This window comes from Danaus plexippus, chromosome 8 (genome assembly GCF_018135715.1).
Source record: "Danaus plexippus chromosome 8, MEX_DaPlex, whole genome shotgun sequence".
Lineage (NCBI taxonomy): Eukaryota > Metazoa > Arthropoda > Insecta > Lepidoptera > Nymphalidae > Danaus > Danaus plexippus.
In genome coordinates, this window is record NC_083542.1 from 6,913,901 (window position 1) to 6,985,989 (window position 72,089).

Here is a 72,089-nt window from a genome sequence, read left to right on the forward strand (position 1 = left end):
ATATACTTACGTTAAAGTTTAAGAGGAGCGCCATTCATAAGCACCGATCTCTGCGACACTTGATTGTCATACGTGATATTTTTTTTAAAGTAGAATGAACCTTAATTAGCATGATGTTTAGGAAATAATAAAATTTAACGCCATCGATATTATCCCGTCCTTAACATAATTATTAACAATCCTAGATTTCAACCTAATTCCGACCTAAAACCTATTTAAAGACATTCCTTACTAAGTAAAAACCAGAAATACGTATAAAAAATTAAAGGAATATAATCTTTTGCAAATTTATCTTAAAATTGAGTAATATTTCCTTCTGATTAAGTCGAGACCTAAGTAGTTACAGATTTAATGAACCGAGATAGGAATTTATTAAAAATAAAAAACTAATTCAATCTTAATGGCTTCGTTATTTATATATTTTTAAAAGTGGTTACTAGAATTGTATTAAAAGTATTATATATTGATTAAAACATGAAATTATTTGAAATATTGTGACGAATTTGATCTTCCTCATTAAGAAAATTAATCACATTAAAGATAAGACGAAACTTAACAAATAAATAATTTTGGTATTCTATTATTCGCCATAGCTCTATAATCTTCATGTTCTGTAAGTAAGAAAACAAATTTTGTTTTAAAGTGTCAAAAATACAGTTTTATATGCTTATGTTTAATAAAGACTTTGAAAGGAGACAAAGCATTTATACAAATGAAAGTTTTTATAAGTACCCAATAACAACCAATAATACGTGTCTTTACTGAGATATATATTATTAATTGTAATTAAGTATGTTTATAAATTATAATGTTCGTTGGTTGACTTTACGAGACATAATAAGATGAAATTTTGAATAACACAGTACATTAAAAAATATATTTTGATGAAGAGATTGTAAAGGTCATTAAAAATAACTGCGGTTAATTTTACGTCCTACTTTATTACAGCCTTTAATAACGATTGTGCGAGGAATTAACAATCTAAAACTTTGAAATTTTAGACGAAAATATGTTTTAGTAATATTGCATACCATTAAGAGCAAAACCCATTTAGTGTTCGTATCCTGTTTCGGTAATAATATGTTATAAATTATAAATAATTTTTAAACAAAACGATGTTACCGTCCTGTTTATTTCAGTAAAATTAATAGCTGTTTTGATAACTTGCAAAATTTCAGTCATCACTGTCATTCTTGATAATTTTCTTTAAAATAAAATATTATTTAAGATTAAGACCTGCTGAAAACTGTGAATTCTAAAACTTATTGCTGCGTTATCGAGATGTTACGTACTGTACTTACTTGATTATCGAAGGCAGTATATTTATTTCGGTTATTATAATCGGTAAAGTAAAGAAAGCAGTCTCAGTCCAGAATGGTTAATTGTTAAATATTTGAATACGTTGGTATACTACATATCGGTGCGGAGTAAAACTGACGTCACTGTTTTTAAAAATAATGAAGTGGTTCTAAATCTACATGAATAATTCTTAATAATTGCTTCGTTGTTGGAACTAGTTATTTTTGGCTAATACTTTGAAAAATTCAGTTTCTATCGTTGTACTTAAGAGCATCAATCTGTGTTAGAAAAAAATTTACGTTTAGATATTTTAATTTAACAGTCCTCTTTACCTGAAAGTGAGAAAAATGTGTATATATATTTTCATATTTTTTAAAGTATCACGTATATGAGACTATTAAAATCTTTTTGATCTTGAAATATAAAAGTAAATTTTAATTTCTACATCAATATAAATTGAAATTGAGCCATTTTTATCGTTTTAAAGAAGTTATGTTTATAATATGTAGTGATAACAATAAATAGTTCCCTTATTGGAGAATTTGAGTTTGTTACCTGCTTCAAACGTATTTTCAGGTACATATTAAAAGAAATAGTTGCTTAATATTATTTTTAATGAGAGCGGGCCAACCTATACAATATCCTCCGTATTCGTGTAATGAAAGGTAGCTAAGCTATAAAGAAAAATAAATAAAGGTTTAACCCCATATATAATGTGTTCTATTTATCGTTACAAAACGTATGTAAGTATATATTTTTGTTCGTATTAAGTTTAAAAAGCATTAAGTTTATTTTAATAAAATTTTGCTCACGTTCAAACTTAACCGTGACAGTAAACATCAATTTAAAAATTCAAAGCATACGACGTTCAATCATAACATTCCGAGTGAGTTTTCCTTATAAACTTTAAGCGATTTATCAAATAGTATTACATAAAACGTACTTTTGACAAAAATACTGGTACATATTGATTTGCTTAACAAAGTTGGTATTCATTTAGGATTATTTTAAACGTCACAAGATTGTCTTCAATAAGATGTTTTTTTACCTTTACTACATAGCGTTTGACCATAATTTCAGCTGAGGTTTGGTGACAAAGAACCTGAATGTGGTAAATACACACAAAAAAAAATTAAAAATGACTAATTTTTGCCTTAATGAGATCTAAGATTTTCGCGAGTTTTATTCATTTAAATAATTTTTGCCTTCTTTTTATAGTTATTTGAATCAGTTTCTCTTGGACCAAGAATAATGCAATAACATGTTGTCATCCCAAAATTCTTGATGTCGTTCTTCAAAATTCCTTTAAATCTTGGTGAAAACGTTCCCCTTGTTAGTCACTCATACTTCCTAAGTTTTCAGGGAAAAAACTCAGATGCGAGTGCAGAAAATGAATCTTGAATTACATGTTTACTCCCATCTTTTGAAAATTTTCAATAAATCGATAACAATTTCTCTGTAATTACCACTTTTTTTATTTCCCAAAAAATTTTCCACAACCATTTTGAATAACTTCCAAGCAGGTTTTTCATTAACATATAAAAAGCTTTCAAACAAAGAATCTTTCATAATTTTACGGATTTGTAACAGATAGAACTTCAGCATATATAATACTTGCCTTTTTTTCTATTATATTACAATGTCTTCGTAACACAAAAGTAACAATCATTTTCATACATTATTGTTGGTATTGATAAAACATAAACAATACCACATAAAATTCCAGTTTAAACATAGGCTCCAAAAAGAGCTGTTCAGAATTTTCTTTTAAATAATGATATGAAAGCTAATCGAATTCGAATTCGAAACCTGGCAAGTACCAATGTGATCTTTTCCGAGTCACACTTACTTTCTAAGAGTATTTAAACACCACTGACAGAGGGTGAAGGAAAACATCGTGAGGAAACCTGCTCTTATAATTTCAAATTATAAGATTGAAATCGCCAACCCGTCTAGAGCAAGCGTGGTGATTAAAGCTCTCTAACCTTCTCCATGTGAGAAGAGGCTTTGCTAAGCAGTGGGCTCCGATAGCCTGATGATGATGATGATGAAAGCTAATTCCTTCATTTATTTTTAATTCCACTGTGAACACACCTTTATAAATAAGAAGTACCCATAACATAAATATATTTTTATTTTAAATGTTTGTCACATGTGCCATATAAATGCTTTAACATTATTTATAGTATCTAAATTTGTCACGGCCCTCATATCACAATTTTGTGAGTTTCTTCTCTATCATTATTAATAACTCGCTTCATATTATTACAGAGAACATTTCATTGATTAGTCATAGGGTTCATTTTGTTTTTTTTTTTTTACATTTTTAATTTAATTCTATCAAATAGCTTTCTAGTTTACCCTTTTTCGGTCTATTGATGTACATTTTTTTCTTAGCATAATATATACGAGGTATATCACTTGGAGGTGCTTACATGATGCTTACAAAACAAATGCCTTCATACATTATTCCAGAAAAGGGCGGTGATGAATGTTGTTTCTTTAGAAGTGCTCAGAAGTTAGAGAAATATAAACGCCTATTTTTCACTTCAGGTTGTTTAAGAATAAACGGCTAAAATACATTAATCTTATATAATTCATAGACTATTTTATAGATACAATGTCAATAAAAATACGTAAGTCTAACCACATTTAAAATTATTTTAATGAGTGGAAAATCAAATACACTAAAGCAAATAGTTCTGAAGGAAGAGATATTACAAACAGAAGAAAAAATGCTTTCATTGTAGACTTTCCTTACATCCAGATGAAGCAATACTCCTCCAGCTGCCTTGTGCGTATGCACATGTATGTTGTGCGTATGTTGCAACATTGGACAAGAATCAGTATTTCCTTCTATTTATGTCAGAGTTTTTATGGCAAGATCCAATAGATTACACTAGTTTACAAAATAGAACTTTTTTTATATCCCAAAATAAATGTATATAAATATGTTAATCTACTTTTCTTAAACCTAAAAGTGTCAGCAGAAATATTTTATCCGGTACAATTTCTTCCTGCAGTCAAATGTTTTTTTAACTATCTAACGCGGTGACGACAGTTTATTGTTTATTTATTCGTTTCAAACAGCAATTATCTTGTTTCGGATTGATTTAGAATGTCGAGTAGAAAGTGTAAACAAAGCTCTGATCGTTTTTGCTATGTTTGTGGACAGTTTATATTTAACAATCATTTTCATGATTCATTTGTGTGTTCATTTGTGTGTTCATTTTCATGATTGTTAGGTTGTCTCCATAGGATTGGTGAACCAAATGGAAGGTGAAAGTTTTCTCCTGATGACCACTGGAGTAAGACGATTCTATGGCTTTAGCAAAACACATGAGGCACCCACTTTTTATCTTGATTTGCAACAAGAAATCCAAAATAAAGGAAATATGCATTTTTTAACGAATCTACAATGGGTTTTTTCTTTTTTTAAATATAAACTGTCCACAAACATAGCAAAAACGATCAGAGCTTTGTTTACACTTTCTACTCGACATTCTAAATCAATCCGAAACAAGATAATTGCTGTTTGAAACGAATAAATAAACAATAAACTGTCGTCACCGCGTTAGATAGTTAAAAAAACATTTGACTGCAGGAAGAAATTGTACCGGATAAAATATTTCTGCTGACACTTTTAGGTTTAAGAAAAGTAGATTAACATATTTATATACATTTATTTTGGGATATAAAAAAAGTTCTATTTTGTAAACTAGTGTAATCTATTGGATCTTGCCATAAAAACTCTGACATAAATAGAAGGAAATACTGATTCTTGTCCAATGTTGCAACATACGCACAACATACATGTGCATACGCACAAGGCAGCTGGAGGCGTATTGCTTCATCTGGATGTAAGGAAAGTCTACAATGAAAGCATTTTTTCTTCCGTTTGTAATATCTCTTCCTTCAGAACTATTTGCTTTAGTGTATTTGATTTTCCACTCATTAAAATAATTTTTAATGTGGTTAGACTTACGTATTTTTATTGACATTGTATCTATAAAATAGTCTATGAATTATATAATATTAATGTATTTTAGCCGTTTATTCTTAAACAACCTGAAGTGAAAAATAGGCGTTTATATTTCTCTAACTTCTGAGCACTTCTAAAGAAACAACATTCATCACCGCCCTTTTCTGGAATATTGTATGAAGGCATTTGTTTTGTAAGAATCATGTAAACACCTCCAAGTGATATATATATTATGCTAAGAAAAAAATTTACATCAATAGAGCGAAAAAGGGTAAACTATAAAGCTATTTGATAAAATTAAATTAAAAATGTAAAAAATAAACAAAATGAACCCTATGACTAATCAATGAAATGTTCTCTGTAATAATATGAAGCGAGTTATTAATAATGATAGAGAAGAAACTCACAAAATTGTGATATGAGGGCCGTGACAAATTTAGATACTATAAATAATGTTAAAGAATTTATATGGCACATGTGACAAAATATTTAAAATAAATATATATTCATGTTATGGATACTTCCTATTTATAAAGGTATGTTCATAGTGGAATTAAAAACAAATGAAGCAATTATCTTTCATCATCATCAGGCTATCGGAGCCCACTGCTGAGCAAGGCCTCTTCTCACATGGAGAAGGTTAGAGAGCTTTAATCACCACGCTTGCTCTAGACGGGTTGGCGATTTCAATCTTATAATTTGGAATTATAAGAGCAGGTTTCCTCACGATGTTTTCCTTCACCCTCTGTCAGTGGTGTTTAAATACTTTTAGAAAGTAAGTGTGACTTGGAAAAGATCACATTGTTACTTGCCAGGTTTCGAATTCGAATTCGATTAGGTTTCATATCATTATTTAAAAGAAAATTCTGAACAGCTCTTTTTGGAGCCTATGTTTAAACAGGAATTTTATGTGGTATTGTTTATGTTTTATCAATACCAACAATAATGTATTATACCAAAAAACGTAGTACGCTTAATAGATAAGCAGTTTCTTGTGAAAAATATTACTATGAAGTTATATTCAAAAAAGTTTTCTTTTACTGGTTTTTTATTTTTCAGTTAACTATGACAAAGTATTGGAGCCATGGATCCATAACTATTAAATATATTTTTGGAATATAACATATTATATCGTAATATAATATATAATAAATGTTATGGTAGTTAGTAACATGTTATGGGTCAATAATACAAACATAAATGTTTGCGGATTACTTAAGAAACTACCGACGTTGACAATAAAGGATTTATTGTTTGATAAGTAGATCACAAAACATTAGCTAAGTAAACTTATTGAATTTTTCATGATACCTTAGTGTCAGACACATTTACATATGTAACTAAACATGTTAAATCATATGTACACATATATTGTGTCAATGTTACAAATATTTCGACAAATTTATATAAGCTTAAAAAATCTTATTCTGTAAATCTTCGCATTCATATTCTTGGAAATACGTTTTTTAATTAAGGTGGCCTGATTACATGTGCTGTTTCTTTCAAACTTTCAAACTTGGTTGTATCGAAATAAGGAGATACTTTTTTATTTGGATCACGTAAACCTAAATGCTGTAAAAGAGAAAAATCAGGATAACATATGAGTAAATTGTTCTTAACTAAATATTTTTTTTGTAATATAAAATACTTTCTTAATACCAAATAATTATTAAATGAATTTAAGTGAAATCAATTAAAAATATTTAATAATATAAAATTGTAAAATCTTTAAATTATAACAGATAACAATCTGAAACTCGTAGTGATTATTTCATTTGTGTAATTTTAATTCTTTAGGAATGCTGTGTTATTTTGTAAAATCTCTGAAAATGCGAGGGTGGAAGGCCTCTGTTGATATATTTGTGTGAATGGATACCAGTGCGAGCTCAGCGGCAAAAGTAATCAAGTTTCAAATACAGACATATACAGAAAAGACAATAAAAACAATACAGATGGCCAGCATCTGAAATACATTGGTGTAATGTTATTTCAAAGTTGGAAGTTATCTTAATAAAATAAATAAAATTATATATGAGAGGTACGACATTTTGACGTAGGTAAACGTTCAATACTGTTAAATTTCAAAGAAATCATTGCGATTATTTTTAAAATATTACTTTTATTTTTTAGTAGATATGATTTAAAAGACTTCATTTGATTAAAAAAAACTGAACTTGTTTCCTTATATTCCGTAATAAAATTATTAGGAATTTCTATATAACTCATTAAAACGCATGATATAACGCTATATATAATGCTCGAGGCATTAAGTTGTCTCATTCTTGTGCCACTCGCCAAGTGTATCCTATACAGTACCTCAGACACCGGCTACTTTATGCCTGTGTTTAAGGTTGACTAGATTGATTTTAAGTTATCAATACCATAAGTCTTAATGAGATCTAAGATTTTCACGAGTATTCATTTAAATGAAACTAGTGTTATTCGGATTTACTACGCGGATTTTATTATTTAAAAACAACATAATCCCGACGATTCGGTTACTTTGCAGCAACCGTGATCACGGGCAGATTATATAAAAAGAAGCATGTCGGAAAGCACTGACATACTTTTATGAGGACAACGAGTTTCCTTATTACTGTCCTATCTTTGAACTCAATGATGCATGCAAAGTTAAGGTTCATTAATACCTTAATACCTAATAATTAAAGCCGAAAGGAGTATTCCAAGAATACATTCTGAAAAGTCCGAGTCAACATAAACGGCGATTTAAAGTCGCGTGTAGGATTTGCTTTCGTTAAAATTCACAAAATTGGCGTTGACTCATTCCGAGGCTGCCTGAAGTGTGAAATTTACAGGCTCCACTGTAGTCTTTCTTTCATTTCTACTCTATTTATTCCCAGTTGGCCTCTGAGCTGAATTAACAACGGGCTAAAAAGTTTATGTTTTTTTGATGCCATAATAAAGTGGTTTCTAAAAAAAACATATTTATATGTATTAAAATTCAAATACCAAATGGAGAATATCTAATAAATCCTCTATTTAATTCCAACGAGTGCAAGTTCAAATCCTGCTCATTCAATAAATTTATTGCATTTTAATTTACTTTTAGCTCAAAGTTGTTTAAATATTATAAATATAATAATTATAAAAAATAGATTAATAGTACAAATCTACTCTGTAAATTGATTGCCCTCAGTTAAATAATTTCCTTTAACTTCGCTTACGATATTTCTACATCAGCAGATGGAAGCTAAGCTATGTCAATAAAATTAGAACATCAAATATTTACAGTTCCTCATCTACAAACATCGTTGACCTACACAAGACCTTATGCAAATCTGACTTCCAATATCCATATGGATTTTCGTAAGGTCTATTATTGTTTCATTTACTATAAGTACTTTTAATTTTAATTAAATTAAAATATTTCAGGTGTTCTGAACCTTTCATTTTGATTTATATTTTTTGACAGATATGGATTTTGTGAAAAGTATTTTTAAATTACATTTTGTAATCAATTAAATATAGTATTGTTTTATTAATATATTCTCTAATACGAATTACTCCTTAACAGTTTAAGTTTTAAACTTAGTGCTTAATAAACACTTTCATGATTTATTTCATTGGTTTGTAAATTTATTCAGGTATTTTAAAGTCCAATATAACAATATGACTTAACATACTTATTTGATGAGGAGTTACAAAATTATAATAATTATTCATTTTATTTATGTTTTATTTAATGTAATGATTACTGTAGTAACGAACAGTATTTAATTGTCTTCCTCCGCAGTCCGCCCATTAATAGCAAGTCAGAGACATTCTTAATTATATTTCACGATAATATAATGTTATAGTTCAAAAGTCGAATAACTGTAACATCTGTCAACTAGAAATTAACATTATGACATCACACACATGTGGACCCGTTCGAAAATTAATGGCGTGTTTACGGTGCTTGGTATAAACATTTATTTTTAATTTGATATAACTTTGTAGTTGTAATGAAAAAAAAAAGTTAATCAAAAATTGTTTTGTCATAAAAGTCATGTAATCTTTTCCTTTATTAGAAAAAAATATATTCAAAAAATAATCAATCACTAGTATAAAATACTTTAATAATAGGCATACAGTACTATTTGTCTCCTTTATTGAATTATATAGTAGATTTTTATTAATTACTTTCTTGTTTTCTTAGTGATTTAAATAAATTGCTGTAAAATCTTTCATGGTGGTCTATTTTAGCTGTAGCTGCAGCAAACAGTCATTAACGATGCTTAGGAATAAAAGCAATATTGTAAGCAGTAAAGTTTGAAGTTTTATCGACGGACTACGAAGACGTATTTATATATTATGTTAATAATGAAATATAAAAGAATACCTTATATTTTATTATTATTACCTTGAGTATATTTTTATTTTAAAAACAATGACAAACTAACCGTCGTAAGTTATTTCTCTCGAGATTTTTTTTTGTAATATTAAATTAAAATTGAATTCTACATAGTCGAGTTTTTTTGCTAATGTACGAATCCGAGCTAACAGAAAGCTTTATCTCACGACAGACAAAAGAAGAGATGATTTATTTATATTTTTAAAATGTTAAGTTGGTTTGTGTATGCTTCAAAAACTCAAAACGTTCTGCACCGATTTAGCCGAAATTTGACACGATATACAACAAGCTTCAAGGATGGTTTTTATTTATTTTTCACGATACTAAAATACCCTTAAGTGAGCCATTTGTCCGAAGCGCGGGCAACAAAATTTGTAACGCCACACGACTCGCAGTTAAAAAATTAATGAACAACATAGTGGAAGCAACGATTTTAACTTGAACCTTCAAAGGTGAAGATGTCCTCATTCCTCGAATTCCTACAATCCTGACCGATACACCATTTCAATTTAAAAGATTGCAATTCCCAATTCGATTGTCGTTGGCAGTCACAATTAACAAAGCTCAAGGTCAAACTTCAGAAAAATGTGGTTTAGATTTGGATAAAGCTATAGCACGATTAACCGACAGAATAATAACAATGTCACTTCAAAATCTGAAGAGAATTTAATTGGTATAGTGCTTTGATGTCCTTTTCAAAGTGATGATTAATGACCTTTCATTTAACTTCCCTCGCACGAGCGTAAACAGAGCGGAAAGTACTGTACACGAAGATCTTTCAAAATGATTCCTGCACGGAAAATATAGAAGTTGATATTTATCATTATTTAACGAGACATTGGCGTCTGCTCTGATAACTGTACGATTTAGTACATTTTTACTATAAAAAGTGCAACTATTCAGCTCCGTACTATTTTACTAATATATATATTATTAGAGTTATGTTTGTTTATCACAACTTTTTTTAATCGTTAATGTATTAATCTATTATTATTATTACTGTTAATCAATTCATGTTTAACTAAAAGAATTAGAGACAATATTATTATATAAAATAGGTTGTAGTATGGTATTGAGTTATAGTAGTAGTAAGTAGTAGAAATAGTTATATGATTCAAAGATCCCAAAACTGAATTCCTTGATGTTAAAGAAAAATTAATTCCACTTTAAAACTTGAATTTGTAAATTTTTATAAACAAAAACAATGGCGAAAAAAGTTGGTACGTCGCCAGGCAACATAAATACTTTACTAGGTATACAGTTATAGTAATATATATAATATATAATATCTTTGTATTGTGTTAGTCCTAACAACAGAAGAGCCATAGCATAAAAATTCTAAATATGCACAAAAGCCGTAAATAGAATCTCGTAAAAAACGGCTCAATGAAAATGTTTATATTGCTGTCGGGACTTTTTCCATTAAGTCAAAAAGACAATATTGCTATTTTATGGCCACATTGTAACAGAGGAAATAATGAAAGCTGAATGCATTTTGCAATAAAAGTACCCTTATATAAACAATACATAAAATTAAGAATTTTGCAATGAACATGTTTTAGTTTTATTACTCATATTTTCATTAACTTTTAAAAATGTATCTGTGGTAGCAAAATATTCGTATATCTAAGCCTGCACATTTTTATTACAAAGTAATAATTAACTTCAAAGTATACGTACATGAATTCTGCTTATGTTTTAATAGGTACAGAATCGGATACAAATTTTATAATTTCTTAGTGTATAATTTTAATTTAATTTTAATATAAAATTAATTTGGTGAGGTGGTAAAGCCTAGCTGTGGTCAAGTTACTACAGCTCGAACATGGGCCGGCATGACCAGGGAAGTACCACCCTCTCACAGAAGATCGGCGTGAAGTAGCCTTTAGTGGCTCCGTTTCGTCCGATGAGTGAGAGAGCCGGTTGCCCTTTCCCTTTTCCCACCCTTTCCTACCATTTCCTAATTACGACCACTCCCTTTTCCTCAACAATCAAGGTCGGCAATGCATCCGCAACATAGATGTTGCGGATGTCCATGGGTGACGGTCGCTACTGCCCATCCAGTAGGCCGTCTGTTCGTTTGCCACCTTTCACATAAAAAAAATATTGCCTTTGCAAAAGAGGCCTCTTACCTTAAAGGCTTCTTACTTGATGTGGATTGTGATTTGTATGAAACTGCAAATGTGACTTCAAAATAAAATATCCCTATGAAATGGTTCAACATACTCAGAATTTAGGAATATTACAAAACCAAATATACATTGACAATTTTGTTAATATAAAATAATATCATTAAAAATGTCGTTTACATTTAAACCCTCGTTATTTATTACAAATGCACAAGGTAAAAATGTAGGCCCAAAACGATGGAGATTAAACATTTTTCTCATATATATATAGAAAAAAGGATTAAGAGAATCGAATCAAGTAGGTCTCAAGGGGAAAGTAGAAATTTAAAAAAAGTTTTACTAAAGAAGTGTGTGCAACTGGGAGATGAAATTATTATATCTTGAAGACAATGATGTTTGCTTTGGAAAGCTTAATGATTTGCAAGTTTACAGTAGTAAAAATAAGTTTTTTTTATCATTTTTCAAATTCTGTAAGATTTATGTTGCAAAACAGGTTGGTAAATAATCCTAGTTACGAAAAGCATAGGCCATAAATTTGCACAGACCATAACAAAAAAAAAGTATCTTCTTTAAAAGCAACAGACTGCAGTGACGCTTGCTTATAAAATATTCATAAAATAGATATTATAAGAATCAATAATCCAGTTATAGTTTGTCTTAAATTTGTTAAATCTTAGATTTAATTTTATTCTATGTTTATTTAATTGTATTCTATGTATGTATATGTAAATGTGTATAAAATTGCGTATTATGGTTAAAAAATGACAAATGAACAGTATTTTTTTTACTTTGCTGGTATCCTTTTTAATATTATTTATTTTAAGTCCTATTACAACTATTAGGATTCATAGCTTTGTTTAAAACACAGTGATGTATTTTATTAAAATCTATAGAATGGGTCTGGTTTTGTATTAAGCGTTTACGACAGTTTAATTGGCAAACCAGCCAGAAAATAGGAGACACAGAATGTGCCTGTGAATTCTTTCATTCTAAATCGGTACGCAGAGGAATTTTAATAAAAAAATAAAAAGAGTGTTAAGAAATAAATGATCAAATTTGAAATGAATGAATTTATAACACAATTATTTTACATATTTGTAGATAACAACACAAAAAGTGAGTTGTGGTTTCATGAAAACATCTGTTTATTGTACACAATAATTTAACAAATACTTCACAGAAATAGAAGCACTAGAACCTATAAGTAAGGATAAATTTAGTGTGTTCAACTGATGCTAGCAGAGTTTTACTTGTGCTCCTTAACGCCTGTCGCAAAAACGGTTGATGTTGTAAATGTGACTTCCTATGCGACGTAAATATTTTCGTGTTGTGTGTGTATATGTATTTGTATGATAATAGCTCTCAAATCGGTTGACAGATTTCGTTGCGATCTTTTCATTTAAAAGCCAGTTTCCTTGCGGTGATTCTTGCCTATGTTAGGTTAATACCGAAACGAGAGTGTTTGAGTATCGGCTCGTTTTCATAATGACGTGAGGTTTTTTTTGGCTTATGGTTAAGCAATTAAGTATCGTACGGCTGCTTTAATTATTGTATTCAAATAAAAGTAAATGCTCAATTTTTTATATAAAATATTAAATTTGATAAGATACTGAAGGAAGGTATACATTAAAAGGTAACATTATTGGTTCTTTATTCGCATCAGCAGAAAAAGAAGTATACTTTTGTTTAGCTGTTATCGACACCTCATACAAAACTACAAATACTAATAAAATTACAAACTTACTTAATAATTACAACTCGTATATATAAGTAACTTCCGTGGTGGAAATATTAAATATGGTAATGTTATGATAACTTTATGACCTACAATAGTATTCATATTATTGTGACATGTGTTAACCTAATTTTGAGAGAACTGTAATCATTGCTCTAGAAAATACATCCTTTATATGTCACATAAAACAAATGACGCATTCAAGGGATTAGGTTTAAACGTCCAACAATAATCTGGCACATTTATCATGATGCTATCACGACATACGTCTGAAATGGCAGACAGAATGTTAAAGTAAACTTACGAACAAAATATTTAATAAAACATAACAAAATAGACTTGAACCAGATAAGGTTTATGTAATGGAACCTTAATATTATTTATATATATATATATATATATATATATATATATATATACAGGTACCAGGTTATCTTATTGAATATAAAATATTGTTATATACAATTATCAATATAGGGTGTAGAATATTACATTATGTTTTGGTATATTAAGGAATGGACAAAACATTCCACTAGTTCGATATAAAAAATAAAGATAGAAATAAAAGAACCTGTATGTAGCCCCTTAAGTGTAAGAACACAAATTTATCTGATATTAGAGTCAAAATTATTTGTTACTAATTTTATTCTTAACAGTTCTAACTAAACTAACAATCATTAAAACCAAGGGATTTAATGGTTTTACAGTCTTTATTTACGTTCCATTGGTCGAAATTTGATTTTCACATACCTTACTCATGCATAAAAATGCAAAACGTTCGTTTTAAGGTAGAAATACTGAAAAGGCTTTCATTCTTCTGTTAATTTTGAAATTTAAAGTTTCCATTGTCATTAATATGAGAGTATATAATATATTTAATTAAAAAAAGAATTCAACAACTTGGTTTAAATTTTTTCTACTCTTAAAACTTGTTGTGACGTCACAAAAATGAGTATATTTATAAAATGTTTCTCTGAACCGGTTGTAACAATGTTTTGGTAGGTTTTATCAATATAATTTACTGTTCAATCCAATTAAAGTTTCACTGTAGCAATCAAAAGTTTAGCAAAAAATTCGAAATGTTTGATTGTTCTGCGTCAAAACTTCGAGTCAATTTGCACGATTATTGATGCGTTCCAGGAACTAAGTTAATTTCGTCAATAATTCATTTATCTTCATAAATCGTCTATGAAATTTTGAATATAAATGTGTATTTGTGAATAATATTTAAAGCTCGGCAGATACACAAGATAAAAAGACAGATGATGTCATCTATCTTCTATGGATGGTAATCTATATAGATTTCCGCTCAAAAGAAGCAAATTTACATTTATTAAAAAATACTACTTATTGAATAGCATGAATTAGATAAATTCAGTATCGTAATTATACTAACCGTTCTATTCTAAAGCCTTGCATTATATAGGTCATACATCAATCGGTAAGTATGATTTAATTAATACATTTACTTAAAAGTAGTTTTTGTCTACTTCTCATATAGATTGCTGGAAAAGGCTACATCAGCACTTCGAAGTAGTTGTAGTTGATACCCAAAATTGGAATTCACAGTCATTTGTCTTCAAAATCTCTTGTTATCGTTCTCTATATGTAATTAATATTTTTTTATAATTTTTTTAAATGACCTTGATTTTTTATTGTAATAACTTGTTTTAGTTGAATTGTAATTATTTTAAATTTACTAAAGCAAGTTAACTCCGACAAATATGTTTTTCTGTAATTTTCACTTGGCAATAGTATTAAATTGCAGAATTAAATATTTATAATTTTGTAACAGGCCTATTGAATCAAATTAAGTGAGTATGGTAAAAAAATAACATATAATAGATTTATTAATAAAATAATATCTATTCGTTGCTCAATCAAAATTTTCCTCGATTATACTTTAAATATTAATAAATAAAAAGTTACGTCAGTTTTTTAATGTTCCCTTGCCGCATTTTATATACGCTTTGAAATAATGTTGATTGAAAGGTGCATTCCTCTAAGAAATTTATGATTTAACTCCATTGAAATACTTAGGATAGATTTCTCAGTATTTCAAGGATCTAGGTGTATTTCCAATAGCAAGCGAGGGATTATTATGATAAATATAACCTCGACAACGAGACATCCGACCCAGCGAGTCGGCAAATGACACACGCCTGAGATAGTGGTTAGATTACAAAGAGACAGGAAAGTTGTGATTCCATGTATTTGTATTTTCAGAGAATAAATGTATTGAGGAATGGAGTGCGTGCTTTTATAGGGTTTTCCATTAAGGGCGCTTGATCTTTGAAATGCAAAAAAAAATACATGTAGGAAAGATATTTGCGAAATTTTTTTTTTATTTGGAAGGTCTATCGACCCCATTATGTATGTAATATGACATCATTCAAATGACCGCCACGGCTTCGGTTGGTGGCGCGCACACGAAAGGTCCAATTTTCGATGACTCTGGCGCACAAATCGGGCTGTATTTGATCGATGGCGTGGCGTATGTTGACTTTGAGGGCATCGGTGGTTTGCGGCTTGTTGGCATAGACCTGCGACTAAAGAAAACCCCACAAGAAAAAGTCCAGCGGGGTCAAATCGCACGATCTCGGTGGCCAGTTCACGTCGCCTCCGCGCGAGATGACCATGTCCAGAAATTGCTCGTGCAGAACTTCCATCGTAGCGTGTGCTGTGTGGCACGTAGCGCCGTCCTGTTGAAACCACATGTTGTCCAGATCCATATTCTCGATTTCAGGCCAAAAGAAGTTGGTTATCATCGACCGGTATCGCTCACCATTGACGGTGACGGCCACACCATTATCGTTTTCGAAAAAATACGGACCAATCACGCCTCCGGCCCAAAATCCGCACCAAACAGTCACTTTCTGCGGGTGCATTGCCACTTGGTGAACCTCGTGTGGATTGGTCTCGTCCCAAATACGGCAATTTTGCTTGTTGACATAGCCATTCATCCAAAAATGCGCCTCGTCGCTGAAGATGATTTTTTTGCCAAAATCGGCGTCAACTTCCAACTGCTCTAATGCCCAGTCAGCGAACACACGGCGCTGTCTATGGTCATTAACCTTGAGCTCTTGGGTCAGCTGGATCTTGTACGGGTGCAGGCTCAAGTCACAACGCAAAATTCGCCAAGTTGTCGTCTGCGAAAGGCCGAGTTCCTGTGCGCGACGCGGAATTGACTGCCGCGGGTTTTCGAGGACACTGTCGCGCACAGCGGCGATATTCTCGGCAGATCTCGCGTTACGTTGACGCACGGGAACCGGCTGATTGTTAACTGACCCGATTGACTCGAATTTGTCCACCAATCGACGGATAGTCGACTCGGCAGGACGATCATCGCGACCGTAAAACGGGCGAAGTGCGCGGAACGTTGCTCGAACTGAAGACCCATTTTCATAAAACAATTTTATGATTTGCACGTGCTGCTCGACACTGTAACCTGCCATGGTGGTTTGGGAGGACGGAATAAATATAACACACTGCATTTGACAGCTGTCACTCAAACAACATGGCCGCAATCAGCTGTCAAAGTTCAAGCGTCCCTATTGGAAAACCCCATATTAGGTCGACCTGTATGTATGTAACTATGTAATCAAATCTAAGAAAACTAATTTAGCAATCTTCTAAAGATCGTAGCGTTATGAAAATTGGCTGTTGTATGTGATTTTGATGACAATACAATAAAATGGTACTGTCGAGCTGATCTGATGATGGAGCCGGAAGATATGAATTGGAACTTCATGATGGATGATCGTATCATAGCCGTATTTGGACTTGTTAGAAAGGTCTTGTAATGAACTATGACCACGATTAGGTTTCAAGCTCTGAATACAATATTTGGTACTATCGAGCTGATCTGATGATGGAGACGGAAGATTTGAACTAGAACTTCATGATGGATATTAGCATACGATGTATATTGACGTGTAAATGGGGTAGTAGTTTGTTAAAGATCCCACTCAAGCCAAGGTGAGAAAAGTACCGAGGGCTGAATGGCATGAGGGTGGTTACAAATGTCATGTCGCTAGCGTCATCTCAGGGAACCGGGTGAAACTCTGTTGTAAGTAGCCTTACTCCTCTACTCGGACCTCCGGGGGGGTTGACCGTATAATTATCCTATACTCGTGCGGATACTATGGTAAAAACGAAACAAAAAGAAACAGCAACACAAAGAAAACGGAGACTACAAAAACAAAAGGAAAAACGCGACCAAATAAATTAAATGTTTAAAATACACTAAAAAACACGCTTTACACAAGTAAAAGTCAAAAATAAATAAGGGATCGTTCAAGCTGTCTCTTTTTCTGGGCTGAAGTGTAAACTATGTGCTTTTAATTATAATATTTGATTGTAAAAGCGTGGAGCGCTAGAACAGGAAAGATTTTTTGTATACCTTGCTGAGAAATTAAGTTAAACGATGTTCCGAGAAACAGGTTACAGAGATCGGCGCTCTAACTAGAGTTGCAGCACGACTAGTAGGAGGCTCTACATTAAACAGTCTGTTCAAAGGAAATTTGAAAAGATTTATCAAAATAACAGTATGACATTTAGTTTTCGACTATTCTTAACGATCTAAAATGAATGAATGTTTTCTAAATAAATGAATATATTTAAAAAACAACAAACCACGAAACAAGAACACTACAACTATTAAGGAATTAACATACATATTTAACAGACAGTACAATCACACCACCGAAAATTCAATAAGCATACAAGTTTAGAAACTAAATATTGAGTGAATAGGAGTCGGATTATAGTAAGAAACTAAAAGTCACTTACAACCATCAACCTCATGAGTGCATATATATAGTTAATATCAACTAAGTGAAGAGTGCAACCGTAGATTATAAATATTACGAACACATAAAATACATTTACTCCGTTTAATTTTTACTATGTATGTATAATATATAAAGTAAACATGGTTTAAAAATATTAATTTAGTCGCACAAAAGTCGTAAATATAAAACATAATCAAAGTAATAAAATAAGTTACAAGAACAAAACTAGAAAGAAACATATATAACAAAAGAACAATATAAAATTAAAATTGTATAAAATCACCTATGAGCAACTGCTAATTGATCTTAAGGTATTCTTATTCTTTAAACTGTAGGCTACTATGGCATTGTTCATATTTTAAGATAGCAAAAGCTATGTACCGGTTGGTCGATATCTATTAATTTATATACATATCGATACATACGGTCCTCGCACCGGCCTGACTCATTAGCTAATCACTTTAGTTTGCAATATTGCGCCAGAGCTGCCGGCCGGCCACCGTAATTAGTTAGAAAAGATCCTACCTCGACGTGGAACACTCCCTTGTCTATATTGCTAATAAATCTTACATTTCTTCCTTTTGTTCCTTCTGTCAGACTACTTATTGTTATGCCCATGAGTGAATTATAATTTATACTGTAGGTATACTGAGGTTGAAATGGCCTTTTCTTTTTATTATTTTGTCATCGTGATTTCAAAAGCATTGGAGATCTTCACATGTGAAACAAAACTTTCAAACATTTTATCGATAACAACAATAACAGTAAATTTGAACTAAAATTCAATTGGAAAATAGAAAATCAATTCATTCACTCAAACAAGATCACAACCTCCAACCTCTAGAATAACGCGATCCAGTTACTTTACCAATTAAGTAATTTCGTTGTTAGCTCATCCTTCTTGTTATGTTTTCTATTTGATTTATAATTCAGGTATGAACTCAACGTTGATTTAACTTCTAAACATAGTAATAAGAATAAGAACATATTTGTACGTTCAATGCGAATTGGGAAGTTTAAGAGCAAAAAAAAGGGCTCTTGCTTTTAACAGAAATTACCAAGAATTTTCTATTTAATAACTCATTCCTCATAATAAATACCAAAACACCTTATTATAAGTAGAACAGATTTTTTATATGAGATAAAATTGAACATACCTATCTTTATATAATGTGGCCTTGCTTTGGTCAAGTAACTACATTTCGAAGATGTGGCTAGCTCGACCGGGAGGGTACCGCCCTCTCACAGAAGATTGGCGTGAAATAGACTTTAATGGCTGCATTTCATTCGACGAGTGAGAAAGCCTCTTGCCCTTTTCCTTTTCCCACCCTTGCCTGGCCGTTTTCTTTTCCTACTTTTTCCTCTCCGAAAATCAAGGTCGGCAACGCATCTGCAACATTAGGTATGTTACGGATGGCCACGAGCGATGGCGACTACCTTTCATCAGGTAGGCTGTCTGCTCGTTTGCCGCTTTAACCATAAAAATATCTCATAATGGTTTAGAACAGACATAAATGTAAACAATGATACTTTACAATGATATGAGGATATTACATTTTCAATTTTTTTTTCTCATTCAAATTACATAAAAAATTTCCTATGTTTTTTTTATAATCATCACAAGCCTAAAATAACTTTGGACTGTTATTTTTGCTGTTAACGTCACAACGTTTTAACGTCATTAAACGTACACCATAGTGCGTTTTTCAGACCACAAATAAAAAAAAATTCGTATATCCATTTCAATGTATTTCTCGAAATTCAAGCAAATAAAATGTTCAGTAATTCAAATCATTTGAATGACACGGACCTAAAATCTGATAATTTACGTTTGAATAAGATTGGTAATGGGAATTAAATGGAATGGAAATAGGTTTACAAATAAGACGTGTTTTATATTGGCTTTCCCAATTTATTTATAAAGGTAATGGAAACATAATGTATTATCTATTCACATTTCACATTTCAAATTACAAAATGCACTATAAAGTGTTCAAAAATAAGTTAAAAAAGAAAACAAAAGGTTTTTGACATCGATATATATTGAAATTTTATTATAACTAACAATATTAACCATAATATTAAAATCAATTACTTCTCCACTATACATATATATATATAAATAAATATTTAAGTTAATTTGAGTTCATAAAAAAATGAGGCAGTCATAGTGATAGTAAAGATATACACGATTTGTTCAATCTATTTGCATCAAATGAATTCTAACCGCTCAATGTGGGTTAATGGTTTCAAAACTGTTTGTTTCACTGCAATCGCAAAGTTCCCCAAACACTTTTTAAGCGGAGAAGAATGAGTTAATGAAACTCTAAAGTAAGATGTGAAAATAAACTTCATTTATGTTTTAACGAAAATATTCTTAATGTTATGAGATCTAAGATTTTCGCGAGTATTCATTTAAATGAAACTAGTATATTTCATTTAAATGAAACGGGCAGACCTCGTCTGCCTGTGATCACGGTTGCTGCAAAGTAACCGAAACGTCGAGATTATGTAGTTTTTAAATAATAAAATCCGGTTGTAAATCCGAATAATACTAGTTTAATTCTTAATGTTATTTAATCATCAATCTTTATACATTTTCGTGATTCGTTTTAATGTTTTGAATTATTAGTTCTGGATTCTAATTTTGATGTCAAAAGGAATTCAACTTGGAATATTGTCTATTTTTTTATTTATTTTGTTTTTGACAAATTGGCTTTGGTATAAAAAAAAAATATTACTTGTTAAAAAATATACGTATTCTTTTCTAGTTTATTGTTAAAAACTGCACTTAAAAATAGCTGGTATTTCAAATCTAAACAAACCTTGTTTCTAATTTTTTGAACAGTAAGAAAAAAGTAACTCTGCGACGTGACGCCTCATTGACGATATATGTTAAGATGTACATGTTAAAATAAAAGTTAATATGCTCTCGTGGTAGAACTCTACGGGTAAACGGGTAAACTCTACGGGTAACTCTAAGGGTAACTACCCTTTCTGTAACTGGACATATAAGAATAGCTCTACATGCAATACGAAATATGTGGTTGTGTAATGTCTTATAATAAACAGCGTCAAATTTATTGCTACAATATTGTTGATTACTTTTATTACTTAGCTTATAATTCATTTACATACTTATTTAAATTAAACATTTATAATCAAATTTAATTGAGGTACCGAGCTTTTTTTAATCAGTTCGTTGAAAATTTATTGTTGTATATTAAAAATCTTCTTTCTGAATTCAGTATTTCTACTATATTTCTGCCGTAGTACGCAGTTTTAAGTAAAATATAAAAATAAAATTGCGATTTTAATAAATCATTGAGATATCCAAAAGTCAGTTCATCCTCAATATAGCGCTTACGAAATATAAATTTCTATTCGCAAACAATCAAACATATTTAGAAGTTTGTCTAAGATTTTAATTAAAAGATAATTTCACTTTGATATGTTGATTAAAGCTACCAGAATTGATTCACTACTAAAATTATCAATCATGTAATAACAAGTGGTATTAGAATGAGACAATTAGAAATACTTTTCCATAGCTACAAATCATAAATCATTTTTTTTCGAAAGATCTTGGCAGTGATGAATGGGTATATAATCAGCAAGTGCTAATGGATTCATAGCCAGGCCTTGTATTTTATCTTTACTCGTATCACTTTCTGTGCTGATAACAATAAAGAAACAGAACATTTATATGGAAATATTGATGAAAGTTATTGTTAAAATATCAGTGTTTTAGACAATCTTGAAGCTGCCTTAGTGATACTTCAGAATCATGGCTATTTATACTATTTATTAAAAAAATGTATCGATTGTGTGCATACATTAACATCTTTATCTCCAGCATAACAAGCATTCTTATTTCTACAGGAAGAATTCAATCATATTTGTAAAAAAATTTAGATATGCCAAAAATTTTCCTTTGTTTATTTTTTTAATTAGTGAGAATTATGTTTAACTAAGAAATATAGTCTCACAATATATCAGAAGACTATGGTAAAATATTGAACTCAGCTTTGCCTTAACAATCTATTCTTTACATCAATAAACAAACATCATTAATCTTAGTCTTCTGTTTGAATATCTGCCAAGTTTAGTTCTCAGATATGTGGAAAAAATCTTGAGTATTATAATATTCCCAAATAAACACAATATTTTTTATAAAAATAGTTTACTGTTGAAAATGTTTTCACCATGTTTCGGATACGTTTCACTTTTAGGTACGACTAACAAATAAAAAAATAATAAGTCAACTTTGTTTTATTATTAATCAAATGTTTACTTTATTGTTTCCATAGCTTGCTTCTTTGCCTTGTATTATTTTTAATCTTCCTTCACGTAATCTTCAATATATTGGATTACAAATCAAACTTCAAACCATAAATAATTATCTCATTATGAAAAAGTGCTTATGAATATTATATATAACTTAGAGCCCAGTAAACTTAACCTTTTTTTAGTAAGTTTTTCATTTATCTATAATCATTTATCTATAAAAATATTCAAAAAATGTAGAAACTCTCTTCACTATGTTTATTACTCGAACTTGTATAAAGGAAATTAAGGTATTCATATATTTAAAATATCGAAATTAAGATATTTTATATATTTAAAATATCTATATTAAAATGTTTACATATGTGTTGATGCATTCGTTATTGACTTTTAATGGGAATAAAGAGCGTTACGAGTGAACGTTACATTAACTTAAGCTATTTATAGACTGTCAAAATTTATTTTTTTTTGGCTTTAAAATTTCAAGGCAATTATATTACGAATTTAATTTGTCAGACGTTATTGGAATGAGCTCAATTTGTATTGACAAAAGCTCAGAAGAGCTGAAATACCAAGCTAACAATGTTATAATTAAAAATGAGGTCGTACAATATATCTCGCTAATTTTTTACCGAAGTATGGAGAACGCTGGCACTAGCAATTTAATATCCGACAGAGATTTTATACGCTACACGCCATGCATATTGTTTGCTTTGCGAAAAATGTATGTGTCTTTATTGCCTTTGAAATATTTATTGAATGTGTAACAACTTCTATTTATAACAAAAAATGTAAGTATATTATACTTTTTAAAAGTCCTGTGACAAAAAACTAAAATGCTGTTGTCAATTATGTTTGTTGACAGTACGATATACAAACACGGCTAATAGGAAGCTTTTGAAGCGCTTGGAATAAGACCAACGGCTTCATAATTACTTTTTACGAGGCGAATTCTACAATCAATATTATCTTTAACATCCCAATATTAACAAGAGCAATATTTTTAAGTATAATTTTAATATTTAAGAAATAAAATTCTTCAACTTAAATTTTAAATTAAGTAATACTTCCTTAAGATTAAGTCATCGAGAAAGTAGTAACAGATTTAATGACCCAAGAACCGCGAACAGAATTTATTAAGAAAGGGGAAGCTAATGGAGTCGCGAATTCTTTCGAAGAATAATTTTCTTGAACTCACATTTAATTGACTTCGAAACTATATTACGGCCTCATCATAATCAAAGCACATTCGCTTAATTCTAGCCTAGTTTTGAAAATCACTTCATTTGTAAATGAATAACGGTTGTAAAATTGTTGATTAAGAAGAGATAAGTATGACTAATAGGAGCATCAACTTTATATCTAGACTGGATATGGAGCTTCAAAGAAGAAAGAAAGAGACTTTTCCTTGATCAACCTCGAAAGGTCTTCATAAGAACATAATCACGTCCGGGAATACGTGTCGCGACCTACATAATACGATCCGTAACAAACCCGGTGTATGAAGTAAATTATTTATTTTTCATCTGAAATTTTATACAATGGGTTATACGAAAAAAAGTTCATCCAATGAGATTCCATAATATCATACTCCTTCATTAATAAAACTGTCTTGAAATAAGAGTGCCTTATAATTTAAAGATAGTTAAAACTATATTGAAATTATGACAGTTGTCAATAATGACAGTTTCCAAGCAATAAATGCGTCGTTTCTGTTTAGTTTCATATTTTATATTTATAAGGATAATAAGGATATTTAACTCACTATATTTAGAATTAAATATTAATAACTTGAAATAATATTCAACTAAAATGTTTTGAGGTTTACGCCAAAACCACATTAAAAATATACGCTGTTAACCCTACGACCTAATTTATTTTAAGCCTTTTAATCTGTCGCGTCCTCTCAAAATAACGGTGAGCGAGGAATTGACAATCTAATGCTTTGACATTTTTCAGAAAATTTATTCAAATTAAAACCTCGAGAGACAATTCCATATCGGATTTTCGAAAAAAGGAAAATCATATATACATGTATATACTATATGTATAACAAAATCATATTAAAACCATTTGTGTATACAATATTGAATATTGGGGTTGTATGAAAGAGGGTTGACGAGAGGAATTACTTTAACTGGTTTGTCTCCAGTCTTCAATTAAGTCTAAATAAACAGATTTATTTATCGTCTTTGTTCTAGAAACATTTATAGGGAACAAATTAAATCGATCTCACTCAGCTATCTTTTTCTTATTCAGGTTTTTGATCATTTATATTTTTCCACGACTAAAACGATACGCGTCTGTTATTATCAATGATGTGTCTTAAATGGCATACAGACTGATATTTTATAAGAATGTTCATTATGAATAAGTTTTAAATTTATCATATAAATTCATATTACCAAATATTGTTAATTAGATAATATAATGGTAAGATATTTTATGATAGTGGCATACTAAGTTGCAGCCCAATTTTAATAATCATCAGAAATGTATTGTGTAGAAAACATGAGATAATCTGTAAGTAAATATTTATATTGCTGTGTTATTTAAAACAAGTAGGTAGTTTTTAAGACACTCGTCTTATACATAATATTGTGTTTATTTTTATATTAGGGTGAAAAAGTACTTCGATAGAGATACTTTGCATTGAATATTATTGTCGATCTCTATTTTAAATAATGAGACATAATATTATTAACAAAATTACTTCTAAATTGCTGTGTTTTTTTTTTGCATAATCATTTTTAACTGACATTTGGAAAACAATTTCTGTGACTTTGACATTGTCTTTATTTATTTAAGGTATGCAAAGTTAGTATTATAATTTATCCTGAAAGAGACGATTATACTAATTTTTCCTGTGAGTAATATACTATAAGTTTATTATTCATTTAATTTGTAAATAAACAACTTAATAGAAATTTCGTATTTTGTTATTAGGTGTATGAAAAATATTTATATTAATGAATTATTTTGTTTAACATTTCTATCAGAAAAGGGGTTTTTCTTCAATCTTAAAAAACATATATGAAATAAAAAAACGAAATGTGAATGTGAAAACTGAAATCAAAAATACCCGAGGAAAGAATATAAATCATTAAAGGATATTAATTTTGTAGATTATTACAGGAATTTGGGTAAAGTTTCGATGACTCTTCAGTTTCAGGAGGGGCATTCACAGCCAGTTTGTGACTAACACGATAACTTTGATGTCATCAATAATACTTCCCTCGCCGGCATAAACATGTTGCAAAGAATATAGATTATTGCAATAAACCAAAATATTTATATGAATCAGTTGACTTTGTAAACAACGACACTGTAAACTAAATATTACAGTTTACAATACTAAATAGGTTTTTGTGATAAGAAATAATCATAAAAGATACATGTATAGTAGATTGCTGCGTATAAAAACAAATTACTTTAGTAGCAAAAAGTTAAAAATTTTAAATTGATGAAAGTCCCTTTTATGGGAAATTAATGAATATTCATGAGAATAAAACAATTCTGTAAAAACAATTTCGTATTTCAATTAGCAGAAACAACTTCGATAGGTGGAAATTAATCTTCATAAAATAATAAGTTAATATGAAACAGTGTTCGTGTTCGCGTTACAGTTTTAGTCTACTATTCAACACTAATATGGATCTTATAATCTTTTAGAGACTTGAGTCCCAGCCAAGTCGGGTTGAGATCTAGAACCAGTCCCAATCTTGATATTTTGCATATAAATAGAAACGTATTCAGATTTTCACCTTTAGGAATCTGGTAAAGTGGAGATTTAAATTTTAATAACCTTTAAAGTATTTGTATTCAGCAAAAATCATATTATTAAGAAGCTATGAAATTAAAATCGCAAAATCTTTACATTACTAAAATAAAGAGTATTTTTGATCCAACGTGATACAGATATTAATATATCAAATTCTTTAAGAAAATAAGAAAAAAATTATGCTCCAATAGTTTTTCAAAATATTTTATACATAACATACTAAGACTAAAAAATCAACAGGTTTCTACTACAAATATTACAACAAAGACATTTTATTTTAGGAACACTTTCGTCTGGCATACAAATATAAAGAAATGATTTAATTTAATGTACATAAAAAATTGTAAAAGAAAAAAATGTATGGGATCCTTGACTTCTGTTATATTTACAATGGAAGAATTTTATATCTCATGTTTATCAAAAGCCCATTTCAATAATGGAATTCATTAATGAGTATTCCTTCTATACCCAAGAGGGACTTTATTCAATTGATTTATCATTCCCTTAGAACATTCAATTTCAAAACGTTTGAATAGATGTTTTATTATTCTATTGTTATGTTTATTCGCGTATAAATCCTTACATATTTTATAACCAAATATATAAATATTTATATTTACTATTTTTGAATTGATTGTAAAGCAAGTTTGATATGATAGTTGATTATGAGAATATAGTAAGTTCTATTTATTTATGGTCATCACAGAATGATATTCTCTTATATATAAATCATTCGTCGTGTATGACAAAAAAACGAGTAATCACTCGTCATCTACATTTTTTGTCGAACTTATCAAATGTGATCATAGATTTTCGCGAGTATTCATTGAATAAAACTATAAAACTAATATCTTTCGGATTAATTCTACGCCTTTATAATTATTATAAACGCGTATTCAAAATAAAATAAAAATATCAGTTCATAGTAATGTCTTATTTTTCAATAAATTATATTCTGTATGATCGTGATATGTAGTCAATAATAAAAAATAATGTCAAAGACGAACAAAGTTTTCACTCGGGCGTATTCTAAATACATAAAAATAAATAAATATTAATTTAATAATATATAATAAATAAATAATAAACACACATAATATAATTAAATAATAAGTATGATAATTCTCTTTACTAACGGAAAGTACATATCAAAGCTGTTGTTGAAACTCGAATGAAATACAGCTTAGGATTCAGAACAAAAGTAGTTTCAACAAAGTTTTAGTTATTCACAATAAATGTTTAAAGTTAATATAAAAACTCGTTTCACAGTTAAGCGAGTGACGATTGAAGTACAAAATACTATTGTGATATATTTTTATATATAATTTTGTATGAAGATTATTATTAATAATATTTTATGAAGTAATTTCCACGTATCGAAGTTGTTTCTACTCATTAAAATATGAAATTGTTTTAACAGAATTGTTTTATTCTCATGAATATTAATAAATTTTCCATAAAAGAGAATTTCAGCAATTTAAAATATGTACTTTTTTTTAAATAATTCTTGTTAGCGTTACCTATAGCATTTGTTTTTGGAAGATTGCTTGTTTATATAGTTTTCAATATATATTTTTTACCAAATAGAGAACTATGTATTTTAAAGTCAGAAAACACATTAATGGTCAAAATTATGGTGCTAAGAAAAAATTGTCTGTTAAATCTTTCTTATCTTTATGTTTGTAATTCCAACAACAATAAAAATGCATTGATATGCATAAAAATTAAATATTAGAATATAAATTAAATATTATTAAATCAATATAAATTAAATATAAGCTTATTAAGCGAATATTTCTGTTTCGTCAGCATGAATTTTACAACACTGCTTGTATATAATAATTATTCTTTCAAATCATTATGTTGAATGTGAAATTTCTGCTATACACAAAGAAGCTGCCAAACAAACTTTTCATAAGTAGCTTCGGATGTTTCAAACTTCATCGTAGGTATTATCTAAAAGACGTCAGAAGCAAACGAAAATAAACTTGAAAATTTTACAAAAAAAAAGCACGCACAGAACTTTTTAGTATTGAAGAAATCTTGAGCTACTACATAAATAAAAATTTAAATAAGAACATATAAAGTGAAAGAGACATCTATATATAAATATATATTTTATTTCGTTTAGATGCTGAATTTATTCATCCAATTATCTTCAATTCTGATTCTGACACGCATACTTTGATATGACAGCGTTTTCAATATATAGAAAAATAAATGTATAATATATTATGAAAAATTCTCTACTTCACTATGGTATGTGTAATACAGTCTTCAGTGTATAATTAAAGATATAAACTTAGGTATGTGTATTTCAATTGGAGGGAGGCAAGGCCAAGGAAAGACTTTATAGGTCAAGTAATTCTAATGAAAAGCTTCCTTTATATGAAGATTATTATTATTTCAATGTAAGAAAAAGTATGAAATGGTATATAAAAAAACGAGTCTATATATTATTTTATTGCTTAGATCAAACAACTAAAAATATCCAAGATAGTTCTTAACTTAATAAACGTGATTAATTACATATTTATAAACAAAATTTCCAAATTTTAAAATGAAATTAATGTAAGACAGCCTTCGTCACAAGCTTAAATTTCTTAAACGAAAAAGATGATACTGCAAATACACATGAGTTTTGGTACAGAGAAAGATTTGATGTCAACAAGACATTTTATGTACAACTTCTCAAAGAACATAACCGATTAAAATAGCGATTAATATTGTTCTTCTAAAACATCATTCATTTTATAGTATTTAGCCTAAGTAAATAAAGACATATAGAACATAGACATAAGAATGTTTTATAAGAAAACACACACTATCAGTCTTTTTCTTTCCGTATTTGATTTATTCTTGTGATAACAATATTTATAGTTAGATATATGAAATATGATTGCATTTCTGATCAATAGGATCAACGTATATCAGACAGTAAACATTACATGTAAGCGGTATTTACGACTAACAGGTACCAAAATTTATTATCCCATAAATTTTCACATGTGAATCCAAGGCAACTCAACACAAATTTACAGCTCTGTCACAGAACCCTTTATTTCTCGTAATAAAAAAGATTTATTTCTATTATTATTTGTACTTCAAGAACGTTTTATCAACCCCATTTTCCTTCTCCATTGATGGTTGTAGTCGTTATTTGATATGCAAAAGAGTTATAATTCCTTATTGATTACTTTATCACTATATCCATATGTCTTCTAATATTTTAACATTATTAAATTAAGATAATTCTAGCACCAGATGACGGAATGGTGAATGTTTTTTAGATTTTATATCTCATTACAGTAAATATTCTTTTCAACATTACTGACAGATACAGACAGTATAGCTTAAATTTAATGAACCAGATTTACAAACAAAGAACTAAAAGCTTTTTATTTGCTTTTAAAAGTCATGCTGAATTATCAGTTCCTTGAAAATTCTGTATGATTACATTCTTAACGTTCACCAAAAAGATTTTTTCTTCATCCGATTAGATTTTTTTTTACATTATTTAATTCAAAGAAACTCTTAACTTAGGAGACTTGTATTGAATTTAAAATGAAACCGTTTTCCAAATATATCTCTTTTTATCTTATTATAGGGTCCTGTTCGTAAATTAAGTAAGTAAGTAAAGAACATTGTTTGTTTTATCTAGACCAAAGCGCTGCTTACGACGCATCCAATTATTGTATTTTTTTTATACCCACATTTATTGCTCATTGTATGTGCATGTTACTTTTATGTAATTATGTAAGTTATTTATAATTATTGTTACATTATTTCCCAAAAAGAAATCAAAAAAGTTTTATTTGTAAATATTAAGTATTATCACGTTGAATCAAAAGCTTTTTTCTTATTAAACACTTCATTTGTTTCAACAAAAGTTTCAGTATATTTGACCTAATTTCACTCAATATGTTTCAGAACAACCAGCCTGCTAAACTTTTGCAGCTAAAGTAACTGTGACTGATCTTTTGGAGTCGTAATTAATCAACTGACAACTAACTCACTCGACGATACGTAAACTTAACAGGTGATAGGTGAAAACATTACCTTTTAAATACATATTAAGTAATTATTAATTATGGTTTTTGATGTATTTAACAGAATTGAGACACATTCGCCCGACTACATAAAATTTACTTTAAGATATCTTGCAAGCTATTAATTTATAAGTCTTTATAACCTTATTATTATTACTTTAGTTCAGCCGCACTCAATTTGTTTTCAGTACGTTATGTTGTAAGTAATACAAGCATCCAACAATTGCAGTTGTGAATTTGAATAACATTTGTAAAACAACGTACACTTAACAATTACAAAATTATTTATACGAGCGAGCAATTAAGTCGGACAAAGCGCGGTAGTTGCCAGAGATTTTATAGATTTAAAACCAAAAACATACAATGTTTATGGTTATGAAAATTCATCTAAATTGATGAAAATTTCAAGAAAGCTTATTTCATTTTAAAAAAAAGTTATATAGTTAAACTTAATAGTTAGTTATCATTTCGACTTGTTACCTAAAGACTGCGACATGTCAAACATGTAAATTATCCTATATCTTGTCCAATTATGGAAGAGTTACTTGATTTGCATATAGATAGAAATGGAGACCAATTATCAACTTCATACTGAATGGACTCTATTATATCCACGGTATTTGAACTCTTTTAATACATTATTCAGAAAAAAGTATAAAATAAAAGTGAAACCAAAAAAAAAAAATAGATATTTATCAAAAAAAATTGAATATCAGCTGTCAGATTATTATATAATGTTAAATCGACAAGAATATAAATTTTTTTTTTTCAATTTATGTAGTTAAAAACATAGGTAAAATATGTAAAAAATTTGATTTGTGATTAAAATTTATAAGTAAATATCGCTAACAAATTTTGACCATATAAAGCATATTTAGAAAAATATTTTTATTTAAACTATCATTTATGAATATAGACAATATAAATCGTCAAATATTTTACACACTAATTAAGAAAAAAACCTTCCTAACAAGCTAAACAAAATGGATGCGAATCCAAGACTGAAACCGAAAAATGTGAACGGAATGCATTTCGCTAATTAAGACTGTCCTTGTGCTTATTTAGGTGCAATTTAGAGAAACATTGGATCATTCTTATAGCCATCTAAATTAACAAGAGGTTTCTATGCAATCCATTACGACAATGAAAATAAAACTATAAAAGTTATTACAATTAGAGTTATTAGTAGTACAAATTGAAATATTTAACATTTAAAAATAAAACGTCATTATAAAATTATTAAAAATCTATTTAAAACAATCTTATTTCATACACTCCAGACAGAAGTGAGTAATATTAATATAGTTTGTAATATAAATGGGAGTATGTGTAATCATCGAACATCGCAACAATATATTAAATAGTAAAATAGTTGAATACGTGAAAGATACTTCATATATAGAAAGACATGCAAAATACGTTCAAGAATAAACGATTATTAATAATGATATAATTTTAATGGTTCATCTTTTTTTGATCTTTGCCTTATATTTCATAAAGGAACATCTTAAAACCTCTCTAGTACTCTAGTAGACATTTTGAAATAAAGCTACCTTTGCAAACTGTATGTAGTATTTTCGGTCCTCTTCCACTCCTTATAACAAAATTTTATAATACAACAAAATCGAAGATCTGTATATAGAATCATGATGAATTATTAAACCGACTTCTTGAATGCAGCGGTAGCCTCAAGCTGCTTTACATTTAATAATTTACAACCTTCGTCTATAGCACGTTCAGACTATCTTTGATAAATCTTTCTTATAAATATTTATTGTGACTGCAGTAAGCAGAGTTATAATCTTCCATTCTCAAGATGTTTTAAATCAATGACTATATACTTTTGTGTTATTGCTTAGTCATTCACATAATTATTATAAATGATGAATTTGAAACAGGCTGTTTTCTGTATAAAGTGTGTATTAGTACGATTCAATTTATTTATAAATATATTTAGATTTTTATGATAAATTCAGTTTTTATTTGTTTTTGTCATGTCTATGTTAAGCCTTCAATTAATTAAAAAATCACTGTACGTATCGTGTAACCAGATAGTCTTACAATTAAAAAGAAAGAATCGGATATGTTATACCAACACACATATAAGAACAAAAACATTTTTATTAATTAGTATTACGATTAATTAATACTTAAGCTATGTTTACGTTATAAATTTTTACTGTAACTAGCTGTGTAATCCTGCATTGAATTTATAATTTTTGAGATAATTATATAATATTATTACTTTAAAAACTGTTAGAATACTTAAATAAATAAAGAAGTCTTAAAAAAAGCAAAAAGTTTAGTGCTTAGGGGATTTTTCTAGAAAGAACCGCTCAACGGTGTTGTGACGCTTTATCACGTTAATCGTAACGTGTCCAGTATGCGGCACATCACTATCGAGCACACGTTATCTCATACTAATAATGGCTGACAACCTGACTGTTCACTGAATAGCATTACATAAATAGCTTATATCTGCGATGATTGGATCCAATGTCACGTTTTTTTCGTATTATCATAAATTATATATATATATAATGAGATCTAATACTTTCGCGAGTATTCATATATAGAACACATGTCGTCTGCCCGTGATCACGGTTGCTGAAAAGTTACCGAAACGTCGGGATTATGTATTTAAAATAATAAAATTCGTGTAGTAAATCCGAAAAATATTAGTTATATATAATATAACTAATATTATATATCGAACTCAAAACAACTCATGGGTTAAAGAATAAATCAAAAATATAAATAAAAAAAGAAATATGTTTGCTTAAGTTTAACTTATTTAATAAAATTATTGTAATAAGCAAAATATGAAAAATAAGCCATTAGTATATATATATATTATTACATTAGAATATAATGCGATTAGTATTCTTTTTCAACTGTAAAATTTTCGTCATCACTGCCAAAATATATCAAATGTAATTCATTTATAAGTTTTAAATTATATGCAAGGTTTTTTATCAATCTTAGCCCGAATTAAAGGTTTCAAGTAGGAGAGTTGAATGTAAATGAGTCAAAACAAGAATGTTCTAACATTTCGACAAATCCAGGGCTGGGTGCGGCGGTACCCGGGACACGAGCCGACAGTACTTGCCCGGAGAGCGGCGAGAACGCATCTCTCTGCTCTTTACGAATGCAAACAACTTATACGGAATCAAAATGAGCTTCAAAGATATAAACGGCTCAGATGTTTCGGGACAAAAATGTGACGTGTGATGTGGTGACCCGGTGTATTTTATTGGCAGTGTTAGATTATGTGGTTTAAAGGGTTAAGGTCTAATTCGTAGACAATTTCGTTTACGGAATCGGTAATATCGTTAACATATTTGCCAGTTAATGTGAACTTAATGACTTTTTATTTTATAGATTGGCTGTCGATTTTAATGATAGTAATGAATGTTTTAGGTGAATTCATTATCATAATATTTTTATTATGAGAATTTTTAAAAGAATTTCATATTGTAGAATAAAGTTAATTTGTAATTTAAAAGTTTGTAAGGTTGTCGTTGTTGTAAGGTATATATAACAAAGTAAAGATATATATCAATTCTTAAAACATATTAATAATTATTGATCATATCATATTTGTCATAAAAAGCTAATGTATCAAGTAAATCCATTCTTTTTGTCATCTAGCACTACAGTCCGTAGTGATAAATGTAAAGTTATGTGCATTTTGTTTAGCGTCTTTTCGGGATTTGGCACAAAAAGTCCTATTAGAGTAGAGATAGAATGATAAAGAAAGCTCTTGACGTTGGCATACTCTTAACAAACCCTTTCAACTTCGTTACATATGGTATATTTCTCTACATTTTATATACTTTATGCTTCGTCCATTAAATACAAATAAATTGTTATATGCCCGTTGATAATGTATGTAGTAATATATTTTCTGACTTTAAAAACAGCCTAAAACTTATAATATATCCATAACTCAAACTTATACATCAATTTATAAATAGCTTTCGATGTCAGACTAAATTATTCAGCATTTTGGTATAGTACACGACTAGTTTAGCTCATCACAAAAATGGTGTATTTAGATTATTTCCTATACTAACCAGTTTCCAAACGATCGGATGTCTTACTATACAGAATATTGGTTCTTACTTTTCGTTTTATAAACATTTGATATTGATCATATGAAGTATATAAACATACAGCTACTTTCGCTACGAAATAGCCTTGTAATATAAATTTCTCTCATATATAAATCGCCTAGGGAATGATATCTGTCAGACAAGACAAGACGGACAGTTAAATAATTATTTTCACATATAATTTATGAAGACATCAATTCATTTTTCGCTTTATTTTTGATGGAAATATGCTAAATAAAGTATCTAATATATTTTTACTATAATCATATTTTTATTGTGACGTAACTCATGTTTTAAAGCAGTTTATAGTTTATTATTTATATATATAGTTTATCTATACCAATAAAAAAGTACTATGTATTCGTATATCTAATAGTAACGAATACCCTTACATACTGAAGATCAGGTCAATCATTAAAGTTTGGGCGTGGACGGAACGATAAACTAACTTATTAATATAACAGCGATATAAATGAGTAGAAAACTATTTTTCTATTGCCTCTTATGAGATTCTTACTTAATATTACATAAGATTTCTTACTACTATAATAGATACTTGTTCATCGATATAAAATTTGTGCTATTAATACTTTAGAATTCTCATTGTCACAAGTTACTTATTCCGAATTTTCAATAATTATAATTTGTTTTAGACACAAATTTATTTTTTGTAATTTATGAATTTCGCAATTAATTTTAAGATAATGTAAAATATTACAAAAACTGTACATGATTTAGTGAATGCTATCTAAAAACCATCAAGAAGTTAATTGTCATCAAATTGTAATTGTCATAAATGTTTGAGGTTGAAATTTATTCACTATCTATCCTAAGCAATAATATAAAAGTCATAATATACGTAATGTCATTCCTTATAAAAATTTAAATGGACTGCGGAGATAGCAACCAGCGTAAATAAACCTGAACTGACAAAATGCGGATTGAGAACACTTATTTTAAAGCAAACAGAAATGATTGTTTATTAATCAATTTCTTTTGCCTCTAATTGAATTTATTGTAAAGTTTTTTTTTTTTAAAAAGTTCACAAACGAGAAAATGTTGCTGTTTTGAAGAGCAAATGTCCTCTTGTGTCGGCTATAGACATTTGCAACAAAAGAGGAATTGCAGATGCGTTACCGACCTTGCCTTTTTGCCAGAAAAACCAGCACACTCTACTTTCAAAAGACCCCATGTTATAACACTATTTATTATAACAATGATATTAAAGAATGTATCATCCTAAGTTATTAATAATACTCATATATATTTTTCTTGCTACATTTTCCTTTGTACCACAACGATAGCAGACTGTCTTGTTTAAAGAGCGCAGTTTAGATGGAGTTTCTTGGGGTTATGATATTGAATATTGTATAGGAAGAGAGAGGAATAAATCATTTACAACATCAGACGTACAACGTTTATCTTGTAAATGTAGTAGCTTTTTCTCTCATGTGCCTTTATTGTTTCGAGGATGATAGTTTTAATCCAAGAATAGAAATATTTGTAAGATTAAATTATTCAAATAGAAATTACTAGCAGTATCTACTTAAAAGTGTTCAGAAGTTATTGCTAATAATAAAATTTAAATACAAACATAAATTATTAGAGCGTCTTAGAATAATAATAATTTAATAAATAAAAATTTTACGAATTTCATGAAGACCTTTTCAATATGAAATCATTTATGATAAGTATATAATTTATTTAATACACATATTGTTCAACCTAAAAGTATCTCCTTTATTTTGTCCTTCATTTGAAAACCTAATTTATGTTATAATCGGTTAATTTTGCTACTTAATTATCTAAAGTTTGCGTCCTTGTTTCTAGATTAATCTTTTTACAATTAAAGGTCATTACAATTTAAATGCTCAGAGAATTTGCTACAAAATAACATACGCCTATATATTAAATTTTGAGCTACGATTGCCAGAGATTATTCAGAAGCGGAACTGCTTAAGTTGTCAGTCAACTTATACATATATATTACTTTAAAAAATATTTTTCTCAGCACATTCAAAACAATGAGGAAAATTATAGTAAATAAACATACCACTGATTAGGTATAACGAACAGTGAGTTTAATGTTATGTACAAAACATTAATTTAACCATTACGAATCAGGGGTAGTATAAAAAATCATATTTGGTTAAATTACAGCAGCAGCAAATCGTTCAGAAATTGACATTAATTAAAATACATTTTACCACATCTGAATGTGCTCCACTCAATGATGATTGTCATTAAAAAATATTGTGATCGTCTCGAACCTTAATTGTGTAGTAAAAGTTTAAAGAATAAATTTAAGCAACTTTTCTTTAATGTATACATAATACGTTAGAGACTTTTGTGAACGTATTGACATCCAAACATAGGTTTTTTTTAGATGAACAACATCGGATCACATTCATTTCGGATACAATATGTATTTAACGATTTTTGGAAACACACATGAAATCTAGATTCTAATACTATATAGTATATTCTAATACTCCGCTGTGCTGATAAATTTTATGAGTTTTTAATGACAGAAGATTCACTTAAAACCTTTCAGTAATTTATTTCTTGATACTAATTTCCTGACGCCACCTATTTATTGATAGGTTATTTATGATAAAAACATAGTATATATTTTCATAAAATCTTATTTCTTTTCGCAGAACTTTATAAACTTTGTCTCTCTACCTTTAAAGGATTTCAGAGACTGAAAACAAAATCTGGTTTAAGTCGTGGAAAAGAAAAAAAATTGAAATAGATTTAAGTGTTCGAACTTTACGCCAGCACTTTTAGGCTTAAAACTCAACAGTAATTATTGTTAGCCTTTTTTTTTGATATAATACGATAGGGAACCAAATGCATCATTATAAGAATATATATATGTATACGCTGCAGAAATTTCAGGGACAACCACCGTGTATCGATCGATGTCTTGTAATACCTATTCTTAAAATATTGTTCTTCTTGAAATTTTAAAATAATATACGGAGATGACCAACCATTAAACAGAGATTAGCATAAATACAAATACCATGAATTTGTTATATTTTTAAGACAAAAATCTTTATGTTGTCAAAAGTAAATGAAAAGAACATGGCTATAGTCGCTAAGCTTTTGAATTTATTTCTATAAAATATTAAGACAAAACTCGACCTCTACATAAGAATTACTTATTATGTCATCTTCAACTCATTTATTGCAACGTCTTGCATACGAAATATTGTCTAGCTGTACATCTAGGGGTCTCTTAAGAACAATCCAAAGTGACTATCATCTTAAATATTTAAATGAACTTTATTATAAATAGTTAAATTCACCCTTATAAATTGAATTTCATTATTTAATTAATGTTTTTATCTGAATACTGAATGTTTTTTAGAAGCACCAGAATGTTAGGTTAAAAAGTAATTACAAGAAGTAACACTTGAAGTGTGACCAGGACAAAAAATTCCTAACATGGCGATCATAATCCGTAAGTACACAAGGCCTTAAATATCATAAACTATCATATTTTTAGAAATAATTTTATACTTATAGGGGACCTTTTAGGATATTTGTCACCTCAAATTTGAGTTTATCTCCCTTATCTATTCATAACAGAAACAATTATCTGATGCTAAATAGAATAAAAAAAATTACAAAATATTTGTCATTGCTTTTTAGAAAAAAATACTTATTTTCGGCCTTCTCACCATAATATGTTAACATTGCATGTATTAATTAAGTTGTTAACATGAATATATTCGCATATAAATTTCTTTTTTTTTGTGATTTCAATGTTTGATTAGTATAAACTTTTATCACGTATTTACTTGTGAAAAAAAATTATTACTACTGTTACTGTGAAAAAAAACAACAAATATGTTACGGAATATGCCATTATTTTCATGATGCAACTTAAAGAATATTTGATTATATTTTCTGATTAAGATCACGTACATTGTTTATATTGCTGTAATCGTGTTCAAAACCAGTCATATATTTTTTGTCAGTTCTTATATAACTAAAATTTTTTTTCAATTTTAATTGTTAATTAATATTTTAACCCCTCGGTTCCCATCGCAATTTTCATTGTTAATAATATTTGTATAAATAGTTTGATGTTCAAGGATATACTATCTCTTTCATGAACGTGGCTACCGTAGGCAAAACATTTGCAAAAACTAAATGTCCAAAGGAAATAAACTACGTGAACTAACAATACTTTCTGAGTTCTCTTATATATATATATATACTAAACGTTTTCAATTAATAGTAACGTTTATAAAAGGTGGAGTATGTCTTCGGACTGGAGCCCTTGTGCTGGTCGCGGTGGGAGACGTATCTGCGAGGGTCGCGGGGAAAATGGGTGGCTATTCAAATAAGATGGGAGGTAAGACTATAGCCAGGAACGTTTTGAAAACTATGATAACTCTAACATTTATGGTGGCAAAGTTAGGAACATTATTTCTGACCTATTCGCATCTATTATGGAATGAGAATTCCAATTACTTAAAAACGTTTCATAATGGATGCTTTCACTGCTTAGTTTTTTACTTGCATAAAATTATTCTGTATTAAATAATCATAAAATAAAAATAAAAAAATATGAAATTACTGTGTTCGGACCTTTCACCTCACAAATGTGATATATACGTACTCAAATCAAACTTTTTATATACGATAAACATATTTAGTGTCATGGATTTACTCTGTCTCATGAAATGAAGTGGGTTGAGACAGACAGCTTAGAAGTTATAATAACATTTCTTAAATATTTAACGACGTCTTTTTTTAGAGGCATAGTTTTTGTATACGAAATATAGTAAAGGAAGTTTAATTTTTTGTTACAAGGCCTCAATATTTTCATAAAAATATACTCGTTTTGTTTTTGTATATATTATAATTTATTTTCTAGAAAATAAAAAAAATTACTTAAATTTTCACACCAAAGCCTCAGTCACAGAAGACAATCCAAATCTTCATTACAAATATCACACGTCCTTCAATAGAATTACATCCGAAATCTTGGGATGAATTTTTATTTTTCCCATGAGTCATCAACAGCGACCTAAAGTAACTTTCGTCCGCATCCATGTTACAGCTTTCTGACAAGATAGAATTGATCACTTTTATGACTAAAACAAGCAATGCGAAAATATTTCTTAAGTCCTTTATAACATTTTTTCGAAGAGTTAAATAGCCGTGCGAATTCTTTTGTAGTACAGAAAAAACATTTGGAGGTAATAAAAATAACAACGATAAAAATAATACAGATACTCTCATTGAATAACTTACAGGTAAGTCAACCAGTGGAATAAATGAAGAAATAATCTGGATAAGTATCAGCATGGCGATTGCGATCGCTGTACTTATAGCCATTGCGCTCTGCTACATCTTGAAAGAAAAATGTACCAAACGACAGGCTTACATGGAGCAATCGTGACGATACAAGGAGGAGTTCGCACGTAATGCTCTAGCGGACTCCCTTTCGGAATTAGAATTCCCCGCCTACACTCTCTACCCTCAGTATTCCCCCGATGGAACGGAATACTTCTACAATTTTCATCGCTTCACCTACCTGAGAGACAGTTTTAAATTACCACCAAAAGACTATCCTTCGTGTGGAAAAGATGAGATATACATCAACGCGTGATTTTGTCTACACTAGTGCATACTAATATTGTAAAGGGATAATATTTGAAAGTGAAATCTTCTTAAACACTCATCCGATAGAAAAATTCTTAAACCAATATTCATGCTGTTATTGTCATATTAAAATATTTCTATTAAAAATTCAGTAACACTTTTTAAGTATCTTTTATATATAAATTAATTTGAAATAACTTTTCTTATAATAAAATGCTAAAGGATAATTTTGAAATATGTTTGTTTCAAAATAAGAAAATTATTCCTCACCCTCACCGTGCGATAATTACTTTTTATTGGATATTGAAAGATTAATTTAATATAACGTCAGCAAATAATATTTTTCTATATTAGATACAACTTATTATATTTGTTTAAACTACAATTTATTTTACTATATTTATAACGTGACGATTTTTGCGATATTTTTTAAACTTTTTATGTTTGGTGTAGAAATCAGGTTATTATTTTGGTAAAGATGACAAGAAATATTTTTTGATCTATTCTTATTTTATATGCCCTATCTGTTTTAACGGATAACGTATAGTTGGATAAACTTATTAAAGTACCTTACGTGATACGGATATCATGATACGGTTAGCTTAGTATTTTTCCGGTGAAAATATAATTTGATAAATACCTTTCGGATGGAAACGTAAAAGTTTTTTATATCCAACTATTCCGGTTATGTTGATTCTGGAAACCAAATAGTTATTACTGATTTATTACGTTTGTGTGTACCAATTTATTAAAAAGGTGGTTTGTGTGTTTCCTTTGTGTTTTGTATTTAATATTTATTATATATTTCCACTTGCATGTCAAAATTGTAATCAATAAGTACAAGTTTCGTGAGGATAAAACCACGGGTAAACGCTAGTTGTAGATGTCTTATAAGTGAATGTATCAGATATATGTGTGTAGATATTAGATTTAAATTATTAAATATTTTATTGGAGCAAAAGGAATGAGATTTCTTGATGTTTAAAAAAAATATTGAAAATATTGTATATTTTGTTGAACCATTACTTACGTAAAGTTGTGACAGTGATAAATTTGAATTAAACAATTTGCTATTATACATATATATAAAGTTAAGTAAAATACAAAAAAAATTGTTGTATATGTTTGTTTAATTAAAATAGATTTTTACTTTCAGCATCTTTATTTCTTAATTGGTATGTGTTAACAAATAGTAAAATAAATTATCCAATTACGTTTAAGTGGTCAAAAATTTTGTATATAGGGAAAAATGAATAGTGACGAATTTATGGAAAAGTTCCAACTAGTGTCCATACGTACTAACATTAAGGATGTATATCTGTTTGCATAATTTATATTTATAACAATGCGCTTACTTTCACAAATACAATTTTCATGTAAAATTATATTTTCTTCAAGCGATGTATGTAATCCTTCCATTTGTGACCATCACTTAAGTTAAATATAAAAATAACAGAGAATAAAAATATGCATACATAAAAAAGTTGTTTAATTTTTCACGAACAATGAGCTCACTTTGTCCCATAGGTTGCTTGATAAATGAATAGACATTGAAATTTATATTCACTATAAACTTTTAATTTAATATTGAACTGTTTATCTTTTGATTAGTTCTTCATTTAAGGTTAAGTGATTGTTTGCAAATCTATAGCAGATAACTCGATTATACGTTATTTTTTTAAAAGGTATATATGAACTATAAGATGTACCTAATCTGAAACACGATCCTAGATGTGTCCAGAAATATTTCTTAAGCTGCCTTTTAAAATTTATGAAATTAGCTGTATTTCGTTTAATTACTATCATTTATGGCTGTACATTAATTTAATAAACAAATAGAGCGATAACGAAAATCCATTTACTTAATCTTAAGGCGCAGGTGCTTTTAAGGGCCTAGATTATTTTCTTATTACAGTTAAGCTTAACATTCTGTTGCTCCTAGCTCTACTTTCAACACAAACTTTAACCAAAAGGAATTCCCAGATCACATTCATGCATATCGTATGATTATAAAGTCACGGATACAGTTGTTGGCAAAGCAGTCACGAAGTTAAAGTACAAGCAAAATTTTTGAAATAATTCTCTTGTTAGTTAAAAGGAAACAAAATGTAAACATTTTAGAGGTAAGTTCAAAGAACAGATATTTTATTCGACCGTATGCAGACCGTGGCTGGTGTTGGTGATTTATATATTACGTTTAAAGACTATTTCTCGAACGGTTTACTTCTTTTTGTGGTTGTTTTAACTTAAGCAATTATTTTGTCTGAAAAATGTACAAATTACTTTTAATTTACTATTTATGTGATGCGTTTTCGGACATAACTTTTTTTTTTAATGCTATGCTTACATTCACTCTGGAATCGTGAAATATTTTCCCAATTTCAACGTTTTTATTTGCTGGACGGATTATAATCTTGAGTGGACATAAATTGTTATCAATTTTGATATGACATGACATGACTAATGACTATACATTTTAAAATATATGTTACATTCAATATCCGGCGGTTTTGAAGCACTGCCTTTTAATTGAACCAAAAAAACTGTAAGGAAATAAGAATTTCTATTGAAATATCTGTACCGACTAAATATATCTACAGCTGATTGGGACAAAGTTTTTATATTCCAAATACGTATATAGCGTTTTGTATACACTTACAACACAAGCGATGCATGACGTTGAAGTATTTTTTAGTACTTTTTTATTACTCAATTTTTATTGAATAAGTAACAGAACATACAAAATTTTTTTGAAATAAAATAATTAGTGTTAGTCATAAATCTCAGAAATGTATACAAGTAAAAAGAAATTTTATAAAATTATGCGCAATTTTAAATAATTCTATCTAGCAAAAAATTAATTTAAAATAGAATATTTCATTGTACATATTCATATTTTTTATACATTTAATTAAAAATCAAATTCAATTTACTAGTTCCCCGTAATCCGGGCTCTCCCACGTGTTTTGCATAATCTCTTCTGTACACAATTGAACTTTTTCAAGCTATTGTACTTATCTGTACCATTGTCGAATATAATGCTTTAAAAATCTGAAGGCATACAAAGCTTTATTTTAAACACTCTGTGACATTGAAGTTAAGAAATCTGTCAATGAAATTTATATCACAGTATTTGCGAATCGTTTGTGAAATATATCCTTAATTCTTTACAATTCATATGTAACCTTTTGAATTTAGAATTTTCTTTCATCAAGTATAAGTTGAATAACTTTTTAGCAGCTGTTGTATCTTTGACACTAATTTGTAGTCATTATTTACATTAATACTAATTTTATTACACGTCAGTTGAACAATCAATTACACCAGAGATATAATTTATATGCAACCAATATTGACGTACTGTGTTATCCTCATGTGAGAGATAAAAATATCTGCTGAAAATAATTGAAACCCAGCCAAAACAGTTATCAAAGACTAACCATATATTGGTTTTAGTTTCAGAATTTTATTTAATTGTTACTCCTTGATTAAAATTTAACGATAAATTTTTATCATCTCAAAAAATAATTAGGGACTGCAATTTCTTAATTTAATTTCCATAACTAGTTTAACTATTCAATTTTAATGATTTATTCTCTCTTGAAATACATCGAATAACATGGCATTATGCATTTCATTATTCAAAGCTAACTCAAATACCATACAATAGTCATGTAATGTAAAATAAAAGAAAATAAAAGTTCATGTTTTAATTCTGTGCTATAAATTAAATAGTCTTTGTTGAAGATATTGGTCAAATCCAACACCACTATCGCCTATCAATGTTATCTGCGATTTTTTCTAGAGCCAACGTCAAATGTGACTTGTATTACAAAGCGCAGAGAAATTCTTTTAAAGCATTATTCAACGGTTGAACTATTTGTAATATTCAACAATACGTTTTAATACTGGCTGCATATTTTAAATGATGATTGCCGAAGATATTTTTCATAAAATATGTAGATATTTTTCATAAAATATGTAGATATTTTTCATAAAATATGTAACCGAATAAAATGATGATATGTTAATATCGGTCTGTTCAATGGTAATTACAATATCAAAACCAATATGTTCGTAATTCAAATAGTGATTTAAAATGCTTTTCAATCATCAATGTATTGAAATATCAATGGGATTACTCTATGAGTGACTATCAATGCCTTGTAGTGTCGATCCGTTGAGACGACTAAATGAAGCTCTTATTACGTCATGTTAGAAAATACTATAACTACCTACCATAAACATAACTTGTCGTATTAAGCGGTATAATAAATGTTTAAAATCTTTAATATCAGATAGAAGAAAAACGTTTTGTTGATAGAGCAGATGTATAAAGAATTTGTTTATAATTAAGTACTTAGTAATAAAGTATAATTTTGTTCGTTGTATTTACGATGTGTACATCAAATTAATTTACCAAATAACAGCGTTTTAGATGGTTTTGACTATTTCAAGAAATGTCATTGGGAATGAAATCCTTTTGTCACCCTAAACGTGTTTCAATCTCGAATAATCTTTTCTGATCAGTGTTTTGCGATAGGAAACGAAATTGCGATAAAATTAGAAAATACTATTTGAGCATTTCTGTTCTTTGCTTTTAATCTATTCATCCATTATTTTAAACTAATATATTAATAAACATAACAATTATTTGTTAAAAGTTTATATTGTATTTAAACATCACAATCATAATGGTAATCAAATTAAGCTAAGTAATTTATTTATTTAATGACATCTAAGACTTTCGTGAATATTCATATAATTATATACAATAATACTTTTATTTACTTTATTATTGTTCGCAAGGTTAAACAATATTACTTCCCCCTTAAATCAAAATTTTAAATTATTTTTTCAGAATTTTAAATAACCAATATGATGTCAATCATATTTTAGAAATAGTTATCTGTGTAGTACAGAAGCTTTGAGAGAACATAAAGCACAAACTTCCGTTGTAATTTACTAAGCTTGTAACTTGTGTTAATTAAAAATAATACAGCATCCAAAAACCCTATTCCTTCGTCCAATAAAATAAAGGTTAAAAAGCTTTGCAGTAGATGGAGTCATGTTCTTTGTCATTTCAGAGCTACGTGTAACAATTCCTCTACCGAGTTTGATGAGAGTTGAATCGTTCCAGAAGTGAATACTTCTAAATACATATAAAGCAACTTCTAAAGTTATTAATTTACAGGTCTTGTTACTGCACACTTTTTATTGCTAACATAAAACAGGTTAGAAGCACTAACTATGATTTAATATCTATATGACTATTAAGTCGTCTTAATCAATAGAATAGTGAACAATAAACAACAAACAAGAACACGTTGTTTTCGTTCAAACTAGTTTTTGCAAGTTTTTCTATTATTGATCGGATGAATTCATCAAAAATAAAAATATATAATCCAAAATCCACAACTAAATACATTAAAAGAATAAAACATCTGACTTTCAGCTACATGCTAATAGTCGTCAGGAACATATAATAGGGTCCTTTTTATTTAAATTTCAGTTAAAAATATTAATAGGGAGAATTGCCCATTTTATAAAGTTAAGTAACTACATTATTTTATTTTCGTTAGGTTCTTCACACAATGTCAACTTATTTATCAACATTATTTGAAAACAATTTCTATGAATTGGAACAAACACGGCTATTAAATTACCAGGGATGAACTCCGCCCTGGTTATCGATCGGTAGAACGTGACAATATTTTAAAACGGACATGAGAATAACATATATTTATAAAAACAAAAACTTCAACAAAAATAACCTATCAATTAATGTCACGGAAGAATACTGTTCTAGACAAAAGTATTAATTCCCATTCATAAGTAAGGTTTAGAAGGAACTTAGATTTCTATATGTTATAAGTAACTTAAAAATTCCTTTTGTTTAAAAGATTCTTTTAATATATCATTTCATAATATAATACTCTTGCCAAATAGGTTCCTTGTATATATCTTATTAGACACACTTTAACATGTTTCTTCAATTCATACGCCATTTATGTACTAAATTCCGCTTTACATACATTTTATGTAATTTCAAATGATATCTTAACAATTCTAGGTTAATTATTAGCTGAACGATAATTGAAAGGTGCAAAGTTACGATAAGAGCATCCTGTAAAAGACAAATAAAGCATGAAATTTGATGGTTGGAAAGATAAAAACAAAATCATAAATGTGACTGAAAGGGAATGGAATATTAATTATATGATAGGTATAAAAATTTTGACTATATTGTGGTTTATGTAATAATGAGGTACGTTATCTTTTTCTGTATATGTACTTAAATTAAATTTCAATTAAATTACTTTTCATGGAACCAAGATGGAACCGTGATCACGGTTGCTGAAAAGTAACCGAAACGTTGGGAGTATGTAGTTTTAACAAAAAATAAAGCATGCATAGCATATCCGAAAAAAATATTAGTTTCATTTAAATGAATAAAACTCGCGAAAGTCTTAGATCTCGTTATTTAAAAAAGGAAATTTTAATCAAAAATCTATTAATGGTCAATGGATTTTTGTTTTGAAAACTGATTTAGTGAAAAATGTGACCGCTGAATTAGTTCGGAATTAATTAGTAACAAATATCGGCCGAGATCGGCCGAGACTAACCACCATGTTGAGTATCAAATTGGCCAGTAGCCTTTTTAGTTAAAATATGTTCAGTCAGTTATTCACAACAAAAAAAAACTACGCTTGTAACAAGCTCTTATTTATCTTAATAAGAATATTTATGTTTGTAATTTAATCTCAAATAATCATGTCAATCAATAACGAAGCTTATCTTCAAAGAAATTACCGGAAATTTTGTATAAAAATGCAAACTTTGTATAGCTAAATTTATAATAAAATCATTTTTAATCCAATATGATGGTGGTGGACTAGTTATTTTTAAAGCACTTCTAAAATACGAATATCAAATTAAAAAGCTGACTGAAAATAACTCGAAATACTTGTCCAACGATAAATAAAGAGCCATATTAAATTTAAATTACAAAACCCTTTTTAATTAAACAGCAACTGATCTTCGTACGAATCGTTTTCTGTTTTACATTTTTTTCCATAATAATAATAATAATAATAATAAAATTAACGACAATTCTTTAAAACTTTTATAGTGGTGGAAAATGGTACTGAGTGATTTTGAAAGTTTTAAAATTTCATTTATTAGATCCTCAAGAATTTTTAAATATGGAAATAATTTTTGCCATGCCTTGTTTTCTATATAACAGCATAATTGTCACTAATATCTTCAAAACATCAGTTATAATTTCGATTTAAATTACCAGCAATCTTACGTTACGTAGTAAATCTCAATATAATTTATTATATAAAAAAAGGAAAAAAGGAATATACGAGGTTTTTAAACCTCGCATATCCCTTTGTAAAGTCTCAATTTCTCATAAAAGCATTCACAGGAAGTAATCAGAGTGTACACAAAGAAAGGGTAAGCTCATTTATCAACCTCATTAATCTGGTTGTTGTCAAGAAATAACAGTAGGAGTATTTTTTTAAGGAAAACTGAACATGTAATCGTTATAAGTTTCGTAAGCACACTCAGTACCAAATTATGCAAGATAGACATCTTGCAGAAGACTCTATAGAACCCACTGATTAATATAAAACAAAGACAAGCGCTCTTAAAGAAAGGACATAAAAATATATTTGTATGAAATATACTAAAAGTTAATACACGCTATCTCTTATAAACTAAGACATAACACGTCAAAGAAATATTTCAATATAGCTCGGTGCCTGCATAATAATAACATGCAAAGTTATGGACTCTGAAATTTGTAATTAGGTGATCTTCATATAACGCACATTAATACTGTGAATATATTAAATTTCTACTAAAATAAAGAGTAATGACTGTTGTATAGTAATTATACCAGCGACACTTAGAAGAACACTGAAGTGTCATTATTATATTAAATAATAATAGCAAAGCAATTCGTTTTGGTTAGGTCTTAAACATTTATAACATGATTTTGATAAATTTATATGTACAACTGTTTTCATCCAATCAATTCAATAATATTGACATAAAATAGAAGTTTCTTTGAGATACTAGAACTACAAATTAAAATAATATATCGAGGGAAGTCAAAAGGATTATTGGATATGCTTATGCCTTTCATCCTTTGCTCTATAAGAAATTTATTATGGAAGGAAAGTTACTTATGCTTTAGAATATGTTTTCTTTTTATAGCAGAATAGGTTTTTACTCTTATACCATTGAAATATATATAGCGCAAACATTGTATAAATCAGTGTCTATTCTTAATATCATCAATACAGATTATAAAACAAAGTCCCTGGCCACGTCTGTCTGTCTGTCTGTTCGCGATAAAAGGAAAAACTACTGCACAGTTTATCAAACAGTAATCACCACCCGATAGTGTGACTCTCAAGGAAGGTTTTAATATATAATTTGTTAAGTTTTTTATTTACATGTGTGTACCTTCAAGATATTTGTTGAAGATGTTGAGAAAACATGAGCCGTTTGAGAGCTTTTAACGAAAACGCTGTCTAGTCTTTGAGATATAACAAAATAATACATGGTGGAATTGTGTATCTTATATAGGTAGAAGAGTCTGCAGTAGCATCTGTCTATACCTTACGGATAACAGACTATATCCATTTTACAACTTTTTAAAAAATTGGCATTCCTAAAGCGTTTATTGGAAAGCTATTTGCATAAATACGGTATTTAGTCATATCAAAATAAATCACTCCGTTTTCAAGCCTACATTACTATCTGTATATTAGTTTTTAAATCATTTAAATCGGGCGTACCATTTGAAAGTTATCATAATATAAGTTTAATAATTCTCAAAATTAAATAAGCAATTTTATATTTTTTGTAAAGAGCCCGTGCGTAGCCGAGGCTGATACCTAGTTTTGAATATATGTATAAATTCAATTCGTATCAAAAGAGTAAAATTTTTATAAGTATGAAAATAGTTTATTGTAAATCTCGTCGGTTTAGAAGGAACTGTTGTCGAACTTGTACCGTTGCTAATTTAAAAAAATCTTTGATAAAGGAGAACTATTAGAACGAAACGTATTTATTTCCTTCATAACTTTGAACAGTAAATATTTCTTTGCAACAATAGTTCCACGCTTTATTAAGTGAAAACTTTATAAATATTTTGTTCTATTCACCAATATATATTTCTATTTCACTTTTTTCACTATCATTTATTATTATTACACTTTAATTATTTACGTCTTTAACTTTTGTGTATCTTTAAATAAATTAATATCTCTCTCTCCCTTTTCCTTTCGTCGTGTCCTCATGACTGTATGACGTGATTATGGCGGGTGGCTCTTGCCACCACAGCTGTCCGGGCAGCTTGATTCTAAGCCACCATGGACATTGGCCTGTATCTTCTTCCCTGTGACCTCCTCAATAGCATCTGTCCATTGCATGGGCATACGTCCTCCACTCCTCTTTCCCACCATGCGGCCAATGAGTATTAGTTTCTATCAATCCTTGACAAATATATCATACCTCAACAATTTAACAACAAACGAAAACTCACTTGGGATTTCTATCAAAAAACAAAGAACAGTCCACCTCTTTGAGACATAAATTTAGGATTGTATCAAAATCAAATAGGTTTAAAAGTAGAAATAATATTTTTTTCTTGCAATTTGTTCAATTCAATCATTTCATATGTCAAATATTTATCGGTGATATCAGCATTAATGACGAATGCGACATACTAGAACTAGTGGCTGTCATCAACAATTATAATTTTTTTTGGGTATAATTATAGTTATAAGTAAGACAAAATCAAAAACTGTTTAAAAGGAGAATAGAACTTTGTTTGAATTTGGGTATAAATACGACGTTTGGACGCACGAAATTAGATTTCAATTCGTGCGGACAATTGAGGAATGTGAATATGAAAACCCTTTAAGAAATACAAGGACATTTAGAAGAAAAGAATTTTCATTTTAACATAACATAAAAACGTAATGAAATAAGTGACATTAGTGGCGTCTATGAGGCTGACGTGTCTCTTTATAAAATCAAAGAATTTGTAATAAATCCGATACATACATTTTATTATAGATTTTTTAAAAAGACCTTACATACGTCGATATGATCTGGATGAGTTTTATTGTTAAATAAACACTGGAATGACTCTCACAGACAGACAATAGCTATTGTTGTCTCGACACAATCCCTTAATTGTACAGACGTCGAAATAGCTTAGAATAGACGTGATTAATGTTGTTTAATTCTAACAAAGTTTGATTACAGTCTTCCACTTACTTATATCTTATAATAAGTAGTTAACATTATTTTTATCGTTGTAAACTGAAATTGTGTATTGAGGCAATCCCATTGCGTCATATCATGTATTTTCAAAACTGTACGAATGTTCTTAAGCACCACTTGTATATTTCTTATTGGACTAACATATATTAAAAGTCAATCTCTGAGCAGATCGTTTTCATAATCTTATTGCTATCCATTCATCTTAACATATCTTACCTTGCATTTATATCTAATAGAAAAGCACAAGATTCTTTAGTTAAACAATCGTTTTGTTTTAAATGATAATGTAAATTTAGCAGTATCAAGAACTTTAAAAGGATTTGGAGTTGATCATTCGATCTTGTTTTTAAGAGTGTGAAATAATAATAACTTCGTATTTTTTTAACTAAATCTGTTTTTATGGTAAAATAAATCCTCAAGATTCTTGCAAATAAAGTTCTATTTATAAAATGAAATCGTGATTCATAATTTGATTAATAAAAATTCTGTATTTTTTAAATGAATATCTTAACGAAAACTGTACAAGAGTGAGAAAAATAGATGTATTTTTTTTTTTTATAAACTTTACACCAGTGAAGTGACAAATGATGATAAAGTTGTCTATTCAATAAAGTTGTCTCGAAATTTTGTAAATTTTGCTAAGTTTAATTTAATTTTTTTAAATTCGATTGTTTTACTTATTAATATGCAAAGTCATGATCCTCGTACAATGTAAATGTTAATTAATTTTAATAAAACTGTTAGGAAACGAGGTATAGATTTACCTAACTTCAATTATGATTTTCTTATGTAATCAAGAGAATTTATAAAATTTTATTCTCCTCTATCAACAATTTATTAAATTCCATTTTAGAACCATTTTTTTTACATGCACTCTTGTCATCTTAACATAATACAGTACATAAGCGTGTCACACAAAGACCTATATAATTTGTAACGTTACATTGCACTACAATAACCTCATTTCACGATGCAGGTCAAAAAAAAATATTCAAGGTGTATTATAATTTATTTCTACTTACTATATGCTCTTTTTTATCTATTCTACAAGATTACTAACTAACTAACTTAAATAGATCTTAATTATTTCATAAGAGTAACTTACACTTCATGATATTCATATATCTATAGCATCAACATATTTTTTTTTTTGTAAATACACCTTTTTGGACATTATGATGTTTTATTGTAGAAATAAAAGAGCTTTTTAATTAAAAATCAAAATAAACAATAAAGAGTATTGTAGTGTAAATATTTTCAATTTCTATAGTGTTTTAATTAAAATGAACCCGGTGGTCTTAGTTTAATGAAATGTTGCCCAATTAAAATCGCAGAGAGGACAGCTATACTAATTATTTACGATTCTTCAATATAAATTTTTTTGACAATCATAATTAATGTTGAGTTTAAAAATAATATTTTATAATAAATGAAATAATAAATAAATTATATTAGACAATTTATGTATTTTGCTCTATTCATATTCATTTCAATATTTAGACTGTTTCTCTTATTCAAGACGTTTCTAATATAAATATCAATATATTAATAACGGCAAATTTTTTAATATATGCAACTACAAAAGAACAATAATTTTTAAATATAAATAACAGTTTTGAGATAAAAAATAAACTTTTAAATAATAGTGAGGTCGGGAAGAATTAATTTTCAAACTTTAGGCTTTTAACTCATTCTCTAAAACCTTTTACATTTGAAATGAATGAGACTATTTAAAAAGTTTGTCTTCTCGGGTTTAGCCCGCAACTCTGCTTTTCATGTTGCCAGCACGTAAAAGCGTGTAAAAATAAAACAACGACCTAATTTTTGGTTCGTAGGTCTTCGAATAAATAAAAGATGATTTTTAGGAAGATTTTTTCAACATTTTCACAAAATTATATTTCAAATACTCTAACTGTTATATAATTAAAGTTTTCAAATACACCAAAAAGGTCTTAAATATTCCCTTATAAAATACATTCCCTATTTAAAAATTATCTGTCCTACAACCAAATGAAAAGAAAATAATAATATAAATTAATATATTAACTTATTTAAATATTTGTTGCAATCAAATTAAGACTTTCTTAAAATCAACGTAGGATCTAATTTAAAAATGAAATAAAATATACAAATTTTATATACACAGGCGGTGCTTGTAATAAACCACAATTTTTTTTTAAATGCTATATTAAATTTCTACTATGTACTGTTATTGGAGTCCTTAATTGTACAAATTTTGAGTTCATCGAAGTAAAAATTAATTTAATCATTTAAATTCCGAATGCCGTCTTAAAATATGCCTTTGATAAACTTGTCATTTGAAAATTCAATTAACAAATATCACTGAGTGGATATTTAAGACGCAAATAGTGTAAAATTGGATATTTATTACATTAACCAAGTTCATGTTCTTATTAAGACAGAAACAGTTCAATCTATCTTATTACATTATTTGCTTAAATGGAGAAAAACTATTTCAACTAATACTATATTTAATTACAGTATTTTATTTGCAAATCATTTACCATGTCTATATCCTATCTTAAAACGTGAACTCACTTGAAAATTTCTTCTATCAATAGGTTTTAAATTTTTAAATTATTTTAAGTTGAATGATAATTTTTAAATCCTAATAAATTATCAAGAATCAAAATTTATTTATATAGAAAGAATTAGAATCTACGACTTAAAGTTTATCACTTTTTGAGTTTCTTGTCAACTTTGTACTTTTTTAGTCATTAAGAAAAGTTAGTTGGATGGAGATTTATTTGACATTGTCAATAATATTAATCATTAACATTTACAATATAAAATATTAACAGTACTCTGTAGAAAATTTGTTTAAAATATAGAATTGTGCTCGTGTTACATTTACGCATGATAGTTTTGTTAGTAGTCTCGTTTGGCACGAATCGAACTAGTACTAATTCACGGTAGGGGCTACGTAATTAATCGTTACACACATGAGACACAAAACCCTAAATTAAGTGATTTTATTACACTTCTTCCAATAACTGTCGACTAAATTTTATGGGACAATTTTAATTGAATTTAAAATTAAAACAATGTCTATGATAGTAATGGAAACAGATATATATCTAGAAATGAAAAGAGTGATGAAATCAAGATTGTAGTATAATTAATTAAGTAAGAAGTAACAAAATTTTTGATGAATAGAGATGAAACTTCTTAGCATTCGATGAAATCACCGTACGGGTGCCGATCCATCGCGTTGCAGGAAGAAGAGATTCAACAGTGGCTGAGACTTTTGCGACCCAGGTTAAAGAGCCCTTATCTAAAGCGCGTTAAACGTTAACCTTTACCGTCGAAGCTGCTCTCTCTACTTAAGTTAAGTTTAGTACGTTGTAGAGAGATTTAACTGTTATATCTCACGCTCCCACTTCTACTGCTTGAAAAATCTACGTTGAACCTATTTTCTAGTGAGCTCGTTAGTGAGCTCGTAATACTTGTTGACCTTGATGGCGGTTTTTGGGGATGTTGGTTTCCTATGAAACCGTAAGGTCTTTAAGCACAACACGCTTTAAAATTTGCGAATACTGAAATAAAATAAAATCTCCTCTGGATGTCGACGCACAAATATCCTCTGGGTTTTTGTATTTTTTCTCATACGTATCTATCACTATAGTCCAATCCAAAGCCGCTTTAATAATAGAGTAAGGCTTGACGTTTGATTTTGTAGCCCGAGTGTCTTCTCTCACAAAACCTATTGATCGCTTGTTTGTGGTTATTTCCCTTTGCGCTCTGGCTACCGCAAGACTAACGCTTCACGTATGATTTCTGAAACCCTATCGTGACGATGCGAGTGGACCGCTATATATCAAGTTTTTTCGGTACCTTTACCCCATCTTACTAAATTACTCTGATCTGGGAGAGTCATTTAGAACGCATTGAGATAAAATTTTTGCAGTGCTGGCGATTGAATCGCCATGAATTAATGGGTGCACTTTAAGTGCTCGTTGGATGCAAAAATCTTCTATGTATAACCACTCGTAGCATACTACGAGTCAGCCAGCACACAAATAATATTTATTTATGCGTGCTTCAAGGAAAGTGATGAAATATTTCTAACTCATAATACAGGCTTAATAACCAAGTGCTCAATAAGAATATTATGAACAACTAATGTTCAAATACCGAGTTTTAAGATAACTGTTAATTTATCAGCGTTTGAACTGTGTGATATAGTATATTAATTTTTTTTTTAAGTATATAATCACAGAATAAATATAAATTTATATAACACAATAAATATAACTATGGGATTATAAATAATTTGTTATTTTTGGTTCATATAAAAAACAATTTTTCAGCCAATTTTTAATAACATATTTTGTTCATTCTCATCGTATTGATAAAATTTCTCTCTCATAGAAATGAAATTTCTACTATTGGTTTCTTGATTGACATTTTAATTGTTTTGCTGCGTTTTAACATTCGTTGAAGCAATAGGACCTATTGTGCCGGATTCTCGTTTCACGCAATGGATAACTAGGGCTAAATGTAAATTTTCATATCACGACAAATCGTTCCAGCTCAAGAGTCTTGAAAATAATTGAATTGTAATAAAAACAGAATACAGAGCTATATATTGATTGTACATAAAAAAATTAAATATTAATCTTTAAAGCACTGTTAAAATCTTATTTCTTTAACAAATAATCGAGCTGTGGACTATGCAAAATTCCCTTCTGAAAGTTATGTCGATTTAAAAATATTGTCAAAAACATAACTTTAAAAATCAATGCCATCGTTTAAAAATCAATAAAGGTATAAATTTAAGCTTCGAAACCTCTTTTATTTATATCTCTCCCAAGGTAACTCCTAGAACTGAAATACCTATGTTTGTTTCTGGCAAGCGATTCCTCGAACAAAAAATCCTCTTTACTACATCTTAAGAACTATTGAGGGATAGTTCTTAGAGTTTCAAATACAAGCTGTCAACTATGAATGTAGTCATCAATGCCAACATAGAGGACAAAATTTTGATAGCGGAAATACGGTCTTGGTTTATTCTTAGACCTTGCCAAAGCTTTCAACACTATACTACATATAATACAATCTATAATAACACTATACTATTTCAGCATACGCGGCATTCGTTTAATTTTATTGACCGAGCACTAGTGCTTAACCTTTAGTAAACGATGATGTAATAGGTAGACCTCTGAGCTGTAAACTATATGTGTCGCAGGGCCCTGTAATAAAAACTACATCTAACAACCATATGACTTTAATGAGCTCTAAGATTTTCGCAAGTTTTCTTTGAAATGAAATTCATATTTTTCGGATTACTACGCGTATTTTATCATTGTAAAAACTATATACTCCCGACGTTTCGGCAGACGAGATGTGAATCCATATGAAATGTGAAAAATATGAGTTTCATTTATATGATTTAAATTTTATGAAACTTGAGTAACAATTATATCTCTAATCCCAACTGTACCTACAAATTAATTGCTTTCTATATATCCTATCATGTTGCTTTCGCGCAACATATTAAAAAATAAATGAATATTTCCAGGGCTACATCATTGTATGGATAAAATATCATATTAGAGTGATGTTGCTGACCCCGTAGAACGAACACCAAGCCGTGTATACCAAAAGATTCCTCTTATTATGGTATTTGGGGATGTTGGTTTCCCAAGGAACCGTGAGCTCTATTAGTACAAAGTCCTTTAAAATTCGCGAATATAACAATATGTCCGGTCTGGAGGCCGACGCATAAATATCCTCTGAGATCTTATATTGCTTCTCATACGTGTTCATTATTAACGTTCAATCCGAAGCCGCTTTAATAATAGACTAAGGCTTGACGTTTGAATTTGTAGCCCTAGTGCCGTCTCTCACAAAACCTATTGATCGTTGGTGCGTGGTTATTTCTTTTGGCGCTCTTGCTACCGATAGAATAACCGCTTCACGTATGATTTCTAAAACCTTATCGAGACGATGCGAGTATTGACCGCTATCTAGGAGTACCCTACATCCCACCAGTAAATGCTTAGCAGTTCCGACTTATATACATAAAAGTAAATTTCCGGTTGCCACCCTTCATAATTATGGTAAACCGTAGACAATGTTTACAACTGAATGTTTGAAATATTGAAATATTTAAAGGGGTGCCTTATTCCAAAACAACAAATAGGGTACTAAATATTGATTCAACAGGGGAAACATTCATATTTTGGAATCATATATTCTGATCTCAATGAAAATGAATAAAGGTAATTTGCACTTAACTGATTAGAATATATAATTTTACTACATAATAAGGTTTTTGTTGTGTAGCAGAGAAAAAAAAAGTTATAGCGACGGCGTATTAGAACATCTAAAGCTTATACAGAATTTGATGATGTGGTCGTAAATTAGAAAAAAAAAGTATAAATCGAATAACAAAGTTAAAAGTTCACTCAAGATTATTAAAATCTTGCTTAATAAAAGAGTAGACAATTGAAAGAAAGCAGACATAATTTTGGTAGGAGTTATGATAAATTCACTATTGACGTAAGATCCTTCGCCTACATTTTACCATACTGTTACTGTAAAAAAAATATATAAGAAAAAATTTAAATTACATATCGCAAATAGTCACAAAGTGGTTCTTAAACTACGTTGGGACCATTAAAGATGCCTAAGGCTTAAAGCTGAGGCCGGCTGTGATATGCTAAGTAAGACCTTTTACTATTGATGGTAACAAAATAGAGAGAAACATCAATAAAACTTCACATTCAACTATAACCTCACTTTACTAGTATTAAAAAGATCTTAAAAAAAAATCCATACAATAAACACATTAAAACAATACCCATAGACATTGATCGTTAATTTAATCTCGTTTTAGTTAGCTTATTATTATAACGAGTAGGATCGGTTATACTCAGATATTGAATTAATGCCTACAAGTCAAGAACATATAATAAACATATATATAAATTTGTTTGATGTTGGGAGCACTCCAAATATTTGATAAATACTGGGTCACCTACGGTCTATCTATGATATGGATCATTCCCTACTATTCAATGATAATAAATAGAAATCTGCGGACTTATTTATTAGGAAAATACTTAATGTTTTAATATGCTTTATTAACATATTCAATTATTATTTATTGTTGCGGCCGTGAATACTGAAAAATAAGATAAACTAAATAATGTATTCTTCCAAAAATTAAATTAAACCTGAAATGATAAGACACTTTACACTGTCCTAAGATTTCAATGATTACTACCTCAAGTATCAAACTAGCCTCTTCAGGAATTTCGGAGATTAATGCATAAAAAAAAACAAATAGACAAAAGCTGTAATAAGTCCTGTTCAGCTTACACTACGAGATTAAAGCTAAGATAACATCGAAGAAATTTCGCATCTTCAACAGATAAAAGTAGTACTTATCTGACTAGCTTAAACTTTATCCAAAGTAGGGGCACCCCAATACCGGCTTCTCCCTGAAATCGTAATCTGCCAAAATCCTTCAATCGCCTTAACCCTATTTTGTTGGGGACATATGTGACCTCTCTGCACTATTTATATGCGCTAAACCATGAGGGTCTAACTGTAAGAGATAAAATATACTACGAGGGGTATTTTAATGAATTGTTCGAATTGATAATAGTAGCAACACTACACCTTTTAGCGAAAATTTCGTTCTCAGTAATTAGAAGCTTAAGATCCAACCACTAAGCAGTTTCAATCAAATTTTCTGGGTCACATATCTAAACTATGGATAATGTATTTTACATGGCATTTCCAGACCAAAACCACTTGACAACCTTCAAGAAGAAAGCATAAAACGATTCTTAAACACGTTTTAGAAGTTTCTTAAAAATTAAGTACCCTTCTAAAGGAAAATACTATTGACCTTTTGTGTGAACGGATATATTACATATAGGAATAATCAAAGCTGTTTATAGGATATATACAGTAGCCTGGTAAGATTTCGTCTCATAAAATTTATTAAGAAAATCATTTTATAGATATCAATAATTAACCAAATATTGCTATATTCTATTTTTATTTATTATTATAAGATTTAATTTTCTTTTTTTCTATTTTGACTATTGATTCTTTGATGTATGCGTTGCACCTTAACATTTTTCCTTCAAAATTCAGGCAAGCAAAAAAAAACAAAACAAAAGTGAATGTAAGTCGGCTCTACTAGTGTAGCTAGGAAATAATGTGCAATAAATAAATTTACTTTCGAAATAACAATAATGCTCTTGTACTAATTGGTCTCTTGAATTTGTTCCACTCAAAATCATTTAAAACACAATGTTTTTTGAATTTAATAACTGTAAAAGGTCTAAAACATATTTTTTATAAACAGGACTATTATCTCGTGTTCCTGCGATAGATGATAGTAATAAATATACTATACAATTCATGTAAAAAGTAGAATATCATAAAATGAAATAAAATACCTAACCTACCTAAGGCTGCCTAGCCTTATCGCTGAACAGCCATCGTTTTCAAGCAACCACTGTTATGAAATCCATTGCATCTAAATTTAGGCAAAATAAACATTAATAAAGATTTATATGTAATGAACTGAATATGAACCACGACCGAACTAAAAAGGACCCTAAAATTTATAAGGTGAAAGGCAATTTAAAGGCTACAAGGACTAGTAAAAGAACGCTTGCCAAAAGTGAGTTCAATTTTGTCATTAAAATTGGTTTGATTTTATCATTAAAGCTGAGGCAGTCGTAGGTGAAAGTCTTGAAGAACTTGTGTCTAAATTCTATCCAGGATTTCCGATTTAACCAAGGCAACATAAAAATTTGTGAGGCTACCATTAAACCACACATTTACTGTGGTGCAACAGCTCCAGGGCACTCTCTTAACATTTTATAATTTTATTGAGGAGATCGATATTTATGATAGTTTTTTATTACGACGATACCTAATCAGACGAAATCTCAATGGCAGTTTAGCTGGTTATCGTTATTGATGTAAATAAAAATAAATCCATTTCATTATTTAAAAAAAGCTAAATATTGGTATAGTTTCCGTGATAAATATGTTAAGTACTGGATATCCTCATCATCTCGTAAAGCACATAGTAACTATATATAAACAATAAAAAGAACGTTCGCTACTAGTAAAGTTGACTATAGAAATTTATATGAAAACAAAAATATAAAAAATAGTAATTATTGTCCGTAAATCATAAAAAGGGCTAACTTATGCTCTACATGACCTACCCTTGCTTTTTGTTTTCTACTACTAAAGTTGCTTGGAATTAATGTAGAGTTATGCGCATTTCATATGACGTCTTGGGCAGGATATGACGCAAAAAGTCATGTTCTCCTCCATAGGAATAATGATCAAGTGTTTAACATAAATGTAGTCTTAAAAGATCGGTTCACTGGCATACATTTTATGGTTTCAAATAGATTTTATCATACATATTCAGCTAGACTTGATATAATAATTAACAAAAGCTTTAAAGTCAATATCTTTTTATGTAACACAAGTTGAATTCTCGGTTATTCCTCAATACCTAAATACAGTAGGAACAACAAAAAATGGTTATGCTAGATTCACTAATTTTTCCATCTCTAATTATTATTTTCTGAAATAGGAAGATTCCTTATAATTTTGTTAGCAAAAAGCGAATTGAAGTACAGTTTTCTATTAATGAATTATATAAAAATTTTCATTAACAAACATCGCTCCTAGAAGCTCTGAGAGCTATCAAAGTATGTGGGATTATTTCTAATAAGCATATTGTAACCTAATCGAATCCTTCTAATTCTCGTTATATTCTTTTTCCGCTTTTTAAAAATTCATTTTTAATATAATTTGGGTACAAAATGTATTAAAAATGAATGTATACCTTTATTTACGGTAAAAGTTCAAAATAGCATTCAGATGTAAGAACAGTAATAAATCAATCCCTTAAACTAATAAAAGAGAAATTGGAATACTCATTTAACATCGAAATCGAATTGAATGTTTGTTATTCAATTGCTGTTTCATCGTGTTCTTAATTCACCACAAAATATAATTTCGTAGAAATTTTATAAATTCAATCTATAAGTATGGTATCAACAGAATATCTCGGACAGGTAAGTAACTAGAGATAATTGCTTTTCGAACAATATATCAAAATATATTACCTTTATTAAACCAAAACAAGATTCTTTAAGGAACAACTAATATAGCAAACTGTCTTTTATTTGTGAACGGAGGCTTTTAGTTTGATTTACAAATTTGATTATAGTGATGAATGTATACGTTTAAAAGAAAATAAGAAGCTTTAGAAAAATCATATTATATAGTTTTGTGTCTCTTTACATTATACATATGTATTTAATTTTTATTAATTTCAGTGGAGATCAGTTTGAAGCAAAACTATCAAAATTATTAACGGGCATGTTTAAATGTATAAATATGTAATTATTTATTAGTTAACTTATTATGTTTAACTATCCAGACAAATAAAAATAATAATTTTAACACCGTAACACCATTGTATGGATAAAATATAATATTATAGTGACGCTGCCGGATAAGCTAAACGAACACTTGGCTGTGTAAGCCAGATGATTTTTGATTCCACAAACGAAATATTATTTCTATCGCAACAATTTCATCCTAGGTATAGATTATAGGGAATATAATATATATTTGAGTGAAATTTGTAATGCAATAATATTAAATGTCAAAATATAATATTTACTATTTCGATTATATTTTTATCTGAAAGGTTGCTTCCCCGAAGTGGTCTTTTGGTCACCGAGCCAGGTTTTTGTAATGAATCCTCTAAAAGTTGAGGGAAATAAAAAAAAATTGGGATACCAATAGATGAGCTTTTGAGAAAGTTTGTCTTCATGTTTTTCGGATGACTCTTGAAGACTCTTGCTGTTTTTCTTTCTCTATTACGCTGTAGACGGTCATTTTTGTCAATTTCATACTGTTGAGCTCAACTCTTTCTTATACGAGATGCACGTAAAGAAGGTCCTCTCATCTAAAAATTAGCTACTCTATCCTACGTACCTATTTTATTATTACAGTAAAAAGCAAGACATAAAATTATTTTTAGATTAATCTGTAGATGGCACTGACTTCAAAAGGTGATTACATATTAAGAAACTATTTATATGTTGTTAGGTAGTAAATTAGATTATTGGAAAATAAATCAAAATTGTGTTCATTATCTATACTAGGTTTTTAGTAGATTTTTAGGCAGATATTTAGAATCTTATATTAGATAGGTTAGCTTAGGAATTAGCACAAAATAATTTAACACTTAGCAAAATTATTTGTTGCTTTTTAGTTCCTATATTCCTGTGTTGTTGTTTTGAAGTCGTTTTCACTTAAAATAATTTTGTTAAAACTTTTGAGGCGCACTAAAGTAAGTATCTTGTAATCTGTTCCCTCAACGGTAATTTCTAAATATATGTAATGTAGCTTTAATAAATTTTGTTTTCGAAATAACGAGAAATATTTCAAAACAGGTATTTTCAAAATTTTTTTTTAACTATGAAACCTCTGATTTCTAAATATTTCAGAAACCTTATTGTTTCCTCATGCATACCAGTTCTTTCATACTTCATCCCTATTCCCTCTCTTTCTTTTCCTATTTGTCATTATTTTGTATTTTCTATTTGGAACGAACGACTTGGATAGTTTATAACAGTTGGATTGATCTGTTAAACAGTCTGGGTGATAGTGTAAAATGTCAAATCAGCTCATTTTATAAATATTTAAACCTAAAAAAATTTATTGCAACGTTATTTTTCATGTTGAGTTTAACCTTTAACCAAGCACTCGTCTATTATTACATTTTTGACCTGTTTTGTAAACATTTATAGGACTGCAGAGAAAATTAATAATTCAAATATGTTTTACTTCTCATTTCATTTACGGCTTGAACATTTGAGTTGCTGTATAACCCCACTGGATTATTTACTATTGGTGTAAATTTTAAGAGAAGTATATAAATTGTATTTAAGTGTACTTTACGATTTTGACATAAGCGTGTCGCAGTTAGATCGTATGTTTTGTAATCAATACCCAATAATCCCTTAAATTCCCTTTAACCTGCTTTTATTTAATCACTTCCTTATAAATTTTGCGATTTTGTTTCTCCGCCAATATAATGTTATCGTACCATATTTTCGTAGGTTTATTTTGTACATGTATATCAAGTAACCTAATCGGTTTAACTAACATATGCATATACCAATTCAAAAACTATACTTTTATTAGCGTCTACACTGACATGCTATCATTCAAAAAATATTTTGTATAAAATAATTGTAACATTACATACTTTAAGTCAGAAAAGTATAATTTTTTATATCATTTTATCCTTAGGCCGGTAATACTTTTTATTTTACTAACTTAGACATATATATTTTTTAAATGAATTAATAAAAGATAAGTTACAGATAGAAAGATGTATTTATAATATGACGTTACTTTTTAATAGATGCTTTTACATGTATACAAAAGCAGACAATTATCTAACTCGTTCTATTCTATTAATCGATACGAAATACTCCTGATGTAATTATCCGTACCACATATGCCATGTTAGGGCTTTGTAACAAGATTAAATAAATTACTTTTATGGCCTATACTAAGCTAAAATAAAGATAATGAGATCTAAGATTTTCGCGAATTTTATTCATTTAAATGAAACTAGTATTTTTCGGATATACTACGCGTGATTTATTTTTGTAAAAAACTACATACTCCCGACATTTCGGTTACTTTTCAGCAACCATGATCACGGGCAGACGAGATGTGAATATCTGTCAGTTGGTCCTTGTTATTTATCACATACCGCCATCGATTTCTTAATTTTCTGGCGTACCGCTCTGGATGCCGGCAGAATGCGCTTAGGGTGTCTTGAGGTCCTGCGGTGTGGTTACGGACATGGGATTTTATATTTTTAAGAAGGGGGTCCCAGGTGATTGATAGATTCCAGTCATCTTCTCTATTGAAATTTTGATGTTTTTTAATTTCAATAGCCTCGCGAATTAGCCTCGGTATATACTTGTCTTTCCAAGCGAAGATTTCAACTCACACCACCACCCTATCCAGTTAGCTACCGTTGGCAAATCTTTGTTACAGGAGCCCAACACCTTTGTGATGCTGACCACCTATAGGCCGAGCTGCAGCATGTAAAACATGCTCTCACCATCAACAACCTGCCCGTGCCTCGCCAGCGTCGCAAGAACCACTTGAAGCCACCCACAGTTGAACGACAACCTGCGATACTACCATATGTGAAGGGAGCTACTGACAGAATAGGCAACATTTTGAAGAAGGTTTCCATTAAAACTATTTTGTAAATACCTCATAAGAAAGTGAGCAAATTCTTGATACCAATCAAGAGTAACATTCCTTTACAACAAGCGAGTGTATACAAACTCCATTGTGACTGTGGCTTGTCATACATTGGACAGACGAAGAGGAGCATCGGTACAAGGGTTAAAGAATACATCTCAGATATCAAGAACAGGCGCGCGTCGAAGTCAGCAGTGTGTGAAAACACAATGGACAAACCAGGCCACTACATTCGGTTTGATAAACCACAAATTCTCGCTCGGGAAGACAAGTATATACCGAGGTTAATTCGCGAGGCTATTGAAATTAAAAAACATCAAAATTTCAATAGAGAAAATAGCTGGAATCCATCAAACACCTGGGACCCCCTTCTTAAAAATATAAAATCCCATGTCCGTAACCACACCGCAGGACCTCAAGACACCCTAAGCGCATTCTGCCGGCATCCAGAGCGGTACGCCAGAAAATTAAGAAATCGATGGCGGTAGGTGATAAATAACATGGACAAACTGACAGACATTCACATCTCGTCTACCCGTGATCACGGTTGCTGAAAAGTAACCGAAACCAGTATGTAGTTTTTTACAGAAAGAGAGAGTAGAGTATGTAGTTTTTTACAGAAATAAATCGTGCGTAGTTTATCCGAAAAATACTAGTTTCATTTAAATAAAATAAAGATATTTACAACCTACCTACCTACTTTATAACTATTAATATCTGTTTTAAAATATGAACGCTGTGAAAATTCGATTTCTCATATTAAATATTTTCTAGTTAAGCCAAGGTGATCTCCATCACCACCATCATTTTAACGAAATGAGGTCCACTGTTGGACATAGGCCTCCCTCATCGACTTCAAAGCGCTTCGGTCGGAAGCGGCCTGCATCCACCGTGAACCCGCGGCCTCGATTAAGTCCTCCGTTCATCTCGTTGGTGGACGTCCAACGCTGCACTGTCCATTCGAGAACTTTACGACCCCAACGGCCATCTGCTCTCCGTGCTATATGGCCTGCCCACTGCCACTTCAAAGAGCTAATCCGTTTAGTTATGTCGGTAACTCTCGTTCTTCTAAGTATCTCCTCATTTCTGATTCGATCCCGTAGAGAAACTCCGAGCATAGCTCTCCTCATAGCTCTTTGAGCGACTGTAAGTCTATTCATAAGGTCTTAGGTGAAGCACCACGTTTCGGATCCATATGTCATCACTGGCTTGATTGGTTTGATCACACACACTGATTAAATATCTTCGTCTTAAGGCACTGAGGTATTATGGACGAAAAGACCTTACGGGGCTTCCCAAACGCTGCCCATTCAAGTTGGATTCGGCGATGGAAGTAAGTAATCATAATTGGTTCTAAATTCAGAAAAAACTATGAGCTTATAGTGACAAGTTTATTTTTATTTCTTATATTCAGGTTGTGTGTGGTAGCTTTTTATAACTAACACCTTTTCGTGGATATCGAGATAAATCGACCCATGTCGTTGGGTTGAAAACCTTTTTTATGCTGGAGATGGTTCTGCCTCCTTTAATCCTTTTGTATCAGTGTTTCTTTGTAAACAAGAAACGTGTCATGCATTGTAATTTTATATGAATATATAAATATTTATAGGTAGCCTTGTAAAATGTTAGTATATTTTGAAAAATGGGTTACATTCCATTTAAAACTCTTCTTGTATTAAACATACAATAGTATTAGAAATGAAATACTTGTGCTCAGTTGGTTGTACGCATCTTTTATCTGAAAGCATTTGAAGGGTCGTTGGCGTGCAAGAGATACCCTTTATAAACCATAAGCTACGCTTAATATTAGGCGCGGCGAGAGCTTGTTTGCCAACGAGATTCTATTCTATTCTAAAGGAAATCGATAAGATCCGTTGAATTTTTGTGTATTCTGTACTATAAAATGCTAAACTTTAGTAATGTGGATATCTTTCCACTTTTGACTTCTTTCTTCCAACGATCAGACGGTCCATCTGAGGGGATTTAGTCACAGTCACCAATGGAAATCTGCAAAATATGGGATATTGCAGATGCGTTGACGGCGTTGACGGTTGTTGAAGTTTGTTAAATGGCAACGGTCCACAGGAAAATAAATAAAACCGCACAGATATTTTTTTCTTGTTTCTAGGAAATACTATATATATAAACATATTTTAAAATAAGTACTGAAACCCAATTTATTGAATCTGAATCAACAAAATCAATCAAGGAAAGAAAATTATAATAATAAATAGAAATAAAATAAAGTATATAGATATTAGTAACAATTATATATAAATTTATAGGTGGTAGAGCCTAACTGTGATCAAATAACTACAGCTCAGACATGGGCTGGCTCGACCGGCGACGTACCATCCCTTCACAGAAGATCGGCGAGAAGTAGTCATTAATAACTAACTAGGTTTCGTCCGATAAGTAAGAGAGACGGTTGCCCTTTCCCTGTTCCCACCCTTTCCTATCATTCCTTATTCTCACACCTCCCTTTACCTCAATAACTAAGGTTGGCAACGCATCCACAACAATTATGTTGCGAATGTCCACGGGTGACGGTGACTACTGCCAAAAAAAAAACTAGCTTATTAAAATATATAATTGCTTTAACTCCGAAAATTAATGAGTATGTATAAATTTGTGCTCGCTATATTTTCCCTAACTTATTTAAACTGAATTTATCGGAAATGTTTAATTTCTTACTTAAAATTATTAATAAGCTATTAATCAAACAGATATTAGTTATCTCAACAAATTTATGAGAACCTCCATCATATTTTTTGCTTATTGTTTTTACTTTTCCGAATTGAAACGAAACTTAGAAGAATATTCAGATCTATTTGTTGCGTTATTCGGTAGCTTTTTTTGTTAGACTTCAAAAGCCTACGAAGGCCGTCCTCTATTAATGAAAATAAAAGTTAAAAATCTTTGTTCTTAATGAAATCACTTTCTGAGTGAATTCTGAGCTAGGTAAGATGAGCCTTCTACGAGTTTACTGAAAACTCATTCGAGCAGTACAACATGTTTCTTCAGTTAACTTGTAGATCATGGATATTTTACGTTGCAGTTCTCTTTACTCAGTTAACTGATCTGTAAATATACCTTTAATTTAAAAAAATATTATAATATTGTTTAAATATTATGTTATCTATACAATCTATTATATCTGTTGTTGAATTTGGTGCCCTATTTTCCTTGTCTATGTTTCTTTTCTCCGAGCCATTCCTATGTAATCATCTTATTACTTGTAGTGCTCTAAGAATATACTTCAAATTTTTCTAATGTCACCCACGTTTTATTTCACCAACTCCAACAAATATGTAGTTAATCGAAAATGTCTCAGCATGTTATTTTCCGGCAATCTCTTAAACTTAAGACAAAATATTTTCGATCGTCTTTTCTATAAACATATTTTATTACTAGTAAAACAAAGGGTTTTATGCATATGTATGTTTAGGAGCATAAGAAATTTAATTATAATCAACAGACATATTTTTTTCTATGAAGTCATACGATATTATTAAAATATTTATTCATATCAAAATTTTAAATACTTACAATTAGTGTTTTTTTTAATTTATGTTTGGTCTGGGTGAATCTTAAACATTTCTGTAAAATAATATCATCCTAATTTATGGCAATTTATAAGGAATTATTATATATTATACTTTAAAATAGAAGAAATACAAAAAAATATTACTAGTTTTGGTAGTGAAATCAGTCTCCACACAGTGATAGAGAAACTAACAACAGTTTAATTAAAATACCGTTTAATTATATAAAGGTAGCTAAAACACGACAGAAGTCCAAATGAATGGTGTTGTACTCCATTTCCAAAACAAATTCGTGAATCTGTACAAACAATTTAAATTGCATTTACTCTCACTCAAAAATGCAAAAACTACAAAAAGTTATCACAGACGTGTGTACCTGCAATCTAAATAATGTATTACCTTTAAAATTTATACATCTGGTCTTAAGATCATAAATTTTCCTGTACTCATACTCATATTTTTTTCTGTATTTGTAACCGCTAAACTAATATATGTACTTATCTAAATTGTACTGAGTCGACGTTGATGCTAACCAAAATGCGAAAAGTTTCAAATGGTATGAAAAGGAAATAGGTAATGAAACGTCTCGTGATCCACAACTAAGGCATACAGGAGCAGTCGAGAAAAAATTCCTAACTTTTTTTTTAAATTTCTTTCTTAAAAAACCAACAGAAGCATACATTTTCGTGGTCACCAAATTTGTTTGCGGTACCTAGGATACCTAAAGTTTTGTCAAAAATGTTTCCAACGTAAGTTAGTGTTTTGCTAAATGGTATAAAAGTACCATCAACAGGAGGAAAAATTTGAACAATTTCAGACACACGTGCCATGAATTTCTAGCGACCGAGCAGAATTACTTCTCTCTTGGTAGAATTGATGTTGGGGTTGAGGTTGACATTTACTTCATTCAGATATATGGAGTAGGTTTTAATTAACAAACCAATATTACTTGATAGTTTGTATTTAAAGATCTTCTTGAAAAAAACTTTCATTTTAATGAAGCTATTGTTAATACGTTTTTAACATTATAGTTATTCCTATAGTCATAGAAATATTTGTATGTCACTTTTCCTTCTTTTCATCTCAATTTCTTTAAAATACTTGTGTTGACAATTCTAAAAGGAGGAAATATGTGTATTTTAGTACTTTTGCTCTATGGTATAAGCTCCCTGAGAGACGTCATGAAACAGTATGAAATGACTAAGAAAACATATATTTTTCTTTGCGTTTGTTTGTACCTGCACGGAAAATAAGGTGTGGCTTATAACTGTTTTAATATTTGTACGCAAAAATATAAAGATGATAGAATTTCGTTTTTTTTATAAATTATACAAAGAATTGATTGCTTGTAATAATCTTTGAAAATCTGTTTATAAAAGATTATTGTTTCCAAGTGTTTGTTGCTAACTTTTTAATAATTGAAGCGGTATAGTTGCTTTTTTGTCAATTTTCGTATGAAGATTAATCAGGTGCTTTATGTTTAACAACGACCCTTAATTACCTTTTAAAACAATCTTTGAATTTCATTAAATATTAAAAATTTGTAATGACTAGGTTCGCCTTCAGAATCAATATTTATAATTAAAAAATATACAATGATATACGAAGAATAATACACAATTTAAATTAATTAAGAATGAAAAAAGATAGAAACCGTTTGGGTAAAAAAAATAAATGATTATAGGTGCAATGTATTATTTAATTGTCTTAGTAAATTAAAAAAAAAAACAGAACTTATAATAACTAATTCACATTTTATATCTACAATTCACACAGATTTTAAAATATTCAGTAAAAGGAAAAATTTCATAAGAGATACCCTTGTTAAGTTATTCTTATATAAAAGAGCGAACAGGATTGTAACATTTTCAAATTTAAATTTTATGATAGTCCATAATTTATATCTTACAGACCAAAAGTTTTAAGCTTTATGTATAATATACTAAATGAATTTTGTTGTAAAGTGAGTACAGTAAATCTACAATCTTACTTAGTCGTTTTCCTTAATTTTTTTTTTACTTTTTCTCATTACCTAGTTTGTGGTATATTTGTTCAGATAAAGTGATTTTTTTCAACACTAGGTTTTTCTGTTTGCAACTTGCACAAGTTGGTGTCATGCATGATATATTTATTTTCAGTTGTCTTTTTTTTGTATTAAATCTCATCGTAAATATTTATTTACTGTGAGTGACAAATTCATTTCTGTCAATGGCATTCGCTTTCGGAACAAATGTTGACATATATAAATATTAAAATTTCAAAAATTTAAAGTCTTTTAAGCTATAGTAATGACTTACTACCTCATTTTTTTAGGATGCCTATATGTTTTTTTTTTTGGTAAAATATTTTCAGTGTATTACGAGTATATACCTTTCCTTTTCTTATTATTTACTTAAATGTCGTTTTATATTAACTATTTTCATTTATGTGTTATTAATCGTTTTTTTTTATATCTACGCCCACCATTTCGTTATTCTCTTTAACAATATGGCAGCCAAGATTGCACATTTCTAACAAATATAATTCTTTTATTTGTAAATTTAATTGTGTTAAATAAAAATATTATTTAATTTTCGCGAACCTTTTCCTTTTCTTTTTTTCTGTTACAACTTTTGGGTACGCAAGCTAATGATACTACTTTTAGGAAAAAATATTTGATCCTGTTTGTTTAACAATTTGCAGAAAATAGTACATATGAATTGACTCTTGATATGTAAAAAATGTTATTTTGTTGACCATCCCTTATTATAGTTGTTACATTATTTTTGAAGCATTTAAAATATAATCTCTTTGTGCATAACATTTATATGCACTTAACGTAATGCGTTATAGAAAAGCAAGTTATATATTTTATAGAACCATTTTTTGTTATAGTGCTGCATTATGAATATCAATGCTCAAAATTAATTACCTAATCACCTGTCTCATTACACTACATACAGTATAAAAAAATATAAGAACAGCTTACAAAAGTTATTTACAGCAATAAAGACGGTTACTCTATAAAATACGGTTGAAATTATATCGATACACAAATGCAAACATTGTTCAAGTAAAATTAATTATTTATGCACGTTCTAAAACTCGCGACAACGCGGTTGAGATTTAAATAACTCTAAAAAACAAATTAAAACTTTGTTCAATTGAACTGTACTCTTAACTGAAAATGAGAACGAAAGGGAAAATACTGAAATAATACAACGTAAATTACTTTTTAAATTAAATTTGGTTACTTCACGTTATTAAACGTCTTGAGGGTCATAATTTTTCTGATGAATACTAAATATTTTTTCTTAAAATATTAGAGCCTTCTTTATTACTGGTATTAAATTACGCAGATGTTATAAATAATGATAATCTTAATAGATATATCACACACCAAAGAAAAACTTCAATTATATTATTAAGTACTAAACTATGCCGCTTTCTACGTAACTACAAATATACTTAGAAAGTTTTTTATATCCTACAGAGGATACGAACCACTAGAATGGAAACAATATGACAAGAAATAGTCTTTTTGAACTTATTTAAGTCTACCTGAAAGTACTTGAATGTGACTTAAAAGCATTATTATTAATTTAATCCTTGACTGGCTCTCACAGACATCAAGAGCTATTGTTGTCTCAAGACAATCCCTCGGTTGTACAAAAGTTCTAAACAGCTTAAAGCAGCTGTGATTGATGTTACGTCAACTTTAAAAATATTAGTTTGTCTTATATTTGCTTCATTTAACATTTTAAGTGCAATCTAAATAATCACAATCAATTTAGTTTTCTATCTGCACATGAGTAGCTCTTAATCTATATTAAAATGGGTGAGCCAAACTAACCTATACAAGTTAATGCAAAGTTTTATTTTCATTTGAGGTAATGGCTGCATTCTATCCTGGTATAATTAAAATCAATTATAATTGATGCTCATATTATAAATACTCATTATTTTTATTAATTTTTCTTTCTTACACAGTGAAACAATAAATTTAAATTCGATTATACTATGGTACTGGAGTAGAAATTCCAAATACCGGTTTTCATTTATTCATTTAAAGTAACGAGATCTTCTCAAATTAATTTCACCTTTTATAAATACCATATCATAGATATACTCAATTAAGGGACTTTGAATTTTAATAGATATTGTCATCTTTTATATTATTATTCATTTTGCATACACTTACTTGAATCAGTTTTTTTATCAAGAAATTATTTTGTATAATCAAATGTTAATAAAAAACTTCCGTAGCCCGTCACTAGCGATCAGACACCTATGGTCGTTTATGGCCGACCTAATAAAACCTCGACGCACGGTCCGGCAAACCACATAAAAGTAAATTATATTGCCACTATCACAAAATAATGAGAAAATAGAGTAAAGAAAGAAAATGTTTTTTTTTCTTTCTGTCAACTTAAGAAATGAAATTAGTGTTAAAAGAACTATTATCGATAATTAAAAACTAAAATTAGACACTCGTTAATTTTCAACACACCTTTCTATAAATACTTTGAGGCCATAGAGAATAACATAAATGTATAAATTAAATGAATGACGATGTATTTAATAACACTAATAATTGAATTTATATGTATACACTACTGAACAGGCATTGCCGATAATTCTCCTTAAAGTCTAAAATTGCATGGTGACATAAAAAAATCATGATATAAATATTTACTCAAGAGAAAAGATAGCTTTCAGTTTTGCAGTTTAAAAAAACTCACATTTTTATATTTTACAATTTTGTATTGTTTATGTTTTTAA

General features: G+C 29.2%; 1 protein-coding gene across 3 annotated transcripts; it reads left to right on the forward strand.

The window, feature by feature from the left end:
* Nucleotides 1-33,522: 33,522 nt before the first annotated feature.
* Nucleotides 33,523-41,307, forward strand: LOC116776131 (uncharacterized). 3 transcript variants are annotated; one of them, XM_032669253.2, is made up of 4 exons: nt 33,523-33,829; nt 37,901-37,993; nt 38,792-38,893; nt 39,801-41,307. In XM_032669253.2, the coding sequence occupies exons 2-4, from the start codon at nt 37,978-37,980 to the stop codon at nt 39,944-39,946; spliced, it is 264 nt and encodes an 87-aa protein (XP_032525144.1). In that variant the 5' UTR covers nt 33,523-33,829; nt 37,901-37,977; the 3' UTR covers nt 39,947-41,307. The 3 variants fall into 3 exon arrangements, with proteins under 3 accessions (XP_032525144.1, XP_032525136.1, XP_061377364.1); XM_032669245.2 differs by having other exon boundaries at nt 33,523-33,732; XM_061521380.1 differs by having other exon boundaries at nt 33,819-33,940.
* The last annotated feature ends 30,782 nt before the right edge of the window (nt 41,308-72,089 follow it).

Excerpts from the sequence above, each read along its gene's own strand:
- LOC116776131 (XM_032669253.2), top strand. Across the intron at positions 38,894-39,800 it reads CTATTCAAATAAGATGGGAG|GTAAGTCAACCAGTGGAATA; the intron begins GTAAGACTATAG and ends AATAACTTACAG.